Here is a 72089-nt window from a genome sequence, read left to right on the forward strand (position 1 = left end):
CAATGTGGCTTTTCTATATTATGAATTATGGTTCTCTTTAAAGAAAAGATCTACAGAACACAATACAACTAGGAATAAGAAATACTGAACTGTAAAATGTATTAAAACATGATATAATCAACTAATTAAACAGCTACATGGGTCAGTAAAAGTTTATGGATTCAAAAGATCAAATAAAGGTTAAGCTTTTTGACTAGTTATCTTCCATATCTTAATATAGTTCCTATTGTTTTTTCTTTACTGTTTTACAATACTGCATAAGTGAAAAGTGTTTCAGTTTACTTTTGTTTATTGGTGTATTTTATCTAAAACAGCCATTGTTTTCACTGACAAACCTTCTTCCAATATGTAATTAATTATCTGATTGGCCTGAATTCACACAAGTCTGAGAGTCTTCTCTGAGCAGATTCATGCAAAGGGTAGAGAACTCATGAAATGCTCATTAAAATAGCTGATCTTCACTGCTAGGTGACTTGTAATCATGGCAAATCAGGAGCATTTGGTAGGAAATAAGAGAATAAAATATGGATTTTCAAGTTTTTAACAACAAAAGGAAAACACATTTTTAAATTATTATTAAGAATATATTTTGTATGAATTCGTCATGTGTTGATAATACCAAACAATTTCTTCCGTCTTGCCTTCAAGCTCAGATGTTCCATCTTCCACATGAGTGGCTCTGTTAGTGAGGAGCTCTAGTGAGGTTTTCAAAACCTCTATTTGATTGCTGTTTCTGTTTGTTATTTTGCATCATACCCATGCCTTTTTTGAGGTCTGATTTTCTTGATGCATCCTTGAATTCATTCCTGCATTTGATCATGTCTTCATTAAGTTTAGTCATCTGTTGTTGAGATCCTGATTTTGTTGGCTCATCTTCAATTTCATATCTCTTTTGAGACTTTTCTGGATTTCTTCAGTTAAGTTAAGCCTAGTGACAAATCTCAATTTTATGCGGTCATTGGGCTTCTGATCCTGTGCTTCCATTTCAGCAATTACTTTAATCAGGGTCACATAGCTTCTTTGTTTTCATTTTGAGATTCAATTACTGCTGTTTTCTCTCTGTATGATTTCACTGGAGGCTTCCATTGAGGGACTAGGCATCCTTGGTGCAGATCTCTGTTTTCTGAATTTTGTTTTTTTTTTTTTTGGGGGTGTGTGTGTGTGTGTGTATGTGTGTTGTGATCTACTCATATCCAAGAAAAGTATTCTTCTATTGAGGAAGAAGCAAATATTTGTCCTTGTAGGATTTCCAATGAGCTCTCCATTTTAAATGTGAACCAGATTGGTGTAGGATGGCATTACAGCCATAGATGTGTAGACTGTGGAGATTGCAAGTATGTCAGAGGTTCCTGGGGATCTGGAAGGTGGTCATCTGGGACCTCTGGACTACTGACACCACTTATACACACTCTCCAGCACAACAGAACCAGGGGTTGGGAAATCAGGAGCCAGAAAGATGGGGAGCCAGAGTCAAGAGGCCAGCTCTCACAATGGCCAGTGTACCCTCTGCCTTAGGGGAATGAGGATTTGGGGACCCATTGGCTGGCCAATCAGAAAGCCAGGGCAAAAGGTCTACTCTACAATACATGTGGGTATCAAGCCGCCCAAACCAGCATCAGGGACATCAGTATCAGGGGCCCAGGAGGTGGAGAAACCAATGGGATCTCTGGACTAGTCACTCTGTGTGTTCCTTCTGGAGCAGGACTATAGAAGTTGGAGTACAAAGAGGCAGGTTCATCAGGAAGGCAGAGCAGCAGACCTGCTTTAGCATACCTCATCAGGGTCCAGGCAGCACCAAGCCAACAGCAGGGGTATCAGGAACAGGGAATTGGGAGGTGGGGAAGGTAGTGGGAGCTCTTGTGTACTCCTTCCACACATGCACCGAAAATATGACTTTTAAATAGTCCTCTATTCTTCAGTAGTGGAAACTGCATTATTGTAAATTTAATGCTTGATATTCTGTTTATAACAGTTGCCAGAGGACACACCTCTGAGTAACCTCGGCTCATCGAGGTCTTTGTCCCTTAGCTTGGAATTCCCAGCAAGAACGCAATACCCTGAAATGTGGGGAAACTGTAGCTATCCCTGTCTCCATGTCTCCAAGAACAGGGTATCCTGTGTCACTTGGTTTCAGCTAACACACTGAGGGCAAACCTGCACAGACTAGAACAAAGTGATGGCAAAGTCTCTCAGCTATGGTACAGTGTGGAACCTAAACAGAGGGATCTTACCTACCCCGCAGAGCATTCATGGGTCTTTGGATACTGGCTCACCATGGGCCGTAGTTCAGGTTATGTTAGATGCCTACATAGATACCTACATGAAAATTTTCTCTCTGGCCACTCTCATGCAACTATACAGTATCCATTCAAATAGTGGCTCCTTACTGTTTGGAGACCTGTGCTAATGAGGATTCAGGGACATTAACAAGGCAACAGGAGAAGAAAGACATGGATTTTAATGGTATTATTTAACATTAATACTTCAAATAAATGGCATTTAATTCTTAAGTCATGTCTTGTGTTTTTTTTTTTTTTTTTCATATGATTCCTCTTTTCTGTGTCTCCATTATCACATTATTATTGAACAAGTAGAAAACCAGAATCTAATATAGCAAATACTCTGGAAATATTTCTATGCAACCTGAAAAGAATGAATGTGACTCTGCTACTTATTATCTCATAGAGTATTCACATCTCAACCCAGTTTAGGTAAAAGAACCTACAATACTAAGAAAGGATATGCCCTCTTATTATTCTGAGTATTTGCGAAATAAGCTAATAATGAAACGATATTAAAAGACTGTTTCAAGGACTTTCATCTGATTCCCCACATTCTTCAGAGAATAGGTTTTGTTAGGGGATTCCCCCGCTCATTATACTCCATCTATACGGGTAAAAGGAAAACCCTGTTTGTTCTCAAGGTGACCAAAGTTTATATAAGATCATAAAGAAAATGTTACCCTGTGCTTGCAAAAGAAAAATAGGGACATAAAATGCATTATGGGAAGAAATATTCCTTCTGTTACTAGTTGAAAGGGAACCAGCATAGACAGAGTAAATGTTTCTTTCTCTCTCTTTCATAGGCAGAGAACACATGGTCTATTTACACGTTTTTGTGAGAAAAGTGTTGCTTAAAACAAGCATTGTGTGTTCAGCACCAGCAGGGAAGCTGAGGCAAGAAGATTCCTTTGACTTTAAGGTCAGTTGGAGCTACGTGATGAATTTGTGAACAGCCTTGGCTATAGAGTGAGACTCCTTTTAGAAAAGAAGAAAAAATTCTAGTAAATAAATTGATGATAAAAAATTGCCTTTGTAGTGTTTGAATCTTCTCAGGACTTCTGCAGAGTGGTGATGGTTAATTTTACATGCAGAGTTAACAAATCTTGGGGTTCCCAATATCTTGATGAACATTATTTTTGATGTGTGCATGAATCTCCAGATTGTCACAAAGCCCAGAAGCAGAAATTACACTGGTGCTTGTTTGGGGCAAGAACAGAGAAATCGTGAGTCATTGTGTAGCAGAGCTAGAGTTTTAGGTGTATCCAGTGAACAGTTGTGGAGATAAATGGTGGTAAGGGTTGAGAGTATTCAGTACTGCTTTGGAGGGGAACAAGTCTATGGCCAAGAGGACTGATTATCTTCACAGGGCAAACCACTGTAGGCAGAATCTGGAGCCTGAGGGAAAACTTCAGCCAATTGGTAAGTCACTGGCTGCAAGGAAATGGGACATTCAAGTGGGTGGTTTCTTTAGTGCGTGCTGATGTGAGACCTCATTTCCATCCGCTTGCATCCCTGTGTGGCTCCTCACAGAGGAGACTGCCAGACCCGACCACACTGCTAGTCAGAAAATACAAGAGATAACCATTTGTGGGTTCTTTGAAGCTTCTCAATCCATGATCATTTGCTATTCTCCACATAATAGCTAATGCGCAGAGGAAGGACAAATGAAGGCGAGGAGCCAGGTCATAGACGGACTTGCGTATCGTGCTTGCATTGGATTGGGGAGTATACTGACTGAATATGAAGTATGAATTTGCTGAGGCAAAGCGGATATGAAGAAATAGTGAAGATCTGAACTCAGACGAAAAGTCGGACCCCTTGGGCTACATTGCCGCCGCCTGACAACCGCTGCTTCTCTACTTGTATGGGCTGAAATGCTTACCTCCACATTTAACGTAAGCACATGGGGTCTTTGTGTATCTGATTGTTTCACTTCATGTAATTTCCTACAGGCTTACATGTGCTAATACAAATGACAGGGTCCCATTCTGCTTCATGGCTGTTACATTCCAGTGTGCATAGAAACCACGTTTTAGAACATTTTTACATAATATGTGATTTGATGCAGATTAAAGAAATATCACCATGTGGCCAATAAAGCCTATTGAGACAAGAGTTCCCAGGAACATAATGTGTCAATTCTTTCAATCATGAGATTTCAGCAATCTTTCTGAAATCCACTGATTTTCCTTAATGAATCATCTTTCTTTCATGCTGTTACACAGGCTCAATTCAGATTGGCCCAGGAAGAGAGTCAAGTCAGGAATATTTTTTTTTTTTTTTGTCAAGGAAATATAAGGTAAGAAACATTACCTAAGAACCTAAAAGTTCACATACTAACAGTGAGGATAAAAGGAGGATATTGCAGTGTGCTCAGGGATGCTGTCACTTGCTTTTAACTGTAGTCACAGATGAATTCACATGTGCGGTCCCTGTCGTGTTTCCTTGCTTCAGAACTATGTCATTGGTTACATTTGAAAGATCTCTACATTTTTAATATTTTATATTATTAATTTATATATATAAGTATATATATTTATATTATTATGTATCATATGTATACATATATGACAGAGAGAAAGAGAGAAAATGTACACTCCAATATTATTATGTATCATATACATACATATATATATACATATATATATGTATACATACATATATACATACATATATATGTATGTATGTATATGATACATAATATATACACACACACGAGAGAGAGGGGAAGAAAATGTGCACTCCAGGGCCTTCTGCTAGTGCAAATGAACTCCAGACACATGCACCACTTCGTGTAAGTATGTGGGAATTGAACCCAGGCCATCAAGCCTTGCATATATATACCTTTAACTACTGAGCTAGCTGTCTCTCTGGCCCAATCGCTACATGTTTAATATATGTATTGTTATGTCTTGGAGACAACCTTTATGATTTTAGTCACCATTTGTAACACTAGAACCAGTTACTAGATTCTAATAATAATCACAACCATTTGGTGTTCATATTCTTCAAATTAACAACTTAAGAGTGTTAGAGATATATTTTAAAAATATTCCACTGTACTCAGTATAAAAAATGCTAGTTTAATCAGCCAGGTGGTCACATTGTCAAAGCCTAGGTGGCATTGCCTGGTGTTTATCTACAACGACAGTTCTCACTGACACAAATATTTTCCAAGGTTTTCATCGAAGTGGACAATCTCATACCCATGGGACAAGGGGTACTGCTCACAAATCCTCTACCGCATAAACTCTTTAAAACTGAAAGACAGGTTTTATTTTAGTGGCTAATCTGAGAAGCTATCCTCACGATTTAACATGCCACCCACCTAGTGTCTCCCACAAGATAGACAGAGCAATCCTCTCCCTTCCTCTCTCCTCTCCTCTCCTCTCCTCTCCTCTCCTCTCCTCTCCTCTCCTCTCCTCTCCTCTCCTCTCCTCTCCTCTCCTCTCCTCTCCTCGAATATAGACTGAGGTCATGATGTGCTTATTGTCAATGTGATGCAACAGAAACTATTCTATGGAGTTATCGAGGCCACCGTCGGATGTCAGGGTGGAGGGAAAACATGGCAGAGCAGGCATCACATCTTGTGCTACTGGAGGCAGTGGGCGCAGCAAGTGTGAGATTGCTGTGAGCACACTATGGTCTATAATAATGAACCTCAGCCTGGAGTGTTGGCTCAGTGCCTGCAAAACCTAATCACCCAAGTTTGATTCCCTAGTACCCACATGAAGCCAGATGCACAAATTGTTGCATGCATCTGGAGTTTTTATTTGCAACAGCCCTGGTGCACCCATTCTCTGTTTCTTTCTGCTTACAAATAAGAAATTAATAACTTAAAAAAAAACCACAAACCTCAATGCATGCCCCCCCCCCGTGGCACATTTCCTCCAGCAGAGATCCATCACCCAAAGCCCCCAACCAGCTTAATACCACCAGCTATTAGGTGAGAGGCTTAATCCCAAACATATGAGGCAGTGGGAAACAATTCACATTCAATCCACACTGTTCCCTAAGAGCCAGGTGTGAGTGAAGTGAACGAGGAAGGCAGGCTGGCATCTCAGCACCCAAGTGAGGCATTACATATGGCGATACCATGGTGGCCTCCCAGGACACACCACCTGGTGCAGTGAACCCACAGAACTAAGTGAGATAAGAGAAACTTGACATTTTAAGGCTCTATGTTTTTATGGTGCATTATCTCACAGCAAATGGTATGTTGACCATATTTCCTCACTAAAAAAAAAAAGTTGCCTAGTTACCACTTCGAGCATATTTACTGTCTCTTTCCTCCAGCAAAGGTTAAGATGAGAGGGTAGACTTTTACTTGAATCATAGTTTAAGAGTAACAGTTTTATGAATACAAGAGTACCTCACCTGCCTTTCTGACTCTCAGACTGTTTTATTCTTCATTGGATGAGTCATATGACCACCAGCAGAGACAGTAACAGAAAAGCATTAAAAAAATTGTGTTCTCTTGTTTCTGAGAGGTTCAAAATGCATAGTCACTCACATAATCAATGCAGTTGACAAAATGGATTTTTCCATTAAAAATTTATAGTAACCTTCAATTTTTACTAAGAAATAGATCTTCTTTTTTTTCTTTGGAGAACTTAGATTCATTTAGTTTCCAGGCCTGCGATAGCTGCTGCTTTTCTAACCCAGGGCCATTTATGGCATTGAATTACTGGATAAAAGAAATCAACAAGTTGCAGGGCATGGTGGTGCACGCCTTTAATTCCAGCACTCAGGAGGCAGAGGTAGGAGGATCACTGTGAGTTCAAGGCCACCCTGAGACTACATAGTGAATTCCAGATCAACCTGGTAGAGTGAGACCCTATCTTGAAAACAAAAATGTAAAGAGGTCAGCAGGCACGTTTGAGTGGTGATGCTATAACAGGAACAAGGAGCCGCTCCCTTACCATGTGAAGTTGGTGGCTCAAAGGAAATGAACATCCTACAAGACTTCCAACTCTTATGTCTCCACAGACCTCTTAGTTTCTATGCAATGTTTTCATAACATCCTTACACCAAAGAGCAATACCCAACACTCCATCTATTGAGTCTAAACATTCTGATAAGTTTTTTTTTTTTTTATGTTCTAACTACTTAGTAATTACATGTAAAAAATACTCAGAAAATTAACTAAGGAACTGGCTCAGAAGTTAAGGTGCTTGTGTGCAAGGCCTAATGACCCAGGTTCAATCCCCCTATACCCTGTAATGCCAGATGCACAAATTGGTGCATGCGTCTGTCTATCTTCTCTCCGTTTTTCTCTGCTTGCAGCTAAATAAATAAAACTACTTTTTTAAAAATAAATAAAAATATTCTTTATAAAATATATTTGATTGATTGATTGATTGAGTGGAAGATTTCCAGGAAAGCAATTAATAACAAATACTAATCACAAAAATAGTAAAATATCTAAATTCACTGTGAATATCAAAATGCATCCAATTTGGCTGGAGAGATGGCTTAGCTGTTAAGGCGCTTGCCTTCAAGGCCAAATTTCCTAGGACCCAAGTAATCCAGATGCCCTTGGCACATGCATCTGGAGTTCGTTTGCAGTGGCTGAAGACTCTGGTGTGCCCATTTCTCTCTCTCTCTTTTGTTCTTTATCTGTCTCAAATAAATAAATAATTAAAAAATATGTATTTTTTAAATACAGTCAATCAAGAGCTAGCTTACCAGTGAAGGTGCTTACCTGTGAAGCCTAAAGACTTGGTCCTGGTTTGATACCCCAGGACACACATGGGTGCATAAGTCTCAAGTTCATTTGTAGTGGCTGGTGGCCCTGAAACACCCATTCTCTCTCTATCTGCCTCGTTCCGTCTCTTCTCTACCTCCTCTCTCAAATAAATAAATAAAATGTAAAGATACAGATAAATATAAATATCATTTTTCCAAGCAAGACTACTTCCAGCCATTGGATTAAATAAGGTATATAAGAAAGCTGTAAATGACAGAAGAGAAATAAAGTGCCTTGCTTACTTCCTGCATGAAGCTACTATTGTCTATTTTAAAGACACTTTATTACAGTTTAATATTTGCATTTACTTACTTTTCTATTATTATCCCTTCTAATTAAAAATTGAAGTATTTGCAAAATTTAAAAGCAGTACACTAAAGGCGAAGCATCCTGTTGTATTCAAAATTATTATTATATTCACTTGCTAAATTTAGAACTAAATTTATTATAATGTAAAATAAGTGTATTTGTTGTGTGTGTATGTGTGCTTGCATGCATGTGTGTGTGTGTGTGTGTGTACTAGGCAAACAATTTTGTCTGTGATAGGATATATGCAGCATTATCCAACCAAATATTCCTGCACAAATATAGAGGTAAATATACCATTTCATGCATTTCTTAAATAAATGTTGGCTCCATATGAAACAATTGTGTTGGCTAAAGAGATTGCTCAGTGATTAAAGGAAATTTGCTTGCCATGCCTGAGAGCCCCAGATTCGATTCCCCAGTACCCAAATAATGCCAGATGCACAAACTGATGAATGCACCTGGTGTTTGTTTTCAGTGACAGAAGGCCCTTATCCACTCTTTCTGTATCTGTCTCTCTTTATCTCTCTCTCCTTTTTCAAACAAACCAATAAAATATTAATAAAAATTATAATGAAATGATAGGAAGAATTATAAGATGAGCACAAAAACTCTCCTCTGTAAAAAACATATATACGTGTATGTATGTATGTGTGGTGCACTTCTTTCTAGTTGATCTTGGCCTTTGATATGATCTATTTTCATCCCAGGATTCAATTATTCCAAAACACTTGAAAATACCATTAAGGGACTGAATCAAATTGACTTAGAATGCATGAAGATTATTCTGGTTATAAGCAGCTGCAGGAAGCAGAAATGTCCTAAGCGCCCCCCGAAGAATGGGTAAGAAACGCGGTGTATGAGTGCAAGTGGGTTACTACCTACCTTCTCATTGCCACTCACCACTTCTAAAAACAATGATTTTTTGTCATTTTAGACAACCTGGCTGTGTCTGGAGACCTTCAGTTCAGATGAAATAATCCAGGTACAGAAAGACAAGTAGTGTATGAACTCATTCATTTATAAAATAAAATTAAAAAAAAAAACAAAAACAGGCAGCCATGATGGCGCACACCTTTAATCCAAGCGCTTGGCGCTTGGGAGGCAGAGGTAGGAGTATTGCCATAAATTCAAGGCCATTCTGAGACTACATACCGAATTCCAGGTCAGTCTGGGCTAGAGCGAGACCCTACCTCAAAAAGCACCCCGAGGGCTGGAGAGATGACTTAGAGGTTAAGTGCTTGCCTGTGAAGCCTAAGGACCCCGGTTCGAGGCTCGATTCCCCAGGACCCACATTAGCCAGATGCGTGAGGGGGCGCACGCGTCTGGAGTTCGTTTGCAGAGGCTGGAGGCCCTGGCGTGCCCGTTCTTTCTCTCTGCCTCTTTCTCTCTCTGTTACTCTCAAATAAATAAATAAATAAAAATTAAAAAAAACACCCCCAAAATAATAAAATTTTGAGTTGAGAGTAGAATGGTTGTTAGCCAGCAGAAGGAGGGTATTGTAGAAGAGAGGGGGAGATGGGGAAGTTATTCAGTAGGTATAAATAAGAAAATCTGAAATTGCATAACTGGCTGTCATTTGATAAAAAGGAATGTACAGGGGCTGGAGAGATGGCTTAGCAGTTAAGCGCTTGCCTGTGAAGCCTAAGGACCCCGGTTCGAGGCTCGGTTCCCCAGGTCCCACGTTAGCCAGACGCACAAGGGGGCGCACGCGTCTGGAGTTCGTTTGCAGAGGCTGGAAGCCCTGGCGCGCCCATTCTCTCTCTCTCCCTCTATCTGTCTTTCTCTCTGTGTCTGTCGCTCTCAAATTAAAAGAAAAAAAAAAAGGAATGTACAGTATATTTTAAAATGTTGAGAATAAACTATTTTTGACTATTTTACCATAAAGAAATGATGAGTGTTAGAAGACAGAGATATTCCTAGTCTAATTTAAGCATATATGATGTACATTTGCATCACAATATCACATGATGCACCATTGATATGCATATTTTAGTAATTTTCTGACTCAGGTAAAATAGATTTAAAATTTTGCAGAGATAACCTGAGTGAGCCTGTTCTAAACAGGCAAGACCTTAAGGAAGTTTGACTTGTTACTTGAAAAATAAAAATGAGTGTCGCTGGAAAGATTGCTTAGTGGTTAAGGCGCTGCCTGTGAAGCCTAAGGTCTCATGTTCGACCCTCCAGTCCCATATAAGCCAGACGCACACGGTGACAGAAGCACTCAAGGTTTGACATGAACAGAAGATGGTGCACACCTCTAGAGTTCAATTACTGCGGCTGGAGGCCCTGGCAGGCCAATTCTCTCCTCCTCTCTCCCTCTCTCTCTCTCCCTCCTTCTCTCTCTCTCTCCCTCCCTCCCTCTCTCTCTCTCTCTCTCTCTCTCTCTCTCTCTCTCTTTCATGAAAAAGAAAAGCCAGTTGGTGGGCTTCCCTCAAAAAACAAAAGCAGTTTAAAAAAAAATAGGAGCTGGCCTTTAGAGATGTCTTAGTGGTTATGCTGCTTGTCTGTAAAGCCAAAGGACCCAGGTTCCATTCTCTAGCACCCAGGTAAAATAGGCTACACAAGGTGGCACAAATGTCTGGATTTCATTTTCAATGGCTAGAGGACCTGACATACCCATCCGCTCTCTCGCTCTCTCTCTCTTTCTAATAAAATAAATAAATAAATAAATAAATAAATAAATAAATAAATAAAACAGAAACAAAAAGTGATAGCTGAGGCAACACAAAAAAACGAGTCCGTACAATAACAAAGAAATAAAACACTATATTGTTAGGAGGTTTATGGAGGGAAACATGTGATGAGGCACTTGCAAGATCTGAGAGATATAACTGGATGATAACTAGAAAGAAAATGTGGGCTTTTTCCTACAAACATTACTAACTGAGCTCTACGAATAAGCAGAGAGATTGGAGCACTATATGAGGTCACAATCCTGGGCTTTGCTTCCCCCAGTGAGACAGAGCAGAGCCTAAAGCTAACTCGTTCCTGGGTTTCTGACCCATGGATCCCCATGACCTTCTGAAAAGCTCTGAAACTATGGTAAATTGTTTAAAACTCATACAAGATTTTATTTCTCTTTCAATTATTCTCCATTTGAATGGTCTTTCATATAAAAGAAGACAGGAGATAATAAATCCAGGACAAATAAAATTATGTGAGTGATTAGGATCCTTGGAGGTCTTAGTATCTCACTGCATAGGTTAAAACGTGGTGGCTTAGGGCAGTAGAGATAGCCTAGCGGTTAAGGCATTTGCCTGGGAATTCCAAGGACCCATGTTCGAATCCCCTGACCCCAGTGTAGCCAGACACCCAAAGGTGAGGCAAGCACAAGCTCACACGCGCCCACTAGGTGACGCAAGTGTCTGGCGTTCAATTGCATGAGGCCCTGGCGTGCCAATTCTCTCTCTCCCTCTGTCTCTATCTCTCTCTAAAATAAATAAATTAATTAATTAATAAAAATAATGTTTTGTTTTGTTTTCCAGTGGTGGCTTAAAATTCAGCCATCGCACCTGCTACTTGACAGTAGAGAGAAAGTGTGTGCGCACTGTTGGTGGCTTGTCCCACAGTAGGTCTGCAGCCGTGTGGCAGCTCTCCACCAGGGAGCGGACTTCTGTCTCAGCGACGTCATGGTCTCCCTGCATCTGTGACTGCAGCAGCCCGAGGTGTCTTCAGATATAGGGTCTTTCCATCTCATTCTTCTGGGTGACAGAGGGCTCTGGTAAGAGCCTGCCTTGTTCTTGGGGGGGGGGGGGTCTCGTCTCACCCTAACATGGTGCCAGTTCTGAGATATACCAATGGTTTAGAGCAAAACTTTGTCCACCCCTTCGGGGTACTTCTGCCCAAGCTATCTCTCCCCCATTTCTCTCTCTCTCTCTCTCTCTCTCTCTTTCTCTTTCTCTCTCTCTCTCTCCCCCCTCTCTCTCTTTCTCTGTTTCTCTGTTATGTATCTTAATTAGCTAACAAAGTTATATGTTTTAATTATCCTACAAAGAAATAGGTTTCTACAGCACTGATTCAGGACGCGAGGCTTCTCTTCCACATCCACCCGGGCTCTGGAAACACTGCAGAGGAAGTGTTCTATTAAACATGAGTTCGAGGCCACCCTGAGGCTACATAGCGAATTCCAGGACAGCCTGAGCTAGAGTAAGACCCCTCCTTGAAAAACAAAACAAAACAAAACAAAAAAAAGAGTGATGCTTGCACTGCTAGCCTGAGACCATCCCCAGGGGAGACGGTGGCAGCCACGGGAAGCCTCAAAACTCATCAAAGCAGAAAATAAACTGGTTGCCCAGAAGACAGCCGTAAAGGGACATAAACTCAGGCCATCTAAAAACTCAGGGAATATTGAGAAAGAGGGGCCAGAAACAATGTGAAGCACACAGGTTGTGAAGCTGCACTTTGAGGCATTGCCCCCTCCCCCCCAAAAAAACAGACTCCTACATTCATGACCCCCAGGAGGATTACAAATGACCCTGCCCCACTGAGAAGGGACCCCGTAGAATGTGGGTAGGAGAGAGAAGACATACGAGCCTAACACAATGGGTATGTGACCAACTCACAATGTGATTATATTTGAAGGTTTTCAGTGAATATTATAACCAAAAAAAAAAAAAAAAATACAAAGCTTGCCTAATTCTGTTTGAGAACTGAAGAATCCCATAGAACCAGAGCACATGCTTCATGAACTATTATATATATATATATATATATATATATATATATATATAGGCACCAAAGAAACACAAATCTTACATGTAACTAGCTCATCTCTTTTAAATGAAAATAATCCTAATCCTAAGAGGTAAGATTACACCAAACTTGTAACCATTCTGTTACTTTTGGAAGAGGCATTCATATACCACACAAATTAATGTGAGAAGGTCAGACTGCATGAGGCAGCAGTTTCGTAGTTCAGAATGTAGCTGAGACACTTGACATCCTTTTTCCTTGATCTATAAAACTAAGGATTTGTTGCTTGGTGAAAAAAAATGAAGTGAAAACACATGAGATCTAGGAGATGAAAGCTCCAAATGTGAGACGTTCACATACAGTGTGATCATTGCATTCTCTAGCTAAGAAGTATGGGTGGGTCACAGGGTAGCCCAGGTATACAGTGCAATTTTGGGGGTGGAAATTTATGGTTTAAAACATAGTTAACACATTTTGTAAGACAGGAGAAAGATGAATCAATCATTTCACTTTGTCTAAAGTTTATCTGCCAGTTAACTTGTTGGGTTGAAATATAATGGAAGGGCGCAGGGCAAGGATAAAGAAAGCACCAACACATGATGTATCCACATGAAACATCTTGTTAATAATGATAATATACGTTTAAAAATATAACTATCTAACTAAACAACATGAATTTGATTAGAATACTTGGCATGATCAGGTTAAATATGAAAAGATGTTTGTTGACAATAAGGAATTATATTCAATTGAAGCTCTGTAGAGGTTTCACCAGCAATTTTTGAAGCTACTTAAAGATATTTTTATTTGGATCAAATAATGCTAACAATGAAACAGTCTGAATTTCCACCTTGAGTTAGTGGTTTTCTATCAAGTCCTTTATCTGTTAGGGTATATTTTGTTTAAGAGGGTCAAGACCAAGATTCACAGTTTTCAAGCCTTATTTTTTAATATTCTATTTATTTATTTGACAGAGAGAAAGAGAGAGAGAAAATGAGTGAGCCAGGGCCTCTAACCACTGCAAAGGAACTCCAGACGTATGTGGCACCTTGTACATCTAGCTTTAAGTGGGTACTGGAGAATTGAACCTCAGTCCTTTGGTCTTGCCACAGCTCTGTAAGTGCTAAGCTATTTTTCCAACACTCATGCCACATTTTTCAATCACATGCTTTAATTTCAAATATGTTCTTTGTCCTTGTCTTTAGCTCTAATATCAGGAAACAGGCTTTGGAAACCTATCAATAGACTGAAAACATGTCAGTTCTTATGGTTCAAGCTTGTCCTGCATGTAATCCCAAGTCTGAAAAGAGACTTACAAATGTCACTGACACATTAGTCACATAAGCTTTCAGTATTTACAAATCTATTGCTGTGTAAGACAAAATAATATTTAGCCAACAGGCAGAATTAGAGTTGGTCACATTAGCCAGGCAAATTTGCTTCTTTTACACATAGGATATAAGATTAAATGAAGTAGTTTTGTGAATGGCTTTAGAAGAAACAGCATATTTTGAGGAGATGAAGTGAACATAAATTGGTTCAAAGAATTCTGGGCTAAAAAGAGAAAACTGATAGCATTGATGTTGAAGATTCCATGTATGCACTACAGACATGTATAGTGCATATGTAGTTCACATGTATATGTATGGATACACACACTATATATATATGTCTGTGCCTATTTATACATGCACATAGATACAGCACATGACCATCTATATAAATATATGTATTTCTGCTAGAACACTAGTAGTAAAAAAAACATAACATAGAAAAATAATTTTTAAAAATTTACATTTATTCATGTTTTCACTTGATTCTTTAAATTAATTCACATTTGCGTCAAGTAAAATGTAAAAAAATACAAATACACTTTTAAAAGAAATATTAAAATAGTAATATGAAGTAAGTTGTCATAAGTATGCATAGGAAAGTCTTACTTGATGGTAATAAATCCATAAAGATCATTTTTAAAACATACAAACTTTATGGAAAACCATCAGGTAATGATGGAAAATGGGAATGAAGTACCACCCTCACTGCTTCCATTTGTAAATCATGCCTTGTCTTTATTACATTGGATGTGACAACAAAAACTATGATAATTGAAAATTTGTACATTTCCTGATTATAATTTGCTAATAATTTGCTTCCTAATGATAATAATTTTGAGCCATTCAAACACCAGTTTTATAGAAAATCCTCCTTTTAAAAGAAAAAAAAAATCTGAATTATAAATAATTGAGCCCTATTATTGTCTGTGTGTGGGCCGGGGGTAGGAGAAAGTGGAGTAGTTAGCCTTAATTATCTGGATAATTTATTTCTGTCAACCCAGCCTCGGTGCCCTTTCCTTTCACAACGGCAAAGTTATATTAGAAATTACAGTTCGTCTTGAAGGAACTGTGGCATCAGAGATGACATTTCAGCACATTTGTGGATAAGTTATTTCCATGGTGTCACCTTTCCCGGCGGCAGACGTGCCGTGTTCCTGGGCTAGGGTGGAGATTGAGAGAGAGCGTGGCGGCAGTCAGGGACTCTCCGCTCTCTCTCCGAGCCTCCTGCTATTGCCATCTGCAATCAGATTGTTAGCATGTCAGCTCAGGCTGTCAGCATCCCCACCCCCCCACACACACACACACTGCTGCTCAGCCAGCTAGGAGAAAATACCTTGTGTATTGGCTGCGGCTGTCCCTTAACAACACGCAGTCAGTCAGTCGTGTAGCGTAAGGGGCACCTTCACACCACTGTGTGATGACTGAGCTTCCCCATCCATGAGTCTTGACCTTATCACAGGACACAGCACAGGGCCAGTGAGAAGAGCCCAGGAAGGCTTGATTGCTGCTAACCTCCATTTGTCTGCTTAAGAAAAAAAAAAAAATGGCAGCTTCTTTGACTCCAGTCGCTCAGAAACAAATGTAATAAAACAATTTTACTTGGAAAACCGAGGAGGCACTGCTTTTACTGCCTTTATGCAGTGATGAAATACAGCCACTAGATGACACCAACAGATAGTGCCTGTATGTTTTACTAACCTGTGCTCGGCCGCCCGGTTCAAAGCGGACGTCCCAGCTGAGGTTTGGTGGAGACCGTAGACATTGGCCAATTTAGCCATCTCAGTTTTTAGGTGGATTTACTTTGATATCATTTACCTCCAACAATACAAAAACAATGATGACTACACCACCAACTACAAAAGCAACAATCCCAATGTATGATGTTTGGACACCAAAACCTCAGCACTTCCAAGTTCGTTCCTTGTTACCCCATGAGTAGGTCACACCAAGAGAAGCAGGACCGGGTGTTTCAGGAGGCTACCGTAAACCCTTCTCCTGCGCTTGAAATGCGATTGTAATATGGCCTCCAGACTCCAGTTTATAAGCCAAGCACTGGTAGTGGATTAGCATCTTCCCTGCTGGTCAATGATTGGCCTGCATTTGTGTCCATGTCTGCAGAAGATAAGACACTGTAAACAGTGGGCTTGTGCTCTTGGATGGCTATCTGCATTGACCTCAAAACAGAGCTAATGTTTCATCTCAGATGTCTCATGCAAGTGGCTCATTGCCAATTAATGCAATTTGCATTGTGGGTCATAAACCTTGAATCAGTGGTTTCCATACATAATACATTTGGTTTTAAAAGCAGTTTACTTGTATAATAAGGTAATTTCAAATTTCACTTACTTTCTGTCTAATAAAGTTCCTTATGGGCATGAGATCATATTGGAACAGTAAATATTAATTGCATAGTTATAAAATGGTATAGCTTAAAGCTTCTTTGTAAAGTGTACCTTCTGTGTGTAATTGAAAATGCAATGATTTTACTGTGGTAACAATTTCCAAATGGGAAATTATTTTCAATTCATTTCTTAAGAGAAAAACAACATATCAAGAAAATAGTATGGATAAACAACATATCGATTGAATAATACTTTTTAAAATCAGTGATTTTGGTTCAGGGTTTGGGGGAAATATGTTGGCCTATTGGGTAGACATCTAGGTACTTGTTGTGGATTGCGAAGACCAGAGTTCAGATCCCTAACACCTACATAAATGCCAGGGTGGTGTAGCTGCCAGCCTGTCGTTCGTTGGGATGCAGAGACATAGTTTCCCTAGGACAATTTGAATGCCTGGATTCGCCAAATCCTCAGGCTCTGGGTTTTGGGAGAGAACTTTCCTCAGTACCTGCAGGGGAGAGCTGTCAAGGAAGATTCCCAGTGCCCACTTCTAACCACTAAACATGCGGGTAAATGTGCATGTTCCCCACCCCCACACATATGAACACCTATGCACATGTGAACACACACACACACACACAAAACCACACACACAGACATACCAAAAAGAAGTGCATCTACGCAGCACACTGTGATATTCATGGACTGAATATTAATTAGTGAAGGCATGCATAGCCAGCAATTTACAACTTATAATAAAAAAGAAAACCAAACACCAAATTCACTCTCAAATGACTATGTTCTGATAGCCTACTGAATATATTTCAGCTATTCAGTAGTTTTCATTTTCTTTATGAATTTTGGACTATTAGCTGATCTTTCTGAGATCAGATAATAAATCTGAGGGGTAGTCTTAAATCACTACAAAATCTTCTAGTTTGGATACCCAGTATATTCTGAAGCCACTATACAAAGCATATTTCACATTGAGTATCTTCAATTTACAGTGCTTTGTTTGTATAGGAAACATTGATGTCTACATAGATTTTCTATCTCTCCCTCTCTTCCTTTCTTTCCCTCCCAAACTGGAGACACTTGCATAAGATGCAGTGAAAGCCTTGGCTCCTTTCCAATGATACGTTAATTTTGTTAAGAAGTTTTGTGTGCCAAATGTTCACAAGCATCCTTCCGGAATTCTCCACAGATATAAGATATGGATCACTCAAGATTGTTTGATTTTTCAGGAGAAATTTATGATCTAAAGGAATTAGACATTTTGCTTCATTATTATTTCTAAAGAAGGAAGGCCTCATAGTTTTACACCAATCACTTACTTCCTAGGGTTGAATGACTAATTATCTGTTGAATTGACTGTCTTAACTTTTCACTTTTGAGAAAAAATATAGATTTGAAATTCAAAAATAAGCACACAAATATGCACATTCTCTCTCTCTCTCTCTCTCTGTCTCTCTCTCTCTCTCTCTCTCTCTCTCACACACACACACACACACACACACGCAGGAGCGCCCCTGCACATTGTATTCCTAGCATCATGCTGAGCAGTACAGTTTTGTAATGCTATGACGTGTTAATTCTCCTTTTATGCTGGGAGCCTGTCACCAGCAGGTGTTATCTTCAAGTCCTATTAGTGGCAGTCACATAGAGACAAGGCAATTCAGGAAAAAAAAAAAAAAAAAAAATGTAGCCCTGGGATTCTGTAGTGGGTGTATGAAGAAATGGGTACATTAAGGATAAAGTATCAGGTTTAATTCAAAAATTTCTTTGGTTTTATTTCATTGCTCAGCTTTTGTTTGGCTGTGCCCTTACCCTTGTCTTCACATATCACGGGTTATCTCTTTACATCTGATTATATTTATGGAAACCTTTGAAATCTTAACCATCTGAGATTTAGAGGGATACCTCACCAATAGCAGCTTAAAAAATAACTTGGTTGCCTAATTTATTTTTCTTCCTTTTCTTTCTTTCTTTCTTCCTTTCTTTCTTTCCTTTCTTTCTTCTTTCTTTTTTTTTTATAGAGATATTTTCTTTATCCTACATCCATTTCAGGTGCGGATTCAAGCCCATACGTGCTCACTGTATTATTGACGCACTTAAGTGGAGAGTCGCAGAGCATGTAATTACCGTGAAGGCTTATGGCCCTGAAGTAGTCGGAGATAGAGGGGCTGCGTATCCATGATTTGCGGGACGTACAGGGATGATTATACACGCAGTACTCTACATCCATTCTAGCCCTTTTGTGTTTAGCTGGTTGTCATGGCAAATAATTGGATAGAATTTAAGCCACTTTCTTCCAAGTGGGAAATTCATAATTTTACCCTTCACCTAATTTTGTAGATACTTTTAAAGAATCTTAAAGTTTCCAGAGGTATGACGTAGAGCAGTGTGGGAAAAAAAAAATCACATTTAGTGGCATCTCAGAAATCAGGCTCCTGTTTGGGAGGGTGTAAAAAAAAAAATCCAATCCCACCTGCATCCATGTGCTTTTACTGACTCCACCTCTATAATAAAAAAAAGAAAAGAAAACACCAAAGTGGAGATTCTTTGACAAAACAAGGATTGGTGGCTAAATTTGACAGCTTCTGAGAGAAGCAGAAAAAAAAAAAAAATACATGAAATTCACTAAACTTTAGTCAACATGCTTCTCTCTACCAGTAGTCTTATCTGCCAAAGGAACCAGCCTTTTCCAAAAACCATTGAGAAATACAATCGTAACTACAAATGTTTAAGCTAACATCGGACCTTTGAGGAGGAAGGGGTTTGGATTAGCCGATCTGAAGGACAGTTAAGCTATGTAATAAGGACTGGTTTCGCAAATAGCTTTTATAGCTGGATGACATTGGAAGGTAAATGTGTTAAAATGCATCTTCTTTTTAAAATACCCAGGGCTGGAGAGATGGCTCAGAGGTTAAGGTGGTTGCCTGAAAAGCCTAAAGATGTCGGTTTGGTTTCCCAGTACCCACATAAAGCCAGATGCGCAGAGGGGCACGTGCATCTGGAGTTCGAAAGTAGTGGCACTCTGCCCTGGCTCCTCCATATACCCCCTCCCTCCACTCTGTGATTGCAAATAAATTAAAAATATTTAAATTCCTGGCTGGAGAGATGGCTTAGTGGTTAAGCGCTTGCCTGTGAAGCCTAAGGACCCCAGTTCAAGGCTCGGTTCCCCAGGACCCATGTTAGCCAGATGCACAAAGGGACACACACATCTGGAGTTTGTTTGCAGTGGCTGGAGGCCCTGGCGTGCCTATTCTCTCTCTCTCTCTCTTTCTCTGTCTCTTTCTCTTTCTGTATGTCACTCTCAAATAAGTTAATAAAAATAAACAAAACAAAAAAACTAAAAATATATATTTAAAAAATCCTTAGACAAGAATTAAACCAAAACAACTAGTTCCTCTTCCAGTCTACCTATAGTCTGAGAGGTATTGAACTTTCACATATCTTTGGACAAGGAACAGTTATTTAATTTTTTGCTTTTCTAGCTATTGAAAACAATGTGATATACCACTAAGGAAAACAATATCAAGAAACAGAAACACTCTCTTGACTTCAGAAAGTTCCATTCACGGAGAGAATGTGAAGATACAGAAGATGATGCCAAAGAGAGTCAGGTAGCTTCTGTGGGGGAATCCAAGCCTCCTATCCATACATTGCCATTCTGTGGACAGCACTTTTCCTCTGAACACTCAAAACTACTGTGTTGTATCAGGATCCATATGTGTGTCCCTGTATGTAAACTTAAGTTACACACAGGATGCTACCACATAGGAACAGGGCAGAAACCCAAAGAAAGTAGTGTGCTCCCTTTCAGGTGAATATTCCTGTGTGTGCACTGAATGGATTACTTCTCAGACAAGCAAAAGTAAATTTTAATAAAGCAGGATAAGAAATATACAAATAAAATGGGGAAATAAACATAAAGGGGAAAAATAGGTAGGTGAAGCCAGAGAGGACCTTGACTATAATGTTTAAGATACCTACAGTTTATAACTGTAGATTGGATTTAAAGTTTCAAATTATGCCATGTGTCATAGTCCATAAGATTGAAATAAATGAAGGAAATGATATATCCATCCTTAGAATACTAATATGATATAAGAATATATTTCCTGAAAGTCTGACCCCAATCATGCTATATGTGGAAAAAATAACACCATTCAAGCTATAATTAAAGTAGGATCCCAGGAGTCTTGTGATAAAAGATAACATCAGGTTATTGCTACAAAGAAAGTTTTATTTTATTGTTACAAAAATCAGATTTACTCTGCAAAGCACAATGAGAGCAGTCATTGTTTTATACATTGTATAATAAAGACAAAATTCTGCATGCTAGAGCATCTCACTTCCTGAATTAAACAGTTTCATGGTAAATTTTAAGTCCTTAAATTTATCACATCTTTATCATAGACACCTCAAGTTTTACATAATATGCATGTTGGAAAAATAATTTACAGCATAGTGTAAAAGCACTGAACTATATAATAAAAAAGTTTGTATCTTATAGCATATGAAAATTTTAAGTCTATCAACTTCCCAGAGAGAATAGACATAGTTATATTAAATAATTTACAAAGTTATTTTTAAATTTTTACTCTGTGATCACACAGATAAGAAGTGCTGCACATGAGAGAAAGAATTTCTCTATTAGAGAAAACCAGGGGACATTATTAACTGAGGTCACCAACAGCCTCCAGTAACACAAGGCTCAAAGTGTCAGAAGATAGTATTTACTAATTATACTACACTTCTACTGGTTCTGTGGTATTTTACCACCCCCTCCAATGTAACTGCCAATGTATTTAGTAAATACCTGGGTTTGTGACTTTTATTGCTCTGGGATTATAAACGTTTAGGTTTTCACAGCCATATCAGTCTATATTTTGGAAGGCAAGCGGAGTATATGTTCCTTGGCTGTACCCACTCATGTCAGGTCAAATTCACTCTCATTTTCTTTGAAGGAAGAGCTGTGTTTTGCACCCAAGATATAAGTAAACCAACTCATATAATGTTAATATAATGTTTAAAAATGTGGTTAATCATTAAACTTTGATGAAAATTACATCCTTTGAGCAATGTAAGGAAAGCCTTGTAATAAACCTAATGAGATCTCTCTCTCTCTCTCTCTCTCTCTCTCTCTCTCAAGGTTGGGGCTTGAAATCTAAAACCTGTATTATTTCTCTTTGTAATAAGTTTGCTAACTTTAAAAAAAAAAAACATTCTACTGACTCACAGTCTGTATTTCACTGAATTTATACATTTGTCCTGTATCTTAGTTTCCTAGTGATGTTTTCTGGTATTCTTCACAGAGCAAATGAAGAGACACATGGAAAAATGAATGTATGCATTTTACTACTCAGTGTTTTGGCTTCCAGAGAAGCTACATACAGTAGTTCATGTAATAAGTAGTTTACTTAATACAGAAAACACAGAGTCTTCACACAAGAAAATAATTCCCTTAGAGACCTCCTGAAAATACATACACATGAAATGGGGTCTGTCAGAAGCTGCAAAGAACAGGAAAGAGGGAAAGAGGAAGGTTGATAAGTGGATCATACATTATTATTATTAAATATGAACAAGAAGCTAATCGTGTGCTATCACCATCTAAGATAATTGTAGACAACAAACACGTATTATACATCAATATATTGAAAATATTTTGAATTTTTAAAAATTTATTTATTTTTTATTGACAACTTCCATAGTTTTGAAATTTTAACAAAAATAAATGATTTGAGAATGCAGATATGACTGGCCTGTCTTAAATATTATACAATTTACATTAATACAATTTAAAATTATGCAATTTTAAAGCATTGTACATGTAGCAAGTGATCACATGGCACTCTAGATGTATGTTTATGCTTTACCTACCAGTTGAAGATAAATGAAATCCAAGATCTATATGATTGGGCTTATCTCTGGATTCATAATTCACCCATTTTTCCATGTGTCCATCTTTATGTAAGCATCACGTTATTTCCATCAGTGTAGTGGTCATATTTTTAACTCAGATGTGAGTTTCCAATTTGATATATCAGGATTACTTTGGTTCTTTTGGGTCCCATGAATTTCCAATTAACTTTTTACAATTTTATTTCCAATCTCTGTAGATTTTGACAGCAATTGCATTGTATCTGTACATCAACCAAAAGAGTATTATTGCCTAAACAACAGTGTTTTTTCATGGATTGCTGGATCTTTCTTTTTGATGATATCTGCTTGAACATTTTCCCCAGTTCTTGGTGGGTTGAGCAATTGATAGATACAGTCTACCCTTTTTATTTTCCTCTAGTAATATTTTCTTTCATCTGAAAACCATTTTGCAAAGCCATTCTAAGGTCTCCTAATTTTCTGTTGGCTTCTCTTTACATAATGCCTTTGCCCATTACCTCCAATCTTTTTCTTTTTGTCACTTACAGACAGCATATAGTCCTATCAGCTTGTCTTTTGGAATTTATTTTATTATTTTTTTTTAGTATAAATAGTATTGAGTTTCATTTTGGAATTTTTAAAAATATTTTTCATTGTGGCATGTATCGATCGTCCTCCCTCACTCTACATCATGACGCCCATGCCCCTCCATCTGTTCCCCCTCCCGCAACAAGCTCTATTCTGCTTTCATGCCACATGTATTCTATGCCACTCTTTTCACCCTTCCTCTCCCTTAACAACCATTTTCTCCCTTTCCATAGTCTCCTTTCTAGTTTCATGGACTGTACCCCCCCATACACATATAAAAATGAATTTCGGGCTGAGTTTGGAGTTTGATTCCCCATGACCCACGTAAAGCGAACATCATATTTTGTATTTCTTTCCACTCTTCACGTGCTTTGTGCCCCCTCTTCTGCTTACAGAAGCACAGAAATGGAACCAGCATAGATGCCCAATGCACCACCTTCTGCATTTCGCTTTACGTGGGTCAAGTTTCCTTCCAGTGCTACTTGGAGAAATATAATGGCTTGCATTCCATTCCTCCCACCTGTCTTCCTGCAAATCTAAGATTTCATTTCCCCTGCACCTGCCGAGAATTTCACTGTATGTGCGTGCACGCCATCCTTTCTCCATCCCTCTGCCATTGGGCATCTATGCTGGTTCCATTTTTGTGCTTCTGTAAGCAGAAGAGGGGGCACAAAGCACGTGAAGAGTGGAAAGAAATACAAAATATGATGTTCTGGATATGAAGTGCACACTGGACCCATAAACTCTTAGCAACTGTGGCTACCTGCGCATGACTGGGTACGTCACCATGCCCTCATCAACGGATGGGGCACTCAAGAGGCCCCTGTCCTTGAGCAGTCATTGGCAGTTCATCAGAAGAAAAGGAGATATTCTCTTCAGTTGTACAACCTCCTGTAAATTTCCCACATTGCATTGAATAACCCCCCCACACCCAAGTTCACACCAGAAACCATAATCACACTCAGTGGGTTGAAGGAACAACCGCAACCATAAGAACAGCTGTGGAGCTATTCTGTTTTGAAGAAGAAAGGGTTCAGTGGGAAGGAGGGGGTGGGAAGGGTTTGTAATTGAAGGTGAAGGTGATGAAATACATTGCATGCATCTGTGAAAGAGTCCAAAATATAAATCAATTTTAAAATCATGTTGAAACATAATATGATTCTCATCAGAACATCTGAGGCAACACCATTTCCACTAAAGCAATTATAATTATTGGAAACTTTTATGAATATTTCTTTTTTGTCAGATGAGAATCAGCAACTATTGTGCCAACAATCCATCCAAAGAAGCACCCAGAAGGATAGGGACTGAACAGTCTCCGCAACATATTAAACTGTATTCTAACCCCCTGTTATAAAAAGAAGAAAAGAAAGTTTCTTGAATTTACATCCATTTAGCAAGATCACATGACTGAGAACTTGATACAAATTGATTATTACGTTACCCTAAAGTGGTTTTTAAATATTTTATTTTTGTTTATTTCACAGAGAAAGAGGGAGAGAGAAAGGAAGAGAGAATGGGCGCTCCAGAGCCTCCAGCCACTGTAAACGAACCCCAGATGCTTGTGCCCCCTTGTGCTTCTGGCTAACGTGGGTCCTGGGGAATGGAACCTGGTTCCTTTGGGTCTGCAGGCAAGTGCCTTAACCACTAAGCCATCCCTCCAGCCCACTCTAAAGTATTTTATAGAAACAGTTATACACCTATAAGTATGCATTCATATGCATATGTATTATTATGATCTTATAATTCATGTCACTAAATTTTCACAAAATAGGAGAGCTAAAAATATTATTTTTTGTTTTAATAGTTGAAGGTATGAGCATGGGCTATGCAAAGCTGATTTTCTTATGGTCTTTACATTTAATACTCAGACTTAACACATTTCAAATATGGATACTATGATAACCAGCAGGATCCTTTCATATGTAAAAATTTAGATTAACTACGTATTCCATGAGCCAGCTCAGACAGGAAATCAGTAAGAATACTTGCAACTAAAAATGTATGATTTCAGGAGAACTGAAAATGTCTAGTTAATTAGGAACAAAAATAAATAATAGAGGTTATTGGGAATATAAGTAAAGTAGATTGGAAATTTTGCATTCACTTGCGCAATAACAAACTACACACAAGATATATTTGTGGGCTAAAAAGATAGCCTTAGCATTTAAGATGCTTGCTTGTGAAGCCTAAGGACCCAGGTTTGATTCCCCAGTACCCACATAAGCCAGATGCACAAAGTGGCACATGTGTCTGGAGTTTATTTGCAGTGCCTAGAGGCCCTGGTGTGCCTATTATTTCCTTCTCTCTCCCTCCCCTTTTCTCTCTCTCTCGCTCTCTCTCTCATGAGTGTACATAATGCTTGAGAGTCAGTGAAAGGTACACCCAGCAGGTAGGTTGGGAAAGTGAATGTGGAAGCATGGAATCCATTGCGGTGAGAGGTGTTATTGTCCATTCTAGCTAAAATGAAATGAGCCTGAAGGCTTGACTAGAGATGTACATCTCCCATGTCTCCCAGTTCTTTCTTTTTTTGTTTTATTTATTTATTTATTTATTTTTGGTTATTTGTAAAAAGGATCTCATTTTAGCCTAGGTTGATCTGGAATTCACTGTGTAGTCTCAGAGTGGCCTCAAACTCATGGTGATCCTCCTACCTCTGCCTGCTGAGTGCTGGGATGAGAGGTGTATGAGAAGGGGCGCAGCATGTCCCCCATTTCTGAAGGCTGGGAAGTCTAACATGAGGCACGCATGCCAGTGTCTGCTTAGAGCCCCCCCCCCCACCAACAGCTACGTTCTCTCTGGCATCTCACGCTGTAGAAGCCATGAGATCAGATCTCACTGGAGCATAGTTTATAAGGATGCCATTCCCGTTGATGAGCAAGCTCTTTCCTACTTACCCTATGGCTTTTAGGGTGCAGATTTCAGCGTCAGATTTTCAGTTACAAATGTCCAAGTGCTAAACCTTTGCCATGTGCTGACTAGTGTCCTTGTTGCCACTCTATCCTCCCTGCCACCAGGAGAGGATGGGGACTTTGGACCCTTCATTATGAAATAAGAAACTGTGGTCTGCAGGGGTTTATAAATGTGGCCCAGGACACAATGTTTTACGTGGAGAAGTATTTTGCCTTCAGCCTGTCTCATTCTAGAAACCCTGGGCTTGCAGCCTTGCCTCTCAGGTAAACCGAAACCGAAGAACATTGTCACGGACTCACTAACCCTGTGGATTTACCCCCTTCGCGTTGTGAAAGTGAGAAGTAGCCACTAGCCCCTTGCCTGCTCGGGAGCAGGATCTGCCACTCTTCCTACAAGCATGTATGCAGTGGTGCAAAGCCAGCCTCTAGGATCTGGGGCAGGTATGTGGGCCTGAGCTCATGTTCTCAGCATTCACGTAGAAGCTGGAGTCGTGGCAAGAGCCCACAAGTGCGTGTAATTCCGATGCTGGGGAGGCCGAGGCAGGAGAACACATGTGGCTAGCTATCTTGTCTAGACAGACCATTGCGCTCTGGGGTTCAGCAAGAGACCTTTTCTTAAAAATAGGGTGGGTGGAGAGTGATTGAAGAAGACACTTGACATCAATCCCTGGCCTACACACACACACGAACTTGTAGCACATATACACACGTGCATACACACACCACACTCACACACAAACACACCTGCACCTTAAAAAACAGTGTAAAGAGATCAGCCTTTGGCCACAGTGGTTAGCCTCACTGAGAGAATTGGAACTGTGCTGAGGGCTCAAGAGAGACAGTAAGTGGCCAGACACTGCTTCAGTCTTAAAGGAGCCTGAGCAATGTTTTTCACGTTCTGGTTAAATTTCTAACCCAAAGCCAACAGCACAGTGGACAAGAGCAGCCACACTGGGACCGTCAGCCTTCTCTGGACTCTGGGCTCTCCTGCTCCCTGGCCAAGTAACAAGGCAAGAAACTGTGGTGGTTTATACTAACGGTCCACCCAGCAGGACATCCCAGAATCATATGTGAGGGTTTATCTGGATTACATTAGCCTCTGGTTAGCCCTTGAGGGATTAACTTGATTAGGTTAACTGAGGTGGGAAGACCCATGTTCTCGTGGACAGTGCCCATTCCATGGCCAGTGTCCTAAACCGAGTAGACAGGAGATCGCTGGCCGAGCAGCATGCAGCATTCACCCCTGTGCTTGCTCGCTGTGGACCGAAGGTGACCCGCTGCCCCAGGCTTCCCTGTCAGGATGGGCTGCAACCTGGAACTGCAAGCTGAAAGAAATCCCTCCTCCCTAAAACTGCTTTAGGTCAGGTGTTTTGTCTCAGAAATGAGAAAGTAACTGAAATGGTAATGATCAACAACAAAAATGATAGATCATACATTTTTAAAAGTAAAAGTTAACTCAGATATGGGTTTGGATTCCTGGTCAAAACAATCGCTGGTGAAAAGAAGTGTAACTCCGATTCTAAAGTTCATGTAACACTCAATGTAAATTGTGGAATTAAATCTTAAAATTTATTGGATTGGAAAGGCATATCAGTCTGTGAATTTCTACTATGATACATTAATAGCCATGAGCCAAAATTTGACTATTGTGCCAAAATTTATTTTCTGCTCGGATGTTAATGAATTAATGTGCTCTTTCACACTATTTAAACTTATATGCTTTCTAAAAGTGACTCAAGAAGTGGAAATTGGGGCTGGAGAGATGGCTTAGCAGTTAAGGGCTTGCCTGTGAAGCCAAAGGACCCTATTTCGAGGCTCGATTCCCCAGGTCCCATGTAAGGCAGATGCACAAGGGGGCACATGAATCTGGAGTTCGTCTGCCATGGCTGGAGGCCCTGGCGTGCCCATTTCTCTATCTATCTGCCTCTTTCTCTCTCTGTCTGTCTGTCCCTCTCAAATAAATAAGTATAAATAAAACAAAAAAATCTTAAAAAAAAAAAGAAGTGGAAATCACTGACTCCTTTCAGAGTCACAATGGAGTTTAAAAATTTAGAAAGTATGTTGCTACCAAGAAAACAAAAACTCAAATTATGAAAAGTCCTTCTGATCCAGGGAGAACAAAGTTTCTTCTGCTAGCCAGATTTCTGTGACTCTCACAAAAGGCCTGTGGGAAACAGGTTAAAGAGGAAAGATGTATACCCGCTCATGTTTGCAAAGGCTTTGTGTCATGGTTGGCTCAAACCACTGAGGTTAGGGATGCTGTGGGATGTGCATCATGGCCAAGGTTAGCTACTCACCTTAGGGTGGCCAGAAAGGAGCGAAACAGAGGCTGGGTGGATGAAGGTAGCCAGGTCAAAACCCACCTTATCCAGGCAGCCAGGTCCTAGCATGCTTTCAGTAAATACCCTGCTTCCTCCATCCTGCAAGTTCTAGCTCCCACAATGCCATGTGATTCTGAACTCATCCGAGGTAGGGTCTCACTGTAGCCCAGTCTGACGGAGGAACTCACTCTGTAGTTCCGGGCCAGCCTCGAACTCCCAGCAATCTTCCTACCTCTGTCTCCAGAGTGCTGGGATCAAAGGTGTGCGCCACCAATCCTGGCTCAGTTACTTCTTAAAATCACCACCAAGTAAGTGGGGGATCACACCTTCAACACTGAAGCCATGGGGTCCATATTGTACCCAACCCCTAACAGTGTTTAAGTCATCAAAAAACTGCCACCAAACTGGAGAAACGCTTTAGTGATTAAGGCTCTTGCCTGCAAAGCCTAAGGACCCAGGTTCGATTCCTCGGGACCCGTGTAAGGCAGATTGCACAAGGTGGCTCATGTATATGGAGTTTATTTGCAATGGCTGGAGGGCCTGGAACACCCATTCTCTCTCTCTCTATCTGCCTCTTTCTCTTATTAATTGATAAATTTTTTTTTAAAGCTAACACAACTTATGAGTCCTTATATTGTTGTCCATCTCTAGAAATGATTATCATCTCTCTATTTTCTTACCTGTTGGTGCATTTTTCACTAAGCTTTTCTAATATAGACGTAGGTGAGCTGTCTGATATTTCCTTAGGTGATTCTCCAGGGTTGAAACGTGTGCCTTTTCCTGGTGCAGGGTAGAGTGCCATTTAACTTTTTGATTATTACTGGGCATGGTGGCGCACACCTTGAATCCCAGCACTCGGGAGGCAGAGGTAAAAGGATCACGGTGAGTTCGAGGCCACCCTGAGACTACATAGTGAATTCCAGGGCAGCTTGGGCTAGAGTGAGACCCTACCCGAAAAACCAAAACAAGAAAAAAAACAAAAGATTATTGCTGCTTTCTTCATTCTCTTGTGCTGGCCTGGATTTGAAAAAAAGATCACCCATCACCCTTTACCCTGCCCAGAGAAGTGAAGAAACATCCCAACCTTTTTGATTTCAAAGTTCTATGGATGTTTCTGTGAGGGTTAGCATACACCTCTCTCCCAGGATACCACCTGCTTTGTTTGCCTCCACTAAGGGGCAATTCTTCGTTCACTGTAGTTCATCACATTATCTGTCTAAATGTTGTTTTAAGACACACACGCTTCTGTCTCTCGTCTCCGTGCATCCCTGACATGGCCTGTGCGCAAACCCAGTTGCACCTGGGACCTTCCCCCGCAAACCCCTCCACCTTGCTATGCGGGACAGAAGAACACAGGTAATATGGGAAGCCAACCAAAAGCTTCAAGAACTCCCACAGGGAGGGCCTGTGGGGAGTTTATATTTTTGGCCATCAATCCAGGCTTTTCATTTTAAGTTTCAGGGTGCGTCACACAGTCGAGCGCTGATTGAATGGGGGCACCGGAGACTCTGGGGATCAAGCTGTGACATTTTTTTTTCCTGAGCCTGAAGGCTTCTCGCAGTTATTACTGCACAGCCCTCTCTCATTGCTACTTCAGGGAAACACAGGGAGAATGGGCTGTGCTTCCGAGTGTGGGTGGTCGAATAAACTCTTTTAGCAGCCCGCAGTTGGTCTATTTAGCCTGAAAAAGAGACCACCAGCAGCCCCCAAAGTGCTAAAAAAAAATTGCAATCAATTTAAAAAATATATATTATATTACATAAAAGACTGTAAGAGCAAGTGCCAAGCGCATTGCTCTGCAGTATAACCAGCTGCTAAATGAAGGCAGCACATGCAGCCAAGCAGGAGTTAGCCTGGAACCCGGGCCATCTCCGGCTTTCCCACCACTTGGCCTTTCTCTCTGGGGCCAGAGGTGGGGAAGGAGTGGAGGGAGAGGAACTAAACAAAACAAAGAAAAATAGCAGCAGAAAGAAAAACAAAAATACGAAGCATAGCAGCTAGTTTAGGGGAAAAATCTCTTAAAGAGGGCTGGTGATTTGGTCATTGTTACCCAATGTTCAGGGCTCGTCTTTAGGGAGAGGGTCTGTTCCAACCCACAGGTAGGCCTCAGGTGTTCAATAGGAACCGATATGTGTCTTCAAATTAATGCAGAAGGTTGGCTTCCACTCTTGTATAACACAGGTGTTAACCAGGTTGTATATGATTGTCTCAAAGTTTTAAATATTTAACGTTAATATGAAATCTAATGTTATGATTTCACTCTACTAAATTCTAAGTCTACATTCCTCAATACTAACTTACATTATTAGATAATAAAGGAAAAAATAATCATCATGTCAGATTAAGGGGTTTTTGTTTTCATCTACACCACCAGAGTTTCAAGGACCAAACAACATTATTTGGGTAGAATTCTCTTTAAGATTTAACTCCAAACATAAAAGATGAAGACGCAATACATAATTTGTGGTTCTCACCAAACCCTCATGTGTGTGTGTGTGTGTGTGTGTGTGTGTGTGTGTGTGTGTGTGTGTGTGTGTAGATGCAGACAAGGACAGAGAGAAGAAAGAATAGGCACACCAGGACCTCCAGCCACTGCAAATAACTCCAGATACATGTGCCACTCTGTGTATCTGTCTTCACATAACTACTAGGCATAACTACTCGGAACCTGGCTGGTTAGGTTTGTAGGCAAGTGCTTTAGCCCTGGGTCATCTCTCCTGCCTCAACAATGAATTTATGTACTTACTGACTTTTTTTTTTAAATTTTTATTTAGTTATTTATTTATTTGAGAGCGACAGACCCAGAGAGAAAGACAGATAGAGGGAGAGAGAGAGAATGGGCGTGCCAGGGCTTCCAGCCTCTGCAAACGAACTCCAGACGCGTGCACCCCCTTGTGCATCTGGCTAACGTGGGACCTGGGGAACCGAGCCTCGAACCGGGGTCCTTAGGCTTCACAGGCAAGCGCTTAACCACTAAGCCATCTCTCCAGCCCTTACTGACTTTTTTTTTAAAGTGGCTAGTTCCTGTGTCCAGTGAAAATTATTTTTGACATATAATGGCTATCAATGAGAACAATAGTAACAATGGCAAAAACAAAACAAAACAAAACATCAATTTCCTGGGCTGGAGAGATGGCTTAGCAGTTAAGCACTTGCCTGTGAAGCTTAAAGACCCTTGTTTGTGTCTCTATTTCCCAGGACCCATGTAAGCCAGATGTACAAGGTGGCACATGCATCTGGAGTTCGTTTGCAGAGTCTGGAGGCCCTGGCCCACCCATTCTTTATCTATCTGCCTCTTTCTCTGTGTGTCTGTCTGTTGCTCTCAAACGAATAAACAATTTAAAAAAAATCAATTTCCTGTGGTTGAGCAAGGAAGACAACCTAGGAAGAACAATGCCTATGTATGCAAAGCGTCAAGTTCGCGTCTTTCCGTGGCCCTAGAACAAATCAAATGGCGCATCCACAGCATGGCAGAGAGGGGCTGCTTCCATACATGCCGTCTTGGGGCCTCGCAGCCATTCTTCATGTCTTTAGACCGTGAGATTCAGAGGTCACTCAGGTGAGAGTGACCTGTCTGCAGATCAGTGTCAGAACACCTAGCAAGTCTTTGGGTATTATTGTCCAAAACCACCACATGACTCAGTGACAGTCACTTCACTGTGCTGATCCCTCATCACACGGAGAATAGGCACAGTCAAATGTCAAGTACCTGGTGACAAAGACCAGCTTAGTTCTGAGTGGCTCTACTTTAACCCCGTTAAGAAGACTTATCCCACCATCAAAGGTGGTTATTGAAGTGCTTTTGAATATGTGATGAAAATAAATCTTGTAGTATTTTTTTAATCCTTCAAGATGTCTTTCAAGTTTGATCTAAATAGCCAGTAGTTTTCATTAAGTGTAAAATGTAAGATGTTTTGAATTATTGGGAGTTATCATTTCCAGGATGACTCTAAAATCATATAAAATTAATTAATCCCTTTTTCTCAGAGTAGCAGTTCAGTTCTACCCAAAGCTTAGCTTAGAAACAATTATTGTTCGATGGGCTGGAGACATTGCTCAGCAGTTAAGGCGCTCTCCTGAAAAGCCTGAGGACTTAGGTTCGAATTCCCAGTCCCCACTTAAAGCCAGATGCACAAAGTGGCACATGTGTTTGGACCTATTCTCTCTCTCTTTCCCTCTCTCTCTGTTACTTTGGCTCTGTCTGCAAATAAATGAATAAGTAAAATATTTTTTAAAAAATTTATGGTTGGGCTGGAGAAATGGCTCAGCAAATAAAGGTGCTTGTTTTCAAGCTTGATGGCCTGGGTTCCATTCCCCAGTACCCACATAATGCCAGATGCACAAAGTGGTACATGCATCAATCCTGAGTTCATTTGCAGTGGCAGGAAGTTCTGGTACACCCATTCTCTCTGTCTCTCTCTCTCTCTCTCTCTCTCTCTCTCTCTCTCTCTCTCTTTCTCTCTTATCTTTCATCATCTCTCTCTGCAAATAAATAAATAAAATATTTTAAAATTATTGTTGCTCTTCATTTTGTTTATTAGTATCCAAGAAAAAATGGAGTTCAATCATTTGTTTTTATAAATTTTGTGAGATTCTCAGAAAGTGCTATAAAAAAGATTTAAAGAATTTAAAGGTAAGATCATCATCCATGTTTGCAATGGGTTGAGTATGTTCCTGTTGAAAAGAAGAAAAACTAATAAACTAGGGAATAATCAAGATGTCTTCCTGATAATTCTTTCCATGGTATTTTCACAGGTATTTTACTGAAAAGTTTGTGAATTACTTGAATTAGAAAGATGGTCATATTTCAAGATTACCAATTTTTATACAGGCTGCAAATCTTTCAACACTATATTTTCATTTAGCTTCTATGGTATTTTTTATATAGCTGAACCCATTGATTCTTTCTTATTTGATTCTGATAGCCATGAGTCAAATATATTTGACTCTATATTTATTACTATATGTTTTCTAACTTTCTTTTTTGGTATTTTGAGGTAGGGTTTCACTCTAGCCCAGGTTCTCCTGGAATTCACTATGTAGTCTCAGGGTGGCCTCGAACTCACGGCGATCCTCCTCCCTCTGCCTCCCGAGTGCTGGGATTGAAGGCGTGCGCCTCCACGCCCGGCTTTGTTTTCTAATGTTTTCTGTCCCTCACCTATATCTACTTCCTCAAAAAATGACATGATTACATGTAGCCGTAAAATTTTTATTTATGACATTGGCTAGGAAGCAGTGTAATCATATGAAACATTTAAACTGGATCATAAATCCTCTTAAAAAATTCTTTACTATCTAGACAGCCGTCAATCTCATTTTTCAATTTCAGTTCCGGCTGAATGAATCTCAGAGCTTTGCCGCTCAGCACTCTTTGCACAGGGTGCTGCCTTAACGTTTTCATGAGAAGCACTAGAAAGAAAGAGATGCAGAATATTTTCATCTGTTAGAATAAAATCCCTCTCTTGGTGCCTTATTTTTCTTATGTTTAATACGTAACTTTTTTGTATGTATACAATTTCCTAGTGGAGTTGGAAAGCATAAAGTTAAACTTGTATGTCATTTATTCTTTCATATTACTTTAATTTTATCATTCATATTTACAGTTGGTCTATTCACTTCTTCATTCCTAATTTGCGAACTTTAGAACTCTTTTTATAGATTATCATGATATTTTCATGTAGCTCATAGTAGTTATATAAAATCTACCGCAGGTAATTTCTTCTGCCCGATTCCTCTGGGAAGACCTAAAATTAGCCTCATGGCTTGTCTCACGAACACTCCGTCTTGCATCAACTTCTGTAAAGAAAATGCAGAGAACTAAACAAACAATTGTTCAGATACGAGTAAAATGCTCTTGAGACACTATGGCATTCTTTTCCTGGAGTTCAGCACAAGTGATTATGGCCTGGCATGTAATTGTTGCTCTTCCAGGGTTCCGAAAACATTATTATCCCACTATGTGAGCTACCCTCACATTACTGGGACTGTGTTCACAAAGGGAGAAGAAGGGAAAGAGCCAAAAAGACATTGCACTCTTTGGAGAGGAGCAGAGGTGTGAAGGCCAGCAAGTTCGCACAAACTACCTAGTATGTGCTCTGTTGTTATCGCTCAGCATCGGCTGCCTAACTCCAACCTGGGTGCTGAGACACCTCCACCAGCAATGATGAGGCATTTTGTTATGACAAACATCTCTTGGTGAATGGAGATGACAAAGTATAGACGCCCCCGCCCACACACTCAAATCCAGAAAGAGTGAGAGATTTGAGAAGACTTCTTATAGCACATTTATTACTGATAAATTTCCCATAAGGAAACAACTAACCAAAACAGTAATACCACTTGAAATCAGTGAGGGGCACGTCATTTGTTGTACATTTTAGCATCTATCAGTTTTCTTCTCTTGCTCTCTTCCATATTTACGCATACCTGTCTCTCTGTTTCTTTGCGTCTTCCTCTAAAGTAATTCAAGTTTTATACTTACTTGTATTTATTTTTCTCATGCCATTCTTCTGGGTCAAGGATTTGGCAATAAAGGAAAAACAAGGATGACATTAGCTACCTCAAAACTGATCACCACACAAAATAGTGTATTTGTAAGACTTTTAAAAGTTTACATTTGTAGAATATCATATTTCCTTTAGTGCACACTGATGATTATTTCTGATACCATACAAAGACTATTTAGTTGTATACCGTAGGATAAAAATGCTAAATCACTGCTTAAATCACACCTTGGAAAGAAAGACTCCACTCTCCTCATGGTCCGTTGCCTGCTACCTAATGAGCAACGCTCCATCTCTGTAAGCTCGCCTTGCAAGAATTATTTTACATTAGCCTCTGTTACCACACAATGCAGGCAATATTCAGAATTTATTTTCATTTTTTTCCCTTTTGACCTCAAAGCTGCATTTTCAGATCCTCATCTGCGTGACCCCTTTCAACCCTTCCGTTGGTGACAGACTTGTCAGAGAATTTGCCAGAGCTGATCTCTTGTCTCTCAGGAGGCAGCTGTCCACTTCTTACACTCTTTTGCCCCAAGCACTGACAACTAGAAAACTTGCTTCTAATGTGGTTACAAATCTCGTTCCAGCTGGTGACCCCTTTTCAACAATGAAGGTTACGATGAGCCCCATGGTAGCACTTAGAACTGAAACCGCTCTTTGGCGGTGCAGCGTCCATATGGCAACCCTTTAACCCTGCTCCCGGCCGCCTCCGGCTGCCTCTCAAATGCCTGCCCCAAGTGGAGGATGTGCGTGTCCCTGTGTAAGCTTTTCTTGCTTCCCTTCCTCTTGAAACCTGTGACAAAGAATGAGATGGAAGACTGAAAATCATGTACTTGGTAGTCACTCTTTTGGCTTTTTCACTTGTGTCGTTGTTGACTTCCAACTGCAAGTTATTCATTTACTTTAGGCTTCAGCACACTAGACTGGAAATACGCATCTGTTTACCAAACACCAATTCTGCAGTAACTCTGTAAGGAATGTCCTTCAGAACAAATGCACTCTTAGCAAATGTCTCCCGTTCTGAAAGGAAAAGTGGACCTGCAATAAATATTTAAAACCATATGCTCCCCAATCAGCTTTAACTTACATTTTAGCAAGTCAGTTTTTATTCAGAATAATTTTTCTGCTTTAAAAAGTCAATTGATTTCTTCATATATTTTTCTGCCTGCCAATTTAAATTACAAAATCCATCAAAGCTGACACATCATGTAATTTCTGGGAAAATTTTATTACTACTTGACTTTAATGTACGTAGCAGAAGAATGAAAGACAAGTTTAAATAGATTTTATTTCATATTTATTTTGCAATTACAATTAATAAATTGATTTTTATTGAATAAGCTAGTAGAAGACATTAAAGATGTGAGAAGTTCACTGGAATTTTTAAAAAAGAATGTTTTCATATATATGTTTAAATTTAATTTTTTGTTTATTTTTTATTTATTTATTTCAGAGCAACAGACAGAAAGAAAGAGGCAGAGAGAAAGAGAGAATGGGCACATGCCAGGGCCTCCAGCCACTGCAAACCAACTCTAGACACGTGCACCCACTTGTGCATCTGGGAAATGTGGGTCATGGGGAGTCGAGCCTCGAACCAGGGTCCTTAGGCTTCACAGGCAAGCACTTAACCGCTAAGCCATCTCTCCAGCCCTACATGTTTAAATTTGAAATAAATATTAACAATGGCTTTAAAGTTCAAATTGAAAGAAATAAAAATAAAGTACAGGGTAAAGTGATGTCACTCATTAGGCAATATATTTTCTGGATCTGAAGTATTAACATAATTAGCTACTCTCTTTTTTTGTTTATTTATTTATTTATTTATTTGAGAGCAACAGATGGACAGAGAAAGAGGCAGAGAGAGAGAGAGAGAGAGAGAGAGCATGCATTGGCCTCCAGTCACTGCAAATGAACTCCAGATGCATATACTGCCTTGTGCATCTGGCTTATGTGGGTACTGGGGACCAAGCCACGAACACAGGTCCTTAGGGTTCACAGGCAAGCACTTAACTGCTAATCCATCTCTCTAACCCTACTCTCTTTTTAAAAATTATTTTATTTATCTATTCATTTAACAGAGAAAGAGAGAGAGAGAGAATGGCACATCAGGACTTCCAGCCACTGCAAACAAACTCCAGACACGTGTGCCCCCTTGTGCATCTGGCTAACGTGGGTCCTGGGGAATTGAACCTGGGTCCTTTAGTTTTGCAGGTGAATGACTTAACCACTAAGCAATCCCTCCAGCCCTATCTACTCTCTTTTTAAGTGATTCCTAAGCTTTAATTATCTTATACATAAAAAATGAAATGAAATTTTTCTCTTCATCGCTCTGCATATGTATGTATATGTACATACATACATATGCACATATACATACATATTACATGCATGCATAAATACACATGCATATATATGATACCATATGAATTTTCTTTTTACTTCTATTTAGATACTGAGGAAAACAATAAAAGTATATGCCCAATTACAAAGCATTTGAACAACAACAAAGTCACTGAAAATATAGCATACATAAGCAATGGAAATGAGGAAAAATATTGGATGATGAAAAAAAAATCGGTTTTATAGTTTATTACAGCAGCATGTGCTGCAGCAAAACAACTGAATTTTTGTAGTGATTAGAAGTTGTTCCTTTGTCCGTGTTTCTTCCTTTCACATTTCTATACATAGAAATCCTATTTCTTCCATCACTGATGAAAGCAACAAGCATGGTGAAGATAAGCATCCCTTGAGGCAATAGATGATAGAAAGGTAGATGATGGACTGAGGGATGATTGATAGATTGATGATAGATGGATAGATAGGTAGATAGATAGGTAGATAGATAGATAGACAGACAGACAGACAGATAGATAGATAGATAGATAGATAGGAAGATGATGATGGAGAGATAGGTAGATAGGTAGACTGATAGATTCCCTAATATTTCTTTGATACTGCATAAGGAAGTTCACTCCCCTCATAGGAAAATAATCATAAATTAATAAGGAATATGACTGCTTTGTGTTCATTCATACACTGAAAAAAAATAACAACAGACTATGAAACTGTGTGTTGCTAATCATGAAGAGCACAGATTTCTGGAAGAGCATCAGGACTATGAGAAATACTATTCTTCAATAAGAAAATTTTCTTGAGGTCTTTCCCTTCACAGAGATGAAGCTTCACCTGGCTTAACACGTAACTTCACACTTTCTAATGAATGTGTGATGACGTCAAGGAGGATTCTTGCCTTGGACTCAGCTCTTATTTCTGAGCTTTGTGCTACGGCTCTCCAGGAGAAAATTAGAAGCAAGAACTATGCACCTGACCTGACACCTGTGTGTGTCTCTAATGTTTGTCTTATGTATTTATCTCTTGTTTTATCAGAATGGAATAAAAGTTGCTTGATGTGCTAGTGAATTTTGAAGTAGAACTCCTTGGATGAAACTGCATGAGGTCCTAAAATACAAAGGCAAGAGTAATCTTTCCGATTACGATAGTTTAGCTTGCATCAAAAATTAGCATTTGGCTCCAGTTGCCTATATATAGAAAAATAGAGCTTGATACATGGACAGATGCGTGATACATACATAGTCACGCAGTCACACATGCGCTGTTTTAGATAACACAGCACCCCTCAAGCTGACGACTGCTGCCCAGGAAGCAAGGCCTAGAGCATTTTGCAATACTGCATTCTAATAAAGTCATACATAGTTACCATGTACATAAAAAATACATCACTTCTATTACTTTCATTCTTATGAAAATCAAGTAATAATAGCATGTTTGGAAAAAAATTTTGAAACATCATAAAAGAACGAACAAAAACTTAAATTGCCAGCAATGCCAACACAAAACAAAAGCCTTCTATGTTCTGGCTGTCTTTGTTGGAATTTTAGACTAACATGAATGAAGTACTTTGGAATTTGAGAAACTATAGGACATACAGGATTTTTCCTCCTGAAATTAACTTAAAAGGTTTATTTATTTATTTTGGAATAATGCTACGGCTTTTAGTACATTTCAAGTACATTTGAGTATATATATATATTTTTTGAGCCGGGAGTGTTGGCACACAGTCTTTAATCCCAGCACTCAGGAAACAGAGGTAAGTGGATCACCTTGAGTTCAAGGCCATCCTGAGACTACATAATGAATTCCACGTCAGGCTGGGCTAGAGTGAGAGCCTACCCCCCCCCGAAAAAAGATATTTTTTGTGTTTGTTTTCACATTATACATTAGTATTTCTATTAGTATTTTTCTGTATGTGGGTATTTTCTCTAGAAAGGCATTGATCAGGATACATGTGCAAGTAATATACTTTAAGGATTTCTAAATGAATATTACAAATTTCCCATTTAGGGAAAGGTGACACTGAGACCAACTGCAGAAAGAGAGAGAGACTGTCTCTGAATTGTCTGGCTACCTCATAGGACAAGCTGGTTAGTTTATGTTTCATTTCACACTTATTGGTGACCAGTAATAATTCACATCATTGCCAGTTAAATTATCTTTGTGGAATATCACCTTTCCCTAATGTGTGATGGGTTAGAGACCTCTGTGGAACCCATTTGGTTATTATTAAAGTATTGATAACATTGATTTGATGACAGGTTCCTTTTCTTGTGTTTTTTGTTTTTTTTTCTTCAGTTTTTTGAGGGAGGGTCTCACTCTAGCCCATGCTGACCTGGAATTCATTATGTAGTCTCAGGATGGCCTCAAACTCATAGTGATCCTCCTCCCTCTGCTCCATGAGTGCTGGGATGAAAAGCGTGTACCACCATGTCTGGCTCTTGGAGTTCTTAAAATTAAAGTTATTTAACTAGCACGTGTAAGGAATTGGTGAGTATTTATGTTGTATCATAAGGTCATTCTATACATGCATGCATCATGAAAGGTTTGATCCATTCAAACATATTTAAATCCTCAAAACTCATTTTATTTACTTACTTTTTATTATTATTTTTTTGTGGTGGTGGGGGGGTTTGATAGGTAGGGTCTCATTCCTCCTCAGGTTGACCTGGAATTCACTATGTGGTCTAAGAGTAGCCTTAAACTCATGGTGATTCTCCTACCTGTGCCTCCCAAGTGCTGGGATTAAAGGTGTGGGCCACCACACCTGGCTTCATCATTTCTTTACGAAGACACATTCAAAATCCTTTCAGATTTTGTAAAAAAGAAAATACAATGCATTATAATTGTTTAGACCCAAGCCAAAACCCAAAACATAAGTATAGATGCATAAGATCTATTTTCTTTTATACTTAAAAAATGTACTGTTTGAATTCAAGAAAAGTAACATATTCCATTATTTCAGGGTTTTAAGATTAGTGTGTACTGGATATAAATGGGAACCTGGGACATTATTTTATATTATATTTTTTGGGTTTCACAAATCTGATTTTTTCAAGTAAACAATAGGGTGATTTTTGAAAAAAAAACTAACAAATTTACTCTTTCTTTGTTTAAAAATAAATTTATTTATCAGCAAGAGGGAGAGAGAGCATTATAACAGGCAAAACCAGGTCCTGTTGCCACTTTAAATGCCCTCCAGACTCATACACCATTTTGGGCATTTGGCTTGATGTGGATACTGGGGAATCAAACCCACGCCTTCAGGATTTGTAAGCAAGTGCCTTTAATCACTGAACCATCTCTCTAGCCCAAATTTACTCTTTCAAAATTGAATGATAATCCCATTCTTGTTTAACTTTTAAATTGTTCACGCATAATTCATTGACTATGGTAATATCACTTAAAGTGCTTTTTTGAAGAAAAACATTTTTCAGTGTACCTGATTCTTTGATTCTTTGTCTCAGGCACAATGACTTCCTTTCTTCGCTGAATGTGGAAGAAAGACCAAGACAATGGTGATCCCTGCTCTCCTGACAAAAGATTGCAAACATAGCTGTGGCTTCCTTCCGTCTTCTTTCCCTCAGGCAGCTTTGGATACGTATAAAGCAAGGGCAGCAAGTCACAGCCATGCCCACGTGTTCATCCTCTGCATGTGGTCAACAATAATAAAGCATGCCTAAGTTTCAGAAAGCCTTATTTAGGGATCAAACTTTCTCTTTCACGGAGGCATCTTTGTTGTTGCTACAGTGGCCTGGACCCTGTGCTACTAAGAACAGCCTTTCAAGCTTGTGGGAGACCACAGACACTTCCACATCTCAGTGTCCAGGCCCTGGACACCTGTGACGGACACCTGTGTAACCCTCAGCATCACTCACATCCTGGAAGTAGAAGTCCAGTGCCTGTAGTTTGCTTCATAGTGATTCTTTTTTTTTTAATTTTTTTAAATTTATTTATTTGAGAGCGATAGACATAGAGAGAAAGACAGATAGAGGGAGAGAGAGAGAATGGGCACACCACGGCTTCCAGCCTCTGCAAACGAACTTCAGACGCGTGCGCCCCCTTGTGCATCTGGCTAACATGGGACCTGGGGAACTGAGCCTCGAACCGGGGTCCTTAGGCTTCACAGGCAAGCGCTTAACCACTAAGCCATCTCTCCATCCCTCGTAGTGATTCTTGACATTAGCGATCCTTTCCCTTCTTTCCTCTTTGAGTACAGATAGGTAGCAGTTATTTAATGCCTATGGGGGACATTTTCGTGTTCTATGTCGAAATATACTAGGGCAAAAAAACCTCTAAACATGTGAGGCCACTCCACGATTTCACTAAGGGCCATTAGGGTTTTCTATCGATTGCATAAACAAGAAATGTGTGAGGTAATTTACATTTGTGATACACCAACAATCCACTGTGCATTTTGAAAATGACTTAACTCAACAATTGTAAAGCCGTGAAGCCGGGTGTAGTGCCACACGCATTTAATCCAAGCACCCGGGAGGCAGTGGTAGTGAGTTCGAGGCCACCCTGAGATTACAGAGCGAATTCCAGATCAGCCTGAGCTAGAGTGAGACCCTACCTCAAACAAACAAACAAACAAACAAGCCAACAAACAGATAAAATTATAAACCAAATGAACACCTGTCCAGAGTAAGCTACTTGATAATCATAAGAATGAGGCATGTCTAATACAACTGGTAGAAAATGAAAGTAGAATAACTGGCAAGAACAAAAGCAAAACACAGACCTGTCACCTGTGTGGCAATGGATGTGGACAAAACTATTCTGGAGGTAAAGAGACATCTTTGGTAAAAACGGATGGCACTTGATCATTTGTTCTAGTAGGTTGAAATAGATTGCATTAAAAATGTCATATGTGGGGTTGGAGAGATCACTCAGTGGCTAAAGGTACTTGCTTGCAAAACCTGAAAGCACATGCTCCCCACATACGTATGGACACACAACCCACATGCAGCACATGCAAAAGAAAGAAAATTATCACATGTTACAAATTTGGCACATTTGATCTCTGTTAATAATATGTGTTCTAGTATCTTTCTTCATATGCTTGAGTATGTAAATATTATCTGTGTAAATTTTTAATTGAATAGTCACTTTTACTGGCTTGTTTATTCTTTCTCTAGATTCCTTCACAAAATTACAATGAAATAAGAGAAATTGGAGTGTTTCGGTCTCCCTGCTAGAGAACTTTGCACTCCAATATTGATGCTCCAATCATTTGATGAATGGAATAATTAAGGAACCATGTAATCCCCCAAATTCACTGCCTTTCCCATCTTTACTTCTAAAAAAAAAAAAAAAGATCAGAATTAATAGTCTGGAAAGATGGTTCAGCAGTTAAGGGGCTTGCTTGCAAAGCCTGATGGCCTGGGTTTGATTTCCCTGGACCCACATAAATCCAGGTGCACAAAGCGGTGCATGCATCTACAGTTTGTTTGCAGTGGTGGGAGACCCTGGTGTACCCATTCTCTCTATATATCATTATCTCTGTTTGCAAATAAGTAAATGACATATTTAAGAAAAACACACAATGAATGGCACTCCGCACTGGAAGCTGTCACCATCATCTGAGAAAGTTTAGCTCAACGGCTTTGAGTTTTCATGGTTCTTTTAGAGCCAGGAGGGGGTTCATCCCAGCAGAGGCCCATAAAGCACCCCAGTCTGAGGTGAGCTCTGGGTCTCCCATGTGTCTGGTGTAGCCTAACTCCCCTTCCACAATGTCTCTTAACAGACAGACACTCCCAAACAGCATAAGCATTGAATGCACTTTAGCCAAGTTTGTCCCAGTGACTTCAGGTGGCTTTTCCTAAATACAAATCTCATGAGGTCTGGTTTATTTGGAGTCATCCTGCTTGGCAATTACTTTACTCACCATTTAAATGGAAATAAACTTCTTTCCAGCCCAGAAACCTGATATCAGAAAACAATACCAACATAAAATTACATTTGAGCCTCACTGGACGTTGTATCTCACAAAAGCATCAAACTGGGAAGTTTGGGATACTGTTAACCAAAAGCCCTCCCACAGAAGCTCAGGGCATTGACAAATTGCAAATACTCAGTTATCTGTCATCATTTTTATCCAAAAAAAGAGAAAAATGAAAAAAAAAACCCACAAAAGAGAATCTCAAGCAATACCTCAATGCAATAACCTTAAACAAGGCCTTTCAGAAATGAACTGAACTGTGGCAAACTACATATAAACTTTAACCATTCTTGTAATTTAAAAGTGTGCAGTCTATTGATGTTAAATGTACTCACATGGTTTTGCAAGCCATGTCAAGAACTATTTCATCTTTGAAAAAAAAATTCAAACTCAGACTGGAAAGATGTCTCAGTGGATAAAGGATCTGGATTCCTAGTACTCTTGTAAATGCTGGGTGGGCTTTAGTGGCCCACCTGGAATCCAGGAGTGAAGGAAACAGAGACAAGGGAGAAGCTGGCTAGCTGTCCTGGCCCAATCTTCAAGGCCTGAGCTCAAGTGGAAAACATCCACTTCAGTACATAAGGATGTGAGGTGATACAGGATGTCTCTCTCTCTCTCTCTCTCTCTCTCTCTCTCTCTCTCTCTCTCCCTCCCTCTCTTTCTCTCTCTCCCTCTCCCTCTCTCTCTCTCTCTCTCTCTCTCTCTCTCTCTCTCTCTCTCTCTCTCTCTCACACACACACACACACACACCACACCACACCACACCACACCACACCACACCACACCACACCACACCACAAGACACATGCACATGCAAAAACCATGAACTCTATGCACCCATCAAATACCCTATCTGTCTCTCCCAACTAACTTCCCCAGAACCATTATTCTTCGACTCTACCAACTGGCGTCTCTACAACCTTCAGATAAGTGAAACCACACGGTACATATGTGACTGGTTTATGTCACAGATTTAGTTTCTTTGAGAGTCACTCATTGAACGTGTCAGAATGTCCCTCCGTTCTCATGCTGGGTCATATCCCATTGTATGTATGTAGTGCATTTTGTTTGTCCATTCGTCCCTCAGAGGATGAGGAAAGCAAACACAAGCCGTGATGCATCAAGAAAAACCAGACGAGTGGGAAGATGGCTCAGCAGTTAAAGGCACTTGCTCGCAAAGCCTGCTGGCCCAGGTTCAATTCACTAATGCCCACATAAAGCCAGATGTACTTAGTGGGGTGTGCATCTGGATTCATTTGCAGGAGCAAGAAACCCTGGGATGTTCCCTCTCTCTCTCTCTCTCTCTCTCTCTTTCTCATATTAAAAAGAAATCAAAGACAAGCAGTCCATGTACTTTATACTGAGAGACATCTTGTTAGCTTTGATAATTATAATACTGCTTAATTCATCTTAATCAGTTTTTCTTTGTTGTTGTTGGATGGATTGATAAGAAAAAGGCAAGCCTGAGCTTGTGTCACTAAGTAAACCATTTGTTAATGATCACTATTTTTTTCCCTACAGGATAGAAGTACCAAACTAAATATTATCTTTGACCCCACCATCCTAAGCATAGCTTCCTGTGGCTTTTTGTCCATGTGCCTACTACACCTCCGTGTGGACCCATGTTATCTCCCACGGGGATTGGGTTGCATATTAACCTGCCTGGAACACCCCTTCCCTGGGAGCCATCATTCTCGCCATGTCCCTGAAGCGGGAAACTGCTGAGAGCATTTCTCTCTTAAATGTCCCCAAGAACCAAAGACAAGCTTGATTGTGAAATGAAAACCCTGTATAATCAGTTATGAGAAATCTCTCTGGCATCATTCATCCTGCAGCAACCTCTCCACCAGCAATCCAGGTCAGCCTCCACACCAAATTATGTTCTCCATTGCCTGGAAGTGCCGTGAAGTCATCAACCCTCCTAGGTCCTTCATGTCTGTTCCATCTTCCTAGTATGCCTTCTTCCAGCTGCACCCCTTTCCCTCCTCTGCTCTGTCCCCAGTCCAATTCCTTGCTCTTCCCTGAGACTCATCCCTCTTCCGAGGCTCATCTCCGTCCAAGACGGCTGAACTTCCTCCTCTCTCCCTCAGTCCTAAAACAAATGGGTGAGAGGCGAGGCTTAAAAAAAAAAAATGTGGCACTGATTTAGTGGACTATTAATACTTAGCTCTGGATTTCAATAAAATTTAAGGCTGGAGAGACCCTGCTAGGTCACCTAGACCATTTCTCTTCTTCATCAAAGACTGCACATTCACAGCTAACTAAAATAAATATATAAATAAATTATACAACTTAAAGGAACATGTGCATTTTGCAAACCACTTTTCAGAGCCCTCAGTGATGTGTAATGAACCTGCTTGTTAAATTATTGTTTAAATTCCATAAATCCTGGGGGTTTAAACAGATTCTCCCCCTTTTAATTCATGGAGAAGCAGGAGATGGGCGCCATATATTTTTGACTTGAGGATTTAAATAACTTCTAAGTTCTTGCCTCCAAGTTGAATAATTCCAGATCTTTTCACCTTTTCTTGTAGGTCTTACTTTACAACCAATTCATTATCTTTGTGGCTGTCCTCTGAACTCTCCTCAAGTTCTCACATTCCTCTTAGGATTGGGAGTGCGTGACAGGCTGCAGAATTCCAGGAAGGGTTTGACAAGTTGTCTGTTTGGTGGGAAGATTGCCTCACCGTGCTCACACTCTGCGCTGCCGCCTTTGCCCTGTCCCTTAGCATGGGCACCTCGGGGTGCTTCCATGCTATGCCACAGCCTTAACACTGTTCTTGCAAAAATGTATCCTGTCCCTGCTGATCTCCCCATTCCCTGATGTTGTCTTTTGTTTCCAAACACATTCCATTAATGACCTCTCTCTTTCCAACTCCTAAAATGGTTTTATTCTAACCTTATTCTGATGAAGCAATAGTCTGTTTATGCCCGACTGTCATGCCTATGCAGTAAAGTAACATGGAACTCTAAAGAAATCTGGCCTTTAAAGTTACCAGTTTTAAATCGATGGCGTTTGCTTTTTAGCTAAGGCAACAAAGTAACATCTCAGCTGTAACCCATGAGCCAGTGAGGAAACAGTTTATCTCACTTTGCAAGATTGTTAGGAATGGTAGCGGTGGTGAAATAAGCAATTATGCAGTGTCTACACTGCCTCACTGATTTTTGCAATTACCCTCAACATCACTCATTTTCATCACCATGTTCCAAAAAAGGAGAACTAGGGGCTGAGCAATTTGCCTACAGTCTTCTGTAGAAGTGTGGAGGAAAAAAGTGTCCATACTTGATTCATATTGGTTTCCCAAATCTATAGTCACCTACAATGGGTGAGACACAAAGAAAACTTAAATCTCCTTGAAATACATGTTTTGAGGGAAAAGGTGATTCTTTTTGTTCAAACCCCAGAGATGAGGGAAAAGGGATTTGAAACTCTGGCTGGGTCAGAAAACAAAACTAAGTGGGGAGATAAGACAGGGGAACAGCCAACAGACTGAACATTTCTGTCTGCAAGAGGAATTACTAAGCTGTTTGAGGAAAGCTCTGCTCCAGACCTTATTAGCAGAAGGAAGCAAAAGTGATGCCTTACATTGATAAGATAAGCGGAATCTTACAAGGATTAGCTGATAGCCAGGACAGCTTTAAAATTCCCTTAAGCATGTGTGTGTGTGTGTGTGTGTGTGTGTGTGTGTATGCATGCATGTGTGTGTGTTTGTGTGTGTGCACTCCTGTGTAGCTAAGCAATGCATTAAGGCTACATTTAAATAAACATCTTTATAAATTTTGCTAGTTAACAAGGTAGGTAATTCATTTTTTTTTCTTTCAATTATATTCCTATTAAGGCTAGCACACAGATGGTAGCAATTATTGTTTGATTCAATGTTTTTAAATTATATTTTATATGAAAGTTTACCAGAGTAAGAACAATAATATAATATCTGCAATCCTAATTAGATACCCTAGGAGTTAATCTAAATGTTGGAAGCACGGTACCAGCTCGCCCCCGGATATCCCCCGTTGCACAGCAGAAAATGCAAGCTTAGACCTCCAGAATAAAATAATAAGCCTTTAAATTTGTTCCATTAAAAAAAAAAAAGGGTTTCCTGAACAGTTAATACATGAGAGACAGTAGGTTTACATTTAGGCTTATACAGGGGCAGAAATGTTCAAAAATTCTTTAACTTTCAATGTAGCATTTCAAGGCAGCAAAGCATCACTGCTCTTTGTTCTGCTAATGCATACAGATTAATTAAATGCATGATCACAAACATTTCTTAGACATGAAAATGACTCTGGCAGCACTCAAATTTTGTGATACATCTCTATGCGATTTTAATAAATACTGCATTCTGTGTTTTTAAGTTATCATGACATCTTCACACCCTTACAGATCTTCAAAAAGAAGTTATGGCAACGCTTCTGCCCCAAGTTCCCTCTCAGTGAGCTCTGCTCCGCGTGGTTCCTCTGTCTTTGGAGCTTAAGTGTGACTATCAATTGAGCAAGTGTCAGCATGTTACGATCCCAATGTCACTTACAAAACTGAAACCCCATTTTAATTATTTTTGGTGGCTTTGTCTAGCCTACATCAGAGCCGTGCATCCTGACACCTGGCTGGCCGGAGGCTCCACCGAGGAGCACGGTTCCATCTACATTACCTCTAACTTCAAGTCTTCCCAGCTTCGGTTCTGGACCCATCCATCACAGAAACCAACTTCTGGTCCTTTCATAAAATGTGGTAGAAGTTGTCTCATAATCCAGTTTGTTAAGAAGAAAAAAATATGTATGTATGTGTATGTATATGTATATGTATATATATATATATATATATATATATATATATACACATATATATATATACATACATATATATATATACATACATATATATATACACATACATATATATATATATATACACACATACATATATATATATATATATATATATATATATATATATATATATACACATACATACATACACATTACATACACATCTGTCCTATTGGACTCTTCATATTTCAAACAAATTTATAGCTCCTTTCTCTAATAAATTGAAAGTAGGCATAGTGAATTTATCTCACATTTTAAATTCTTGGTTATAAAGAGATACACCTCTAAAAACAGCACACATCCACATGCTTGTTTCTTTGCTTTGTTTGTTTGTTTTTAACACCGATAATATACCCTGGTTTCTCTTCAGATGGCATAAATCTTTCGCCTTTTAATACCGAGAATGTATATATAGTGCTGCATTTACATTGGGGATCTTTACTTTGGCTGTTTTCACAGACGGAATTACGTTTCCTATATTCGTAACTGTGAAAACATAGCAAATGTGTCTCCAAGTTCTAAAGAAAACCATTTTAACCCTTATTCTCCTGAAGTAAAGGCTCTTCTCTGGTCAGTTTCTACTAAAATTTAAGATGCGGAAGCTGGATAATGCCCATCACACGCGATGAGCTTGAAAAGGGGTGTTTTCGGTGATTCCTTGCAAAGGCACTCACCATGCCAATGAGGAGAATTTCAAGCTGTCAACCAAAATGCATTTCCATGCAATGAGTGGGAGCCCACCTGCCGCTTTAGCACAAACAGCACCATGCCCTATGCATCTGTGACCCATGGACATATACGTGTGTGCATAAATTTACCAAATTGGATAGAGATGCCATTTTTCTGCAATTAGATTATGAAGGATATATTTTTTTTAACTTTCTTCACATGACTTACTTTAAGTTATATGGCAACTCTTAGGCCCAACGTGCAATGAATGAACTAATGGTTAAATAAGAGAATTCCACTAGGTTTCCCATTCTGATGGGCCATGGTGGAAAATCACAAGCCATTTCATATGCCTCTGTTTTAAGCAGTGGGAAAAAGTGTAGCTTCTAAATGCTGACTCTGACAACACGTGATGAGTCTTTTTTCCTCTGCTTATTGAGTTCACATCCCAACTTTTTTTGGGGGGGTGTTCAAGGTAGGGTCTCGCTCTAGCCCAGGCTGACCTGGAATTCACTCTGTAGTCTCAGGGTGACATCAAACTCATGGCGATCCTCCTACCTCTGTCTCCTGAGTGCTGGGATTAAAGGCATGCGCCACCACGCCCGGCTCACTTCCAACTTTCAAAAGTGGCTTTGCCATCCTTCATTTTCCCTTGAGGGAAATGATAATGGTAGTATCTTGAGTCTACATTTTTAAGATAACCTGGAACTTAATTTCATAGTGTGTTGAATTATAAAAAGAAAAATGCTACAATCATTTTTACTTTTGCCAAGTTTTTGTTGTAGAATCATCAGTCCTATATTTGTAGATGACAAGGCATTAAAATATGAGTTCCTTAGCAGGTAGAAAATATGTCATTTTTACCCAACACAAAAGAAAATAATATGACCTAATGCACCATTGAGAAAGAGCAATTATAAGACTATAGTTTCAACTCTACCCAGATAGTTCCCAGACTTCTATTTGTTTTATGTATGTCATGTTCATTTACTTGTAAGTTATGTGAACAACCTCACATGTTTAGCAATCATACAAGGGCAGAGAATCTATCAGCATCAAACTTCAAAAACTGAATTTATTTTCCAAATTCAAATCTCTATAATTTTAGGACAAATGTCAGGTATTTCATAACAGAATCAACACTTTAGTAAATATCCTTAAATGATTCTACTTTTCTCCGTTATTTTTAGATAAGTGTCATCACACATGCTTTAATTTTGGAAGCTCAGTTAATATCAACCTTAGACAATAAAATGTTTGACACAATGTAATAACAGATACTGTTTTTGCCTCTCTCCATTCTACTGGAAGAACCTTATGGGAAAGTTTCATGTAGAGGGGCATGGCTATAAAAGATAATTGAACAGTAATTACTTACACATTTTTCACCATGGATATGGGTTTCTCCCCAGATTTGCTTGTATCGTATTCATTCTAATCTAACATTTTAGCAGTCAAAAATATATTGTCACAGTGAGACAGAAAATTTCCGAACATTCACCTCTATTCTGGCTGAATGATTATTTCTCCCTCCACAAAACAGTTAAAACAGTTTATATCATCCAGATGAAGCATATAAGATAGGACTTATTCCCTGCTAATTTTATAATAATGTCTATTTCATTTTGACATGTTAGCTTTAATGTAAAACAAACATGTGGTTTGCAATGGGTCCAAAGTCGCCATTCTCTTTGCTTACAGGACACAACAGGTCCTGCAGCGTGTCTCGAAGCGCAGCGTGTTCACTGTACCCTTTTCCAAGTACACAGCAGAATCTTAGCACACACTGCGCCTGAAGTCTAACACATTGCACACTCAAGTTTCCCCTTCCAGGCAATGTTGGGTTTCACAATTGTTTGCCACTACAAAGCTTCTCTCAAATTCTCCAGCTTGGATTTCCTTCTTGTTTTTCTTAGCATAAGCCTCTAGGCAACCAATCAGCACTTTTCAGCAGCTAGAAATTACTTACCATGTCACTACAAAAGGGGCGCTTTAAAATCCCCTGTCTTCCTTGTGACCTCCCCACGCAACTATATGTAACTGATGCCTTCTATTGCAGTCAAAATAAGACCCAATTAAACTATGTCTGCAGATAATCTGACTGTAAATGAGATACCTTGAATTTGCTTAAGCAAATATGTTCCCAGTCCACATTTGGGTTGCAATTTTCAAACTACAGGAAAAGCACTATCTTTGGAAGACACAAATATTGCTATGTAGATTTTTGTTTGTTTTCTTTTTATTATCATTATTATTAACAACATATTCCATGTGGCTACATCATGTATTGGTACCCACTTTTCCCTCATTCTTTCCTGCCCCCATTCCACTGGGGACATTCCTCAGTGGGGTTGCAGGTATTCCCCGTGGGGTTAAGCACACACACTTTAAAATTTATTTTTTAATTAATTATTTATTTATTTGAGAGCAACAGACAGAGAGAGAGAGAGAGAAAGAGGCAGATAGAGAATGGGCATGGCAGGGCCTCCAGCCACTGCAAAAGAACTCCAGATGCATGCACCACCTTGTGCATTTGGCTTACGTGAGTCCTGGGGAATGGAGCCTCGAACCGGGATCCTTAGGCTTCACAGGCAAGTGCTTAACTGCTAATCCATCTCTCCAGGCCATGTGCCCTTTAAGATGCCTTAAAAATAGTTCAGAAATGCACTGGTTTCAGAGGCTGGGCAAATAATTTCCATCCATCTCATTTGAGAATCAGGTTTTCGAGGCTATTAAAATTTGGTTCTGAGAATTAGGTCTTAAATGCTTTTTAAAATGAGTATTTAGTTAACTTGGGTTTAGTATTTTTAACTGATTATTGTCCATGTATTCACATACCAAGTTGCATAAAACCTAACCATGTATATTTGAATTCCTTAGTGCTCCTATACCAAAATCCTAAAGACCAGTCCCTTCTTGCTAGCTTAGATGAGAGCTCTACACTTTATCAGCACCTATATAATATTGCTTATTTCCAATTTTTTCTGAGAAGATGCCACAAAAATGATTATTTGAAAATATAGTTTTCCTCTTAAATTTTTTTTTAAATTTATTTCATTTATTTTCAAGAAGAGAGAGAGAGAGAGAAAGAGAGAGAGAGAATGGGCACGTCATGGCCTCCAGCCACTGCAAACGAACTCCAGATGCGTGTGCCACCTTGTGCATCTGGCTAACGTGGGTCCCGGAGAATCGAGCCTTGAACCCGTGTCCTTTGGCTTCACAGGCAAGCGCTTAACTGCTAAGCCATCTCTCCAGCTCTTAAATATTCTCAATGATATTATGCCTCACACACAACAAAACCCAAGCCTTTTAGGATGAAATAAGCAAGTGTCATGGTCTAACTCGGCCACCGTTTCTGCATTTCCCTGCCACAGAGCAGTCTTTAACCCTATCCTGCACCATAATACACATCTGGCGCTACAATCATCATGCTCTTCCTCAGTCACGCCATTTTGCCCCTGCCCTCGCTGTTACTCACTTCATCTGACCTGCCCTTCCTGTCGCTTGTCACCCTAACTTCAACTTTCAATTCAACTACTGAGTTTCAACACAAATGCAATTCCCTGTTGGAAGTCTCTATTAGTATTCCCTGCCAAGTCCAGGGGATGTTTTTATTCTTTCACTTCCATAATGATTGCTACTATGCCCCTGGGTTTCAGCATGCACACACTGTATTACTGGAATTATGCATGCAATATCCACACACAAACAGATATGGAAAGATGATAAGGTTTTGAATGGTGGAGATATTTTTGGGACCTTTCTAAAGCATCTAAATGATAGATTAAAAGCTAGTAATTGCCTTACGGCAGACAAACATTGGGCATCTCCATGCAGCTATGTCCAATAGTCTAGATGTTTTCTCATTCACACATTTGATGAAAAACTGGGAACTGAGGATCCCCTACAATAAACCCTTAAAACTTTAAGAATTTGTAAACATGGGCAGTGAGTCATGGAATGAAATTTAAAATGCTACTTTCTACAGATCCACAAGCAACTTTTTTTTTTTTTTTTTTTCTAAAACTATTCCCAACATTTGGAAATTTTCTCATCATGATGGTGGATGTGCTAATGCTGTAAGCTGACACAGAGAGAGAGAGAGAGTGAGAGGGAAGCGGAGAGAAATTGTGAATCAAAGCATAATAATATAGTTATGTTGTTCCATCCCGAAGAAAGAATGAAGCCATGAGGTTTATGAAAACTTGAAGACAGGAGATAATGACGGCCTGAGTGTAAGAGAAAGCTGAGATGAAGCAGCCACCCGAGGACGCGTGTCGTGTAGGCACAATAGCCCAGGGTCTGGGGACGAGTCCCTGGGGTTCTGAAGCTGAGGAGACAGACAGCGACACCGACTCGAAATATCAGGGAAGTTGCAAGTGCAGCCCAGTAATATGAAGCCATGAAGTGCTAAAAAAATCAAAGAATTCAATTCCATCCACCATGGCAAACTGTGGAAAAGAAGAAATGGAAAAACTCATAATCTAAAAAGAGGTTACGACCCCAAAATTAGAAACAAACACAATACAATTTAATAGCATGTCTTGTGTATAAAAAAACATGGTAATTGCTGAGAATTGTCGGAAGTGAAGGAAGAGACCAGTTTTTAATGTGAGGAATCAGATTGGCTTGGGAAAGATATTTAGAGCCAGCAATTAAACAAATGCTCTATTTAAGGACCGTGGTTCTTGCAGAAGGTTGAGCCCACTAGAGAAATCTAACAGGAAACAGGAAGAGGGCTCCTGCAAGTAGGCACCATTGGCCTTCTCCTCCTGTAGTTTTTTCGTTGGCGAAAAATAAAAAATAAAATGAGAGCAATAATAATCTGTTTATCAATAAAATGTAGGAAAACTAAGCTGTGTCCTCAGGAGAATGTGTGAAACACAGCTTTCATTTATGTAGGGAGCCAATGCAGACACCATTCTCGCCAGTCTTGAGGTAAATACTTCCTCAGTTAGGCAGCAACCTCCCTTGAGGTTGTGCATGCGCTTGATGCACCTTGTCCCGAGCCTATCCCGTGGCTCCTGTGGGCGGGTGAGCCTATGGCAGCCAATCAGCAGGCGTCCCATAGTATTCTGCCCTATAAAAGCAGCTACACTCCTGCGCCCCTCGCCCCTCGCCATCAACTTTCCTGTTAACCAAGAGGCTCTCCAATAAAGTGTGATCGAGAAGGATCCTTGTTTGCTGGTCGTGCTTTTCCTGTGGGACAGGGGCTCGCCGCAAAGTGGTGCTGAAACCCGGGAACGCCGGGTGTTTTGTGGTCACCGGGCGAGGGGCCGAAGAGGATCCAGAACTTGACACACGGAGAGGAAGACGTCGGAGAGGAAGACGTCGGTAAGTCATCCCCAGTCATAATGTTTTTTTACTTAGATCCCTACCTGGTCCTTCTTATTTTCATTCCTGTGTGGTTCATTGTCCTTGTCGTTTGCTGTGAGCGCAACATGGGCAACTCAGAGGACAGAATTGGTAAGGGTACACTGCCATTTTGGCGGCTGATTCACTCTTGCTTAAGTAAAGAAAACCACAAGGAACTTATTAGAAGGGGACGGGAAGTTCTCGCAAGGCATCAGGATAGCCTTTCTGAGTCAGATTCAAATGGGGAGTCAAAAACTAGGCCTAGAAAAAGAAAAAAAATAAAAAAGAAGGGATTAAACAAAGAAAAAATTTTACAAGATGAGCTCAGAGAAACAGGTAAAATCTATAATTGGCCCCCCCCTGAGGGGGAAAGAGGAGCCTTTAACAGGCTCTATCCTCCCATTGAGGAGCTTACACATGCAAATGTACTTGACACAGATAAGGAGGCTAGCTCCGATTCTACAGAGGAGGAAGAAGAAGAATTATTTAAAGGGGAAGAGGAAAGACTAAAGGAGGCCACCACCTGTTATAAAAGGGAACAGACAAAGGGGCCTAAAGGCCAAGGGTGTAGTCCTTTACAGTCCCTAGAGCCTTCCGCACCCCCACCCCATAACACCCCTGGGGACACATGCCGCGTCATTAAAACCTCCCCTGGGGACACATGCCGCTTCATTAAAACAATAACCTGGTCGCGGCTGGCCTCCGCTAGGAGGGGCTTCTATTATGGCTTCAAGAGAAAAAAAAAAAAAAGGAAAAAAACTCCTTGGGAGCCCGCACTCTCCAATATTTTCCGCAGCTGGTAGCCCGACAGGCTTGTTTGGGGCTTAAGTATTGTTTAATACACTTTGCAAAGCTGCCTGACAAACTCATCATCCCCTATACTAAGGAACAGGTAGAAGTTTTGTCTGGCACTGTGGATGATTGGAGCATTCTCATGTGTGCTTTCCCAAATGTCATAGATAATCATTATCCAAAGAGCCCTATTTTGTCTTTTGTTGAAAATAATCTGGTTTACTTTCCTAAAATCACTGTTCAGGAGCCTATTACATCAGCCCCTGCCATCTTTACTGATGGCTCAAAGTCTGGTCGTGGGGCCTACCTGGTACAGGGATCGGAGCCTATAGTAAGAATGTTTAGACCTGATTCCCCTCAAATTGTTAAATGCCTAATTGTTTTGGAGGTCTTTCAGACATTCTCTACTTCTTTTAACTTCTGCCTGGCCCCTTATCACAGACTAATGACCTCGTGGACTGGGCCACTAGGCTCGCCATGATTTCTCTGGAAGATACAAAAGCTTCAGCTATAGAATTCCATAGATTATATCATGTTCCTGCAAACACCGTGAGAAAAAAATTTTCTATTTCCAGAAATGAAGCACGAGACATTATAAAATCCTGTCAGTCTTGTGTCACCTTTTTACCCTCCTCACATGTGGGCGTTAACCCTCGAGGCCTACGTCCTAGAGACCTTTGGCAAATGGATGTGACACATCTTCCAGAGTTTGGAAGATTAAAATACCTACATGTCTCAGTGGACACGTGCTCAGGTATTATTTTTGCCTCACCATTGGCAGGTGAGAAGGTCTCTCATGTAAAAACTCACTGCCTAGAGGCCTGGGCTGCTTAAGGAAAGCCACACCGCCTAAAAACTGATAATGGCCCAGCGTACTCATCTGGTGGCTTTCGAGCCTTCTGTGCCCAAATGCAGGTTACACATACCACTGGCCTTCCTTACAACCCACAAGGTCAAGGTATAGTAGAAAGAGCCAATAAAAGTCTAAAAGCTCTTTTATTTAAACAAAAAGGGGGTATAGCGGAAAATGCAACTCCCAAGGAAAGAGTGTCTTTAGCCCTTTTTACCCTTAATTTTTTAATCTTGGATAATAATAATAAATCTGCAGCTGACAGGCACAGTCAACATGTGATTCAATCATCTAGTAAGATGGTGTTGTGGAAGGATGTCTTAGATAATAAATGGAAAGGACCGGATCTTGTTGTGATAAGATCCAGGGGAGCTGTTTGTGTTTTTCCACAGGAACAGGATTCCCCTCATTGGGTTCCAGCCCGGCTGGTGAGGACAGTCAAGCGATCTCCGGAGGAGGGTCCAGAAGACAGTGATGTTCATCAGGGCGGAGATGATGAAGGTCTTGTGGACAATCTTCCTCCTGTGCCTGGAATCCATGAATCAAGTGGAAGAGGAAGGGACACAAGATGAAGGGACATCTTGAAAGCGCCTCAATACATCTGGGGGTGTTAATGACATTGGACATGGCTGTGGGAGGAATACTTCCTTTGCCCCTGCGCTGGTGTGTGTTCATCCACCGTTTCTGTTCGTTCTTAGTAACTTTTCTTTTAGTAATTACACCAATGCTTCCTGCTATCTGTCATTTTAAGGAAGGGGTAAAAGTGGGAATGTTCCTAGTGTGCTGCCTGGGAGGATGCGTACTTTGCCTCTGGTTGATTTGCCGCCTGCGAACCCAAACCAAGAGGGACAAGGTGGTCATTTATCAAGCGCTTGCTGCCTTGGAAAGTGGTTCCTCCCCCCAAATTTGGCTGTCAGCTTTAAAAGGCAAATAGCTCCCCTGGCCCTTGCACCCTCAGGGTCTCAGAGTACCCATTGCACGAGGATGGGCAGGGATCTGGTAGCTTTCGTTTGACCGCCGCCTTTGCACTCTCAGGGGATCTGTCCCATTGCACTGAGGAAGGGGAGGTTGAACTTCTTCCCTTGATCGGTCAACACATCATGAGGTGAGGACCTGATCGGGAAGGTGGTTATTTTTCTGAGCTATGCCATAAGTTAATAAAAAAGGGGGAACTGTAGGGAGCCAATGCAGACACCATTCTCGCCAGTCTTGAGGTAAATACTTCCTCAGTTAGGCAGCAACCTCCCTTGAGGTTGTGCATGCGCTTGATGCACCTTGTCCCGAGCCTATCCCGTGGCTCCTGTGGGCGGGTGAGCCTATGGCAGCCAATCAGCAGGCGTCCCATAGTATTCTGCCCTATAAAAGCAGCTACACTCCTGCGCCCCTCGCCCCTCGCCATCAACTTTCCTGTTAACCAAGAGGCTCTCCAATAAAGTGTGATCGAGAAGGATCCTTGTTTGCTGGTCGTGCTTTTCCTGTGGGACAGGGGCTCGCCGCACATTTAAATCCTAAAAGTTCATTCTTCTCACAATCTTGCCAGTGCCAGAGAAAATAATCTACAAAATAAAACTTTAACAAAAATCATTTGAATTATAACCTCTTGTGAACGAATACTATCTATTCATATGGCTCTGGTGGTGTGAATCAGGGGTCCCCCAGAAACCAGGTGCCCCCCCTCCCCCCGTGCTCTCAGTGCTTCATCCTCGGCAGATGGCAATGTGGTAGGCGGGGGCTCAGTGGAGGAGGCGTGTTGCTGGCAGAGGGGCCGTGACGGTCCATCAGCTTTAGTTAGCCATTAAGTCTTCCCACTCTCATGCCACAGCGTCCCGCCTGATGTAGGCCAAGAAGCGATGTCTCCTGGTTCTGCTTGAACACCTTTCCCAGCCATCATGGAGCTTCCCGTTGAGACTGTAAGCTAAAATAAAAACATTCTTTCCATCCACTGCTTTTGGTTGGGTGCTTTGTCCCAGTATCAAGACAGTAACTACAATACCATAGCTTGCTTATACAGATATATTAAATTAGGGTTAAAAAACGAACTCCTTGGGCTGGATAGATGGCCTAGGGGTTAAGGCACTTGTCTGTGGAGCCTAAGGACCCATGTTTGACTCTCCAGATCCCACGTGTGCCAGACACACAAAGGTGAGGCAAGCGCAAGGTTGCACACGCCCACTAGTTGGTGCAAGAGTTTGATTGCAGTGGCTAAGGCCATGGAATGTCATTTCTCTCTCTTTCTCTAAAATTAAAATAAAACAAAACAGTAGCTTCTCATTGGAAGCAGAAAATATTAAACTATGAGTTTGGGGATGATAAGATTATTGTACATCTTGATTGTGTTGAAATGACAAAAATGACACATTCATTCAAATATCAAAATAGTCTTTACTATATGATAATTTTACAAATAAAATGAAGATGCTTATCCATCTTGTAACATTTAGTCTTTAAGAAAACTCCAACTTAACCCCATCTTTATGAAAGAACTGTTCACCTAAGGAGGTCAACATTCACTTTTTTATTTGCAAGGAGAGAGAGAGACAAAGAGAGAGAGAGAGAGAGAGAGAGAGAGAGAGAGAGAGAGAGAGAGAGAATGGGCCAACCAGGCTCTCCTGCTACTGCAAACAACTCCAGATACATGTAGCAGTTTGTGGATCTGGCCGTACCTCAACTCTAGGGAATCAAAACCAGGTAGTTAGGTGTTACAGGCAAGTGCCTTAACTACCTAATCGTCTCTGTGGCCCATAATATACTTCTGTCATGAATTTTTTCTGTTTGCTGTAGCTTTGCTTCAAACCAAGCTGACAGTGCTAAAAGTATTCAAATTCCCCCCCCCTTTTTTTTTTTGTCTCTTATACCTTGGGAGCTAAAGATGTTTTGGATGCACATTATACATCAGCTGTCATCAAGTTATGTACAGTGTTATTTTCTCAGTCATCGGGAGAAGACAATTAGCATGGACATGGAGCTAGGCCACCTTACATTTTCATTCTCCCACTTCAGTAACCTCAAATTCAAAAGTGAGCTACTGACTCTTGACCCCACAAGAATGAATTCTTCAATACATTATAGGCCCACAAAGAGGTATTTCTCTCATTTACTTAACATCAATAACTTAATCATTAAAAAAAAAAGTTTATTGGCAATTTGTGAGATGAATTCAACTTATGTATTTTCCTCAGTCAAAGGGGAAAGATGCTATTTTATGTGAAATGGGTTCATTCTGTTTATTGTGCAAGAGAACAGCTCATTATTCAGCAATTCATGTTGAAATAATATAAAATATTTCAAGCATGCTATATTTTTATTTGTACTTTCTCACTTTTTCTGGAGAAGACTTTTCAAAATCAGAAATAAGTAAGGGTGAAAACATCACTTCATAGGGTCACAACCAAGTTCTTTTGTGATGCCAAATGAGCAGTGTCTTCTAAGGGTGTGCCAGGGGCGTCTGCACCCACGCAGACTCAGCTCTTCCTTTCTTTTTTATTGCCCGGGGCTCTGGATGTCCACTTCTAGGATGATCAAGCACTGCAGCCTACTGGAGTCAGGATGGATTCGGAAGTGTGAGATAGGTGAGTGATAAGAGGATTAACATATGGAAAGAAACAATGACTTCCTGGCAGGATAAAGTAGAAAAAGAAATTACCCATCTTCCATACCAAACAGGTGTCTCCTTGTTTCTAAACAAGGACAGTTTTTGGATAGAACACAGAGAATGAAATAAGTCATATTAATATTGAGAGATCAGCTTGACTTGAGTATAGACTGAAGATGTGCATTTTCAAATGATATCTTAAAATGTTTCATTTATTTATTCGAGAGAGATGGAGAGAGAGAGAGAGAGAGAGGAAGAGGCAGATCTATCTATCTATCTATCTATCTATCTATCTATCTATCTATCTATCTATATATGGAGAGAGAGAGAGAGAGAATGGGCACACCAGGGTCTCTCCAGCCACATTAGTACTAGGGAATTGAACCTGTGCTGTTAGGCTTCACAGATAAATGCCTTAACTGCTAAGCCATCATTCCAAATTCCCAAATGACACTTTTGACATTATTATATTGTATGCAATATGATAATGTTGAAGCTACATCTTAAAATAAACATTCCAATTTTGCGCCTGGGCCACGGGGACTAAACACACATAATCCTTAGAAAAGCCCCCTAATTAAAACAGCATTCTTGGGAGGATTTTATTTTCTGCATTGATCTGATTCTGGCTGAGATTGTGTTGTGACAGGATCAAAAAGTTCCGTTCCACAAGACACTTAAGTCTGGAATATAAAGGCTTCCTTCCCACATAGGATTCGAAAAAAAAGTGACAATCAATGGAGTGCAAAGTAACCATAGGTGTGAGTATGTGTGTTGTATGAGGCAGAAGGGAATTCTGTCCTTGCAGATGTTCAAACTCATTTGAAGTAGATTTTAAGGTAAAAGTCTACTTCACACCCAAAACAAAATGATTCATAGGGCAACTGTTCTAGTGATTTACTATCATGATAACAGAAGAAAATTCCTATTGACTTCAGCACACTGTAACTTATGAACTATTTCTTTCAAACGATGAATAAAAATTAAAATTGAAACAACTCATTTAGCTGGGCATGGCAGCTCATGCCTTTAATCCCAGCACTCCTTGGGAGGCAAAGATAGGAGGATCACTGTGAGTTTGAGGCCACCCAAAGGCTACATAGTGAATTTCAAGTCAGCCTGGACTAGAGTGAGGCCCTAGCTTGAAAACCTGTGAAAAATTTTAATTTAAAATTGAAAAATAAAAAACACTTATTTACATGTTACCTAGAAAATGAACTACTACAGAAGAAAAGATTACTAAATTATTAAATTGAATTAATGAAAAATAATCGCTATGCTTTCACTTAAAAGTCTTTAGATAATGTTCTTAACAACTATTTTTTTTTTTTTTTTGATAGTGACACAGAGAGAAAGACAGATAGAGGGAGAGAGAGAGAATGGGCGCGCCAGGGCCTCCAGCCACTGCAAACGAACTCCAGACACGTGCGCCCCTTTGTGCATCTGGCTAACGTGGGACCTGGGGAACCGAGCCTCGAACTGGGGTCCTTAGGCTTCACAGGCAAGCGCTTAACCGCTAAACCATCTCTCCAGCCCAACAACTACTTTTTATAGAAGTGCCGAGGTTGCCCAGTTCCCATGTAAATTCAGACTCACAAAGTTGTGTGTGTATCTGGAGTTCCTATGCAATGACAAAAAGCCCTGGTATATGCATTTTCTCTCCTCTCTCTCTCTCTCTCTCTCTCTCTCTCTCTCTCCTTCTTCTTACTGATAAGTAAATAAAATTATTTTTACAAACAACTTTATGATTGCACCAAGAGGGGGAAAAAAAAAGCACTGTTCATTGAACTAAATGCCACAGCTCTACTTGTAAGTAACTTACTCTTTACAACAAACCTGTGGTACAAGCTATTCTCCATTCGGCTCAACCTGGACTCATCACTCCACATGAAATGTCCACAGAAATTCAGTAACTTCTCCACAGGCACACTTTAGTAGGTAGTGATCATTATTTGCTTTTTGTTCATTTGTTTGAGTTAGGGGCTTACTCTAGCCCAAGCTGACCTGGAATTCACTATGTAGTCTCAGGCTGGCCTCGAACTCACAGCCATTGTCCTACCTCTGCCTCCCAAGAACTGGGATTAAAGGCGTGTACCATCACACCAGGCTAGCAATCAGTTGTAAGGAAAGGTCTATTTCACTGACTACCAAAGACTTATGGTTTCTCTTTCCATATAGACATTGTTTTCTCTTTTTTTTATCCCCACCAATTCTGTTTAACTTATGCTTTACTTAAGTGATGGCTTCTACTTCAAATATGTATTAAAGCATTTAACATATACTTGGCATAATTTATTGAGCTAATTTGTGTAGAACTTTCTAATTAAGAAAACTTTGCCAGTCTGTTATTTAGTATTATTTTTTAAAATATTTCATTTTTATTTATTTATTTGACAGAGAAAGAGGAAGAGAGAGAGAGAGAGAGAGAGAGAGAGAGAGAGAGAGAGAGAGAGAGAGAGAGAATGGACATGCAAGGGCCTCCAACCACTGCAAACAAACTTCAGACACATGCACCCCTTGTGCATCTGGCTAACATGGGTCCTGGGGAATAGAACCTGGGTCCTTTGGCTTTGCAGGCAAACACCTTAACCACTAAGCCATCACTCCAGCCCTTATATTACTTTTATAATCAATGTTTTACTTGTCACAATTTTCTATTAAAATAATATACATCTATTAAAAGTCACATTCAATGTAACAGACAATTTTTATCTATTTATTATTTATTTATCTATTTATTATTTATTTTATTGCAGCTATGAAACCTAAAATCCCATATAACCAGAAACATTTAGTTCTACTTTAAAATGTTTATTAAAAATAAAAAAATGTACAGATGTTATGAATCTGCATTTAACTAAATGCAAACTTCATTTAAAAATGCTAGAGTCCTGTTTATAAGTCCTTCAAAGTTTACCATTATAAAAGTTTATGTTTCAAAGTCCATATGTATATTTGAAAGCTTTTTATCTAAAAGTAAGTTTAAAATAATTTCTTCAATTTTGACATATGAGATGATTTCTTTAAGTGATTAAACAACTCACATAATAGTGTTTTCAAAGCACTAAATGCCAATAATCTTTAATACTTAATACAGAATTGATCAAATCTTTTTTTTTTTTTAATCAGATATGCTATTTGGTTTTGCTTCCCATTTCAGTAGGGCTGGTGACTGCGTCTGTTTGTGCAAACATCTCAGGGAAGTGAAGTTCTTTGTTCTGGTGGAGAGGAGACAGGATTGTGGGCAAAGTCAGTACCTTCCTGCCCTATTATTGACCTCGACTTTGACCCGGCTGGACCACCCTGGCAGGAATGGAAGGTCATAAAGCCCCCTGGTTGACTCAAGCCCGAGTTTAAACTAAGCAGAGATAATCAATCACCTACAATTAAGGGCTATGCGCTTGTGATGTGGACATTTACTGGGGACTAAACACGGAGCACGAAACACCATTCATTTAGGTTTCCAGGGCTGTCTCGGAGAAGGATCAAGGGCATTTTTAACTAGAATTTCAAGACTTATTTACCAGACCCAGTACACAGAGATATGATCTCACAGGCAGAAAACCAAATGCCCTCCAAAAAGAAGCAGCAGAGAAAAAATGAGCACTTGAAATAATAATAATAATAATAATAATAATAGACATTGTAAACAAAGGGGTAATAAAAAGAAGTAAAATGCTTTAGGACATGTTGGTTTTCTTAATTTATTTCACACTTTGAAGTAAAGTCATTGACTGTCCCTGATTCTCAAATGATGAGCTGGATGTCTTTGCTAGCCAAAAACAAACAAACAAACAAAAAAATCCTTCTTAAAATCAGTTTTGGAATATCAGACAAATGAATCTATATTTCAGGATGTTATTCGCAAAGTCTTGCCTCTTCTGAACGTTCGCTTCTTCCACAGGGCACTTGATCTGGTTTAAATGGCCATGTCTTCTCCTAAATGCAATGCCACTCCGACCTTGGTCTTTCCAGTTAGTTCCTGAACATCACACATGCATTCTTTTTTTAAGGACAAAGATGAGTTCCTTTAATAAGACAAAATAAAAGCACGTGTAGCATTGTAACACAGCCAGTGTGAAGCCTCTCAGCTGAGAGCCGTCACTGATGGGCACAGAGCTTGACACGGACGAAACACTGCCCTGGTCACCTGCCTGTGCTCAGAGGGCCGTCCACACGCCACACGGAGAGACGACGAGATGATGCCCTGGACATTGGGTGAAGATCCTGTGAGGGGTAGTGGTGCCAACGTGGAGGGCCCCTCTTTTTGTAACGCCTAAACTACTTGATGAGTGATTTAGGATTTTGAGATGTTTTGGAACATGTAACGATAGTGTGTGCTCCGCTCATTTTGCAGCGAGTCCATTTAACAGGCAACTTTGATAAAGTCAGGAACCCTAGTTGTGCGATGTGCAACCAGTTAAAAAGCTGTCTTGTGGGGTGGCCTTTTGCAATTAGTATCTTGCCATCCTTTTGTTCTATGTTATTTATTTGAGAGAGTGAAAGAAAGAAGGAAAGAAGATGATCATGACCGAGAGCATGGGCATGCCAGGGCCTCGTGCCACTGCAAATGACCTCCAGACATACTCATCACTTCGTGCATCTGGTTTTACGTGGTTATTCGTGAATAAAATCCAGGCTGCCTGGCTTTCAGGCTTGGCAAGCAAGCAAGTGCCTTTAACCACTGAACCTTCTCTCTAGGCAGTATTCCTTTCCATTTTAAAGGGAGCAAATAACTAATAGATGCTGCAATAGAGAAACGCCCTTCAACGTTCTTTTATTATACAAAAAACTCACGTGCCTAATGGCACACGCTTATAGCCTCAACTCCTCCAAATACCATAGCAGGAGGAGCCCACGTTCAAGGCTTTCCAGGGCTACAGAGCGAGTTCAAGCCCAGTCTTGGTAATTTACTGATGGTCTCTCAAAATGCAAACTAAAATTGAGTGCTGGGTGTATAATATGGTCTATCAGTAGAATATTTCTCTTAAATTATGTGAGAACCTAGATTCTATCACCAGGAATAATTTTAAAAATAGAAGTTAAAGCAAATGGAAAATATCTTTGAAGGTTGAGACCACATAGATCTTGTTTGTTTGTTTTTTTTAATGTTTTTTGTTCATTTTTACTTACTTATTTGAGTAACAGAGAGAGAAAGAGGCAGAGAGAGAGAGAGAGAGAATGGGCGCGCCAGGGCCTCCAGCCACTGCAAACGAACTCCAGACGCATGCGCCCCCTTGTGCATCTGGCTAATGTGGGTCTTGGAGAATTGAGCCTCGAACCGGAATCCTTAGGCGTCACAGGCAGGTGCTTAACCGCTAAGCCCATAGATCTTGGTTTTAAATCCAATTTGCTACTCTGTGTCTTTTGATTGGGACATGTAGTCTATTGACATTTAGAGCCACTATTTAAAGGTGTATATTATATCTTGTCATTTTGTTGATTGAACAACATGTTATTGAATGATATCACTGAAGGACTAAAGAAGGAAAATTAAAAAGAACTCCTGGAACTAAGTGAAAATGAAAACACAACGTTTTAAAATCTACAGATGCACAAGGGGGTTCATGCATTTGGAGTTCGTTTGCAGTGGCTGGAGGCCCTGGCATGCCCATTCTCTCTCTCTCTCTCTCTCTTGTTCTCCCGCTCCCTCTTTCTCTCTCAAATAAAATATAGTTAAAATTAATAATATACATACAATAAAACAATGCCAAATATTTTTCAGAATAAGTACCTCATTCATTAGAAACATCGGAGGGCTTCAGAGATTGCTCAGTGGTTAAGGTGCTTGCTTGCAAAACCTGATGGCATGAGTTCAATATCCCAGTTCCCCATAAAGCCAAACACACAAAGTTATGCATGCATCTGGAACTTGGAATTTGTTTGCAGTGCTGAGAGGCCCTGAGGGGCCCATTCATCCTCTCTCTCCCCTTCTCTCTTTCTCTCTCCCTGTCCCCTTCTCCCTACCCAATTCTTGCAGATTAAAAAAAGTCTAGAGACATCTTAAATGACTTAACAATGCTCCCTGGGGTCTTAGAAAAACAAAAACAAGCCAAACATAAATTTAGTAGATGGAAATAAATAATCAAGATCTGCGCAAACAAATGAAATAAAAATGAAAATAATTCCACATAAATCAATGAAATAAAGTTGATTTTTTAAGTATAAAAAAATGCATACTTTTAGCTAAACTAACCAAAAGTAAAGCCAACAAGTCCCAAATTAACAAAATTAAAGGTAAAAAGGGAGACATTAAAACAGATACCAAAGAAATTCAGAAATAAAGGTAAACCTTACAAACATATTGTCTTACACTGGGACAATCTCAAATACATAGATGCATGCAATTTAATAATTTAATAAATTAAACCAAAATGAAATAAACAACTTACATAGATCTATAAGAAACAATGTAGTTAAACCAATAATGAAAAATCTTTCAACTTAAAAAATTCCAGGCTGAGAGGGATTCACGGTTCACTTCTAATAGTCCTTAAAGAACTAGCCAGACAGTTTGTACTTTTCCATAAAACAGAAAGGGAGGAAACCCTAACAAGCTTGTTTTACCTGTATTACTCTGATATCCAAACCAGATAAAAATGGCAAATTAGAAAATCACAGGCCATTATCTCAGATGAGCAAAGATGTAAACATCATCAAAAAATTATGAAAGATTGTTCACCTCCATCAAGTTAGCTTCATTCTAGAGGTTCAGGGATTGATCAGCATTTGCAAATCACTGATAGTGTATTGCATGAATGGACTCAAGGACAGAAATCACATGATCATCTCAACAGACACAAAAGACAATAACCAACTCCCCTCCATAATAAATGTCCTGGAAAATCTAGAAGTAGAAAGAACATATGTCAACCAAATAAATACTTTCTCTTGCAAATCTTTAACCAACATCATACTAAATGGAGAGAAACACAAAGCTCTTCCAACAAGGTAAGGTATCCTTAGGTATCTCATATATATATAATATTTTCTATAAAAGTATGATGGACAATTTATTTTTCAGCCTGTAAGATTTTTTAAAAGTTCTATAAGCACTGAACATGCTTTAAGATTGATTAATACAAGTGGGTGTTGACATGAACTTTTATTGTCTATCAAATAGTAGCAGGAATGAAGAAAAATGTAACTTATGTATTTACCCACTGGAAATGTTTTCCTCAGACCATATAAGTTTGATACTCATCTTCAATGCATCTACAGTAGGAGGCAAGTAAAGTTTTGTTTACTGTTTTAATACATTCCTGTTGATGCATAAATAAGCAGATAAGATCAGTGCTTTATCAGTGAATGCCTTAGTGTGCGCTTTCATAGCCCCAGGATAGTGAATAGATCCCTGAGTTTGAAAAGTCAACACACTACACCAGCCTGGAAATAGAATCTAAATATTTGTGTGTTGTCTTGCAAGACTATGGATTATTACAAAATGGGGTGAATTTTGAGTCCATAGGCCAGCCTTATTTTATTTCGCTCTTAGACACAAATGCCTCTTTTGTGAGTAGACCTCACAGGCCTGAGATGTACACTTACCAAACCCTCTGTCATGTAAGCATCGCTTTCCTCCATTCCTTAGACTTCTGTCTCCAATTTCTGTTCTCTACCATGTTGAGGGAGAAACGGAGACAGCTGCCTTCTCCTAGGCAGTTTCAATTTGAGGTTGAGGCCCAGACAACCAGGAGATGTCACTGCACATGCCAGTTCTCCCTGACATAAGAATGGAACTCCTGGAAGACATGGAACTCATGTCTGATCAAGGCTGATCTACAGTGCCCCCTTGCTGGCCCATTACCCAGGTGGGCTGGTTCTGAGGTCTTCCTTTCTCACCTACAAACCAATCTGGTTTTCCGCTTGCGTATAAAGACCCATCTTCTTGCTGTCAGGACTTTCTCCTCTTTGCAGAGCTCTGTCTGGACTCCCTCTCATCTCTGCTTGGATACACTTCATGAGTCTGGCTTCCGCGTCACTCGGCCTGGTTGGCTGGGATGAGGAGAGAGCATAACGCTGTTCTTCGGTCTGGTGGAACTTTCCTATTTGCCCTGCTTTATGGTCTAGGGTAACTGCTCACTTTGATTGCATGTGTGATTTTCCTCTGGTCTCTAGATCTTCCACGCCCGTCTGTTCCTTACACTCAGGATCTACCACGTGGGTGTGTTCACCAACTTTATGTCTGTTGCCTGTCTTTAAACTTAGTGTAACCATGGCTATAACGCTCTTCACTCCTCATTTCTCCTCTGAATTTCTTGGTATCTTTTTTGATGTTTTCTAGCTGCTATTCTTCCGTAAGTCGCCATCCTTTGTTCTTTCAACTTTCCTCCATGGGGAAAGCACATGGCAGATGCCATGCGTGTTCCTTCTAAATCTCCCACAGACGTGCCCAAGTTTTACCTTCCACATGCCTGTGGCTATACTTCTGTCTCTGAAAGACTCAGTTTCTTTTCGATGAGATTTATAAACTATCCTCCACATGCTTGCCTCTCTACTCAAGTCTTTCCTTTAAAAAGTCCATTTCTCTTAAATGAACTTTATGAACTGTACAGTGTTTTCCGCCTAAGTGAGTGTTTCTTACTTCCCGCGAGTTTATGACTCTGCTCCAAACTACCTTCCTATATCTCAATCTCCATTAAAATAAACACCACAAGTTGTGATTTCTCCCTAAATAAATAATAATTCCTCATTTATCCTTCTTGTGCCTGACTTTACTCATTCTTTGTTAAAGGTAGGGTAGGACAGAACCCAAACTTGGGGTTCATAAATTTGGGAGACTCCTCCTGAACCCCAAATTACTCCATCACTGTGATGTTATAGTTATTAAATGACATAATCGAAGACAACCTGACAATGGTACATTCATTTAATTCTCATCCATTTGTGTAATAAGACTCAGAAAGATTCTAACTCATAAAAATGGCAAGGACTGAGGAATGGACTAAGTCAGGAAACAATTTTTAAATGCTTAAAAATTAGTCACTATTATCGTAATTTTAAAATAAAAGATGTGTCATATCTAAACAGAAGTGGAACAGGAAGAGGAAAACTATTGCAACAGATGAAGACAAGTTTAAATCAGTAAGTAAATAGCACAAGAGGATGATAATATTCATACAAAACAGCATGTGTGATGAAAACTGTAGCTGAGATATTTAAATGCAACCATGCAGGTGAGAATATGTACACTTTATAATTTGGTGATATATTTAGAGGACATGTGTGTATAGTATATGCTGACAAAATTTAAAACTTCAATGATTTCACTAAAATATAGATATTTTGATATATTTGATATTGATATCTACCTATGTCTATCTATACCTATATGTCCATATATACATATATAGTCAACTTATTTCTAAATAGGATAGTCAATGAAAAGATGATTAAAATGCTTAAAAAATTATTCCAGAATCGGGTGTGGTGGCACATGTCTTTAATCCCAGCACTTGAGTGGCAGAGGTAGGAGGAGTGCCATGAGTTCAAGGCCACCCTGAGAATCCACAGTGAATTCCAGGTCAGCCTGGGCTAGAGTGAGACCCTACCCCCCCAAAAAAAATTATTCCAGTCAGTGGGAGAGTAAAGAAAACTGACTCATTTCCATGAGAAAGTATTGCCTCGTTCATATGAACATGTCAAGATGGCTGTATTTCAAATAGTAAGATAGCAATAGCAGTCATTCTAATAAAAATGGGATTCTATGAGTCAGGCTGACCTTAAAAACTTTAAAGATAGCTTAGCTGGAAATATGGCACCAACAATGAGTGAGATTAATATAACATTATATATTCAGATGACTTTGCAAGGACTGTTGATATGATATTCAACTAAATCTGCTTTCTTTGAAGAAAACTGTTTCACACTCACATTTCACATTCCATATGGTGCTTATCCTGGACTGAAGCTTATTGTCTGTGGACCATAACTGATTTCATGGCTCCCATGAACTGTGTGTAAATGATATAAAGAGAAAAGAGAAATCTCATTCTCCCATTAGACTTCTTACCATTGAGAAAGAATTGTATTTCAAAAGTCATTCATGTTATATTATACTATTTTCTCTCCAAAAAATTGTGAGGTATTCTTAAACTGTTGAATATTGCTTGGTGCACACAATATCTCTCTCTTTTTCTCTCTCTCTTTCTTTTGGAGATGGGGTCTCACTCTAATCAGCTGACCTAGAACTCACTCTGTAGTCCCAAACTGGCCACAAACTCACAGAGATTCTTTTTCTCTGTCTCCTGAGTGCTGAGATTAAAGACCCTGATCGCTATCTTTTTGCTTTTATATTTATAATATTTTTAATTATAATAATAAAAGAACCATTTCATGCTAATACTCTGAGCTATGACAGTTGTTTAAAGTGCCTATTTTGGATAGAATATGTCAAGGAAGTTAAAGTTAAATTTCAGTTTCCTTAATTTGTATTACTAATCCCAAAGGAACTCAAAGTTATTGGTATTATTTTTTGCTCTGTTCTTAAAATAATCTGTGGATGTAATTTTATTTGCAAGCAGAGAGAGAAAGGAGAGAGAGAGAGAGAGAGAGAGAGAGAGAGAGAGAGAGAGAGAGAGAGACTGAGTGTTCCGGGCATTTCAACCACTGCAAACAAACTCTAGGTACATGTGCCATTATGTGCATCTGGTTTTACATGGGTACTGGGGAATCAAACCCAGGTCATTAGGCTTTGACTTAACCACTGGGCAATCTTTCCAGCCCATCCCATATCTTTCACTTAAGGCACCTAAAAAAGATTTATTTAATATCAGGACTTGAATATTGTGATTTTGTTTTTAAATAGAAGATAATCCTGAAATACGATACAGCCTATTTAAAGGAGCTTGCCTGGAATCCTGTTGGACTTTCTTCTTCTCTGATCAAACCAAAATTGTCCCTCTTGATTGAAAAGTTGTTCCAGGTATCTGTCTATGACTTCTGATTTACTTATTAGAGGAATGGATTATTAGTTACGTAATTATGTATAATCATGTATAGTAAGCCACTCAAAATATAATGTAAACTTTTTAATATTTCTAATTAATTCTGAATGGATAAGGCAATAGAATGGTTCAGCACATTTGGACTACACTCAGCTTGCCTTCACTGAGTTTTCCTTGATTCAACCAGGGCGTTGCAAGTCTACTTTCACTGTCTGGGAGCAGTCAACAGTTTAATGGTCAATACTACTGGACCCTATGTCACTCATCACTCGCCTCTGTATAGACACAGAAGAGCTTAGCAGGACAGAGGAACTAACTGCCTCAAGGGACAATGTCTCTTGAGGTAAAGATAATTAAAGTTTGTATGATTGGAAAAGGACTAAAGTAATAGCTCTGTAACATCACATGATTTGCTCCAGTGTTTCTGATTTCCCTTATTTTATAGAGGTAATGCTATAAAGTAACTGCCAACTCGTCCATTTCTCAGAAACCCCAATAGTTCCTCAATTCCTTTGATAATAAATAGTAGATCATTTGAATGACGGTTCGATTTTTTTTATCAGAAGGACATTTTTCTCTATATAAATATCAGCCTAAAACAAAATTACTTTGACTAAATTTAAAGCATTTTAAAATTGGGAACATGGAAGCTTTTCTTTGCTAGTGAGGGATTTAAATAGATTGGCTTACTGGGCAGTTACCTTTGACAGCAGAGACCCAATCCCAGGTTGCAACAGTGCCGTCTGCTTATTGCTGGTAAACCCCAAACTCTTCTGACAAAACTGCTCTTGAGCTATAAGTGTGGAATAGTTTTGCTTACATAGAAACATCCCTGTTAATGTGTTGATGAGAAGACATGCTCCATAAAGAGAGGCACCACAGAGTTATTTTGAAGATGTCGTCTGCTTCGATAACCTTGAAATTTAACCTCTGTTTGGATTATGACTTCTACGACATGTCAAAAGAGTAAATCATGGGCTGGAGGGATGGCTTAGTGGTTAAGGCATTTTCCTGCAAAGCCAAAGGATGCAGGTTCTATTCCCCAGGACCCATGTTAGCCAGATGCACAAGGGGGTGGATGCTGGAGGCCCTGGCACACCCATTCTCTCTCTCTCTTTCTCTTTCTCTCTCTCTCCCTCCCTCCCTCCTTCTTTCTCTGTCAAATATATAAATAATAAAAATATTTTTTAAAAGGAGTAAATCATACTAATGATAATTTCAGCCACTGGAGATAAAAGGATCCAGTAGTGCATATGAATTTATAACTACTGGAGAAATGCAGCGATGCTTAGCCTGACATGTGAATGGAAGCAGGCATCCTGTGTCTTGTGGGTCTCCCTGCCTTATCAAAACTGCCACATCTGCTAAGAATCAGGTGGCCAGCTTTATCTCCTGCAGGTGAAGGCATTTCCACTCAGCTGCCCCAGAGAGAGATACTAGACCTCCAGGGTAGATGTTTAGCATGATGCTAGATGGGAACGTTGGGCACACATGTTGGGCAAACTGTGTAACAGATAAGATACTACTTGTGATTTTAATAAATTGTTCTGGGGAATCTGTTAGCTATTTCAAATTTCAAAATTCATTATTCAAAATATTTCAGTGCAGATTTCAAATGTGATAACAAATGTGCTGTAAATCATTCAATAAACTAACTGGAAGAAATAAAACATAAAATCAAGAAAAACACAGCACAGTCTCTATAGTTTTTGAGTAGACTTCTTGAGTTTTAAGGATTTAAAGAGGAAAATATATTATTTACTATGTACACTTAAAAACTTATGTAGACCAAATTTTGGTCAAAGACTAGAATTACTAGAAACATAAAGTGTGAAAAAAAC

This window comes from Jaculus jaculus, chromosome 20, assembly GCF_020740685.1.
Source record: "Jaculus jaculus isolate mJacJac1 chromosome 20, mJacJac1.mat.Y.cur, whole genome shotgun sequence".
NCBI classification, from domain to species: domain Eukaryota; kingdom Metazoa; phylum Chordata; class Mammalia; order Rodentia; family Dipodidae; genus Jaculus; species Jaculus jaculus.